Source organism: Marmota marmota, unplaced genomic scaffold, assembly GCF_001458135.2.
Source record: "Marmota marmota marmota unplaced genomic scaffold, marMar, whole genome shotgun sequence".
Lineage (NCBI taxonomy): Eukaryota > Metazoa > Chordata > Mammalia > Rodentia > Sciuridae > Marmota > Marmota marmota.
This window is the reverse complement of record NW_026000174.1, coordinates 25,897,167-25,959,989: the sequence shown is the minus strand read 5'-3', so window position 1 is coordinate 25,959,989 and position 62,823 is coordinate 25,897,167. Positions and strand designations below refer to the sequence as shown.

The 62,823-nt window shown below is 42.7% G+C and overlaps 1 protein-coding gene and 1 long non-coding RNA gene across 3 annotated transcripts; one reads left to right on the top strand and one right to left on the bottom strand.

The window, feature by feature from the left end:
* Positions 1–14,456: 14,456 nt before the first annotated feature.
* Rassf10 (Ras association domain family member 10) lies at positions 14,457–18,894 on the bottom strand (the record flags this gene model as incomplete). The annotated part of the gene is made up of 1 exon (XM_015504490.2): positions 14,457–18,894. A coding segment is annotated over one exon (1,326 nt), but the record flags the coding sequence as incomplete, so codon positions are not given.
* Positions 18,895–18,915: 21 nt separating this feature from the next.
* On the top strand, positions 18,916–36,185 carry LOC125612066. Of its 2 annotated transcripts, XR_007342330.1 has the most exons (5): positions 18,916–19,178; positions 20,145–20,687; positions 20,776–20,835; positions 32,095–32,816; positions 34,336–36,185. It is a non-coding gene; the product is annotated as an uncharacterized LOC125612066 (long non-coding RNA). The 2 variants fall into 2 exon arrangements; XR_007342329.1 differs by having other exon boundaries at positions 18,917–19,178; positions 32,095–36,185.
* Positions 36,186–62,823: the final 26,638 nt, after the last annotated feature.

Sequence of the window (62,823 nt, the reverse complement as noted above, 5' to 3'; positions counted from 1 at the left end):
ATATATATTCTAATTCGTTTTACATGACAGTAGAATGCACTATGATACATCACACATAAGTGGAGTATGATTTCTCATTTTTCTGATTGTACACAATGTAGAATCCCACTGGTCATGTAGCCGTGTACATAGGGTAATGATGTCTGATTCATTCTACTATGTCTTCCTACCCTGACACCCTCTCCCTTCCTCACTCCCCTCTACCTATTCTAAAATAACTCTATTCTACCCTAGACACCCCGCCCTTATTGGAAGTTAGCATCTGCAAATCAGAGAAAACATTTGCCTTTGTTTTTTGGAGATTGGCTTATTCCACTTAGCATGATAGTCTCCAGTTCCATCCATTTACTGGAAAATGCCATAAATTCATTCTTCTTTATGGATGAGTAATATTCCATTGTGTATATGTACCACATTTTCTTTATCATTCATCTGTTGAAGGACACCTAAGTTGTTTCCATAACTTGGCTATTGTGAGTTGAGCTGCTATAAACATTGATGTGGCTGCATCACTGTAGTATGCTGTTTTTAAGTCCTTTGGGTATAGACCAAGGAGTGGGATAACTGGGTCAAATGGTGGTTCCATTCCAAGTGTTCTAAGGAATTTCCATTCTGCTTTCCATAGTGGCTGCACTAATTTGCAGTCCCACCAACAATGTATGAGTGTACTTTTCCCCCAAATCCTTGCTGACATTTATTGTTACTTGTATTCTTTATAACTGCCTTTCTGACTAAAATGAGATTAAATCTCAGTGTAGTTTTAATTTGCATTTCTCTCATTGCTAGAGATATTGAATATTTTATATATTCACTTCTGTGAAGTGTTGTTCAGTTCCTTTGCCAAGTTATTGATTGGATTACTTACTTTTCTGGTGTGAAGTTTTTTGAGATATATATATATATACACACACACACTAGAGATTGATGCTCTGATGTGCAGGTGACAAAGATTTTTTTCCCATTCTTAGACTTCCTGTACACATTCTCGATTGTTTTCTTTGTTGTGAAGAAGATTTTTAGTTTGATACCATCCCATTTATTGATTCTTGATTTTATTTCTTGTGCTTTAAGAGTCTTGTTGAGGAATTCAGTTCCCAAGCTGACATAATGAAGATTTGGGTCTACTTTTTCTTCTAGTAAGTGCAAGGTCTCTGGTCTAATGCCTAGGTCCTTGATCCACTTAGTGTTGAGTTTTGTGCAGGGTGAGAGATAGGGGTTCAATTTCATTCTGTTACATATGGATTTCCAGTTTTCCCAGCACCATTTGTTATAGAGGCTATCTTCTTGCCAATGCATGTTTATGGTGCCTTTGACTAGGATGAGATAAACTGTACTTGTGTAGTTGTGTCTCTGTGTCTTCTGTTCTGTTCCATTGGTCTTTGTGTCTCTTTCGGTGCCAATACTGTGCTGTTTTTGTTACGATAGCTCTGTAGTTGAATCTAAGGTCTGGTATTATGATGCCTCCTGCATCACTTTTCATGCTAAGTATTGCTTTGTCTATTCTGGGCTTCCTATTTTTTCAAATAAAATTCATGAATGCTTTTTGTATTTCTGTGAAGAACATCATTGGGATCTTTATAGGAATTGCACTAAATCTGTATAACACTTTTGATAGTATGACCATTTTGATAATATTTATTCTGCCTATCCAGGAACATGGGAGATCTTTCCATTTTCTGAGGTATTCAATTTCTTTCTTTAGTGGTCTGTAGTTTTCATTATAGGGGTCTTTCACCTCTTTTATTAGGTTGATTCCCAAATACTTTATTTTACTTTTGAGGCTATTGCAAAGGGGATAGTTTTCCTGATTTTTCTTTTAGCAGATAAATCCTTGGTGTATGGAAATGCAGTTGATTTATTGGTATTGATTTAACCCTGCTACTTTGCTGAATTCATTTATGAGTTCTAGGAGCTTTTTAGTAGAGTTTTTGGGTCTTCTAAATATAGAATCATGTTGTCTGCAAATAGGGATAGTTTGAGCTCTTCTTTTCCTCTTTATATCCCTTTAATTTCTTTCTGTTTTCTGATTGCTCTGGCTAGGGTTTCGAGGAGTATGTGGAATAGGAGTGGGCAAAGCACCAACTTTTGGTAAGAAAAAAAAAAAAAAGACAGGGTTACACACACAGGTGCTTAGAAGGCAAATTATGAAACGTAGACTGCAATAAAAGCTGATTATAACGTCCTAATGAATCACAACGCAGCCTCACCGGCCAGTGAGTCTCCTTGGGTAAGTGTCTTTTGTTGTTTATGGCTGCAGAAGCTGCTGAGGTTGGGGTGAAGGTAAGGAAATGAGAAGAAACCTGACCAACCCTTCCTGTTGGTGAAATTCCTATGGAGCTTTGTTCTCAGGCTTGGCGATTCTTGAGCTAAGTCTGGAAGCTCTGATGCTGAGCTGGCCTCTGCTCTGCTGGCTCACCTGGAAGGCTAAGGGGTGTCCAGGGAGGCATGGTGAGCGTGAGCCATGCCTTGTGCAGAGCCCAGCATGTGGCAGGTGTTTGATAAGTGGCTTCCTAAATGACTGGGGCACTCCAGAAAGGGTTTAGAGAAAAGTGACCCCAGAACTAAGTCATAAGGGATGAAAAGGGGTTCTTTCAAGGGCAGGAAGAAGAGACAGACATTTAGGTGGTGGAAGAAACAATGTGTGCAAAGGGAGGCAGGTATGGACAGCAGAGAATGTTCCAGAAACTTCAAGTGATTCTATGAGGCTGAGCGAAGGTGGAGGGAGGAGATGAGGCTGTCAGGATGTGCCATGCAGGACTGCGCTGAGGGACTTGGCCTTCTCGAACGAGGAACATGGTCGTGGTTACAGGCTCATTTGCCCCTTTCCTCCTCAGTCACTGTCTGAACCCAAATTCCCCAGAGCCACCGTCCTGCTTCCTCTCTGTTCTCATCCCAGACCTTTTCCTCTTTCCATCCTGGTTCCAGACATCACCACTGGGGCTTTCAACGTCCTTGGAGATGTATCTGTCAATACCTTTGCTTCTCATCGGCAGCGACCTTCACCTTCAGCCATCCACCTGCAGAGCCATATCATGGACCTTCTCCACCTGGAGAAACTCAAAGCACAGTAGATCCCTTCCTCTGCAGTTGACTGTGCCGTCAGAGGGATCTACCTACACTGACCCTCCTGCTTCTCCAGCTTCGTTTTGGGCCACCCTCCCTCTTCCCTTCCCTTCTTACTTGGCCATTACTCAATCCACGCCTTGTTGAGGTGTGGATTGAGTAATGTCCCCCCAAAGCTCCTTTATTAGCAACGTAGCAATGTTCAGAGGTGAACAGATTGGATCGTCATTGGATTAATCCATTTGAGGGATTAATAATTTCAGTGGTCCCTGCAGGCAGGGGGTGTGCTAGAGGAGGCAGGTCACTGGGTATACCCCTGGGGACTACACCTTGCCCCTGTCTCGTCTCTCGCATTCTCTGCTTCTTGGCTGCCACAAACTGAGCACTTTCCTCTGCTACAACCTTCCACCATGATGCTCTGCCTCATCTCGGACCCAGAGCAATGGAGTCGGCTGACCATGAACTAAACCTCTGAAACCATGAGTCAAAATTAACACTTCCTCCTCTAAGTTGTTCTTGCCAGGGATTTTGGTCACAGTCACCCAAAACCAACAATCCTTCATCCTTTCACAACTAGTCATAGCTCGTTCCCCATCATCCCAAATTTCTCAAATGAATTCTCTAACTTTCCATCTCCCACTCATTCCTCAAGTCACAGAATGTGGCCATGGCTTCCACCAGTTTAGGGACATTCCTTTCTCCAAAGACATATTTATACTTATGAATTGCCAAACCTGATGGGCCCATATGGCTGGCCACTTATTCTGAAATTCACCCCTCAAAAAAAAAAAAAAAAAACCTTAGTTTTTACAACATTACTTTTTCCTTCTTAGTTCTTTGTTCTTCCTTAGTCTTTCTGGATTCATCTTTTCCCCTTGACTTTTAAATATCAGTTTTCTCTGGCTCTTTTATCTTTTTACTTCATACTCTGTTATGGTTTGGATGTGAGATGCTCCCTAAAACTGTCACGTGCTAGACAATGCAGGAACATTCAGAGGAGAAATGATCATGAGAGCTGTGACCTAATCAGTGGATAAACCCATCTGATGGATTAATAATTTAAATGGATCACTAGATGGTTACTTTAGGCAGGTGGGGCACGGCTGGAGGAAGCAGGTCACCAAGGCGAGCACTTTGGGATTATATTTTATCCCTGCTCCTTCTTGCTTACACTCTCTCCTCCCCCCACCCCAACATCTGCTTCCTAATTACTATGAGCTGACTACTCTCCTTTGCCAAGCCCCTCCGCCATGATGTTCTGCTTCTCAGGCCCACAACAATGGAGTTGGCAACCACGAACTAAGACCTCTGACACTGTAAGCCCAAGATAAACGTTTCCTCCTCTAAGTTGTTGTTGTCAGGTATTCTGGTCACATCAATGAAAAGCTGACTAAAACACAGTCTTTGAGCAACTGAATCCCTATCAAGGGCTCCCACTGTCTCCTCATCAATGACATCTACAGGCTCCTCAACTTACCATCTTCCAAACTGAGTCCACCACCTCCCACTTCTGGTCCTGAAACTCACTCCTCAAAAAAACAAACAAACAAACAAAAAACTTAGTTTTTACAACAGTACCTGACAGTACCTGTTCCACACCATCCAAGGAAAGCTCACACTATATCCTTCCACATGACCAGGCTGGAAACCTTGGGGGTCACTGTAGGTTTTTCCGTCTCTTTCATTCTCTGCTAATAATCAGTCAGAACTGTGAATAAGACCAGCTCCTATATGTGTCCCAGATCTGACTGTTTTTCTCCATCCCTTGGTTCAGCCCTCCTGCTCTCTCTATTAGACTATTAACCCACCTGACTACTGGGTTCATGCTTTTGTTTTCCATCTGGTCTCTGCGGCCCCCATCTTATTCAACCTAACATCCTCTGTGCTTCCAGACTGTCTGGCACATGGAAGGTGCTCGACTAGGCGCTTGTGACTATATGAATGAGAGAATGAGCAAATGGGACAAGATGCTTAGCATCTCTAAGTTCAAAATAATACATCTGCAGCAGCTGAGTTTACAAATCAATTGCATATACATTGTCTCAGTGGTCAGAAAACACCATGGGGCACTTCTGATTATCCTTAACCTTTCTGGTTAAATAATTGGATAGAGGTCGTAGAATCAGTAAGTGGAACAGTCTGGGATTTGAACCTTTGGGTCCAAAGATTAAACTTTGTACCAAATTATAGAGCTTTTCTTAGTCGTTACATTGTTTTTAGATGTTACTGTGTGGTTTGTTTGAATTATATCCAAATACAGTCCATAATTGGTTGACATGTCTCTTAATTCTCTTTCCATCTGTAAAAGTCTCAATAGATACATCTCCCCTCCTTTTTTCCCCCCACAGTATCTTTATTTATTTATTTTTGTGTGGTGCTGAGGATTGAACCCAGTCTCACACGTGGGAGGCAAGTGCTCTACCACTGAGCCCCAGCCCCAGCCCCCTCCCCTCCTTCTTTGAGGCTATTGATTTCTTAATCCAGGTGTGTGTGCTGTAGCATTTCCCCCAATATGAATTTTCCTGATTACATACACAGAGTAATATTCCACATGCTCCTCATTTTCTAACTATTTCCTGTATCCTCCTTGACAGAACTGGACTCTGGGTTTGATGCAGATTCAGTTATTTGGGGTAGAATGTCAGTTAAGCAGGGCTGAGTACTTCCTGTTTTATCATAGGACATGGCAGGGTGATTGTGGATTTCCGTGTTGTCAGCTGGGGTATCACTACCATGTTTTTCTGACACACCCTCATTTTCAAAGCATCCATTAGTGGTCACTAGACGTGGTGATTCATTAGGGATTGCATAAAGGTGACATCCACATCGGTAATTCCCGCTGCATTTGTTAGCTGTCATTCTATTGTGAAGAACTTTTTCTCATCAACTGTTTGATGATAGAAACAGTGTGTACAGAAAATTCAGAATACGTGTTCTTTTTATTACTGATCTCTAGAAAAATAGCTTGGTATCATAGCAACCTCCAAAGGTAATTAATGAGATGATTTCTTTTTTCCTCTTGTCTTTTTTCTTTTCTTTGTTCTTTCTCTTTCTTCCTTTGCTTTTTGTTGTATCAGTGTGGAATTCTAGGCTTTTATATTTTCAATGATTCTATATTGTAGTTATTACTCTCCCTAAAACAGAATTTCCCATTTTAGTCACTGGGAGCCCCTTAGGTTGTCTGTGAGCTTTTAGACATAACAAGTTTTTAACAGTTTCTTTGCTTTCTAGTACATAAGATGTAACAAGCCCATCTTACCTCTTTCTTGCCCTGGGCTTGGAATCAGCCATTATTTTAATAGAAAATGATATTAGCTGGCCCACACCAGCTAGATAAGCTACATCATAGGTACTAGGAGTGCACATTACTCCTAGGTATTGTCATTTTTAGAGTTATAAAAATGCTGTACTGTATTATTATCTTATTTTTGAGTAGAATGAGTTTATACTATTTCCACTTACTTGCTTTAAAAAAAAATAGTGCATCATAGTTGTTCTTCCATGTCAGCAATGAGACCTCCATGATTTTAATAATCATATAATATAAAATAATATGATCACAACTTAGTTCATATAACCTGTTTCCTATTGAAATAACCTCTCATTCATTATTACTAACTTTGTCATAATAAAAATCATGAATTTATATCCTTGCCCACTTACATAAATATTCTGTAGATTCCTAAAAGTGGAGTTGCTGTTTACAAAGTGTGAATGCAAATGGATTGAATCCATTTAAAATCACAATGCCAAAATCTTAGAAAGTAGTTTTAATGATAGAACAAGAGCTATTCTATTCATTGCTGATTTTTCAGGCCTTTACCCTATGCCTAGTGCACAGCAGATACATGATATTTGTGTGTTAAACCTGGATTAATTGAGACAATACCAAAGAATTGGAAAAGAAAAGAAAGGTTACTTCTTTGTAACAAGTTCAAGGGAACTTTGAGAAAGTTCTATGCCTCTGGCTCAGGAAAGACCAGAGATGCACAGAGCTAATCAAGCCCAACCTGGTAGATGGGAGCCTTAAGTTCACCTGAACCTGGCCTGGGCCAGCTAATCCCCAGCTGACTCACACAGAGGCATGAGTAAGAATAAATTATTGTTACTTTAAAACACAGTGAATTTTGAGGTGATTTGCTGTACTGTATTATTATCTTATTTTTGAGTAGAATGACTCAGCGTCATAAAGCCATCAATTCTGCTCAAGGGAGTGTACACATTTAATGCAATCCCAATAAAATATGTGGAGAAAGGTTATTATTAGCTAAATAAGACTTTCTAGAGTTAAACCTTTAGATGATATCAATATGAAAGGGGAGAGAAACCAGAGAAGTAAGAGTAATATGTTAAAGCTCTTGTCTTACTTGAGAGCAAACACAGAGTTGATAAGTTTATATACAAATATATGTATGTATGTATGTATATATATCAGAAAAATTAAGTGTGGCTCTTAGGAAATTTGGAGAGACAGAAGAGCAAAATTGAATGTACAGCTTTTGAATCTGCCAAAGAAACTTCTATCCACCCAATAAAAGAAGGGGGAAAAATCTTGTTAAGAGATGTCAGTGGGTATGGCAGAGTCAAGAACTCCAAAAAGCCATTTGTCAATAAAAGCAACAAGAACACGGGTAAAATCTTTCCAGAATTCTGAAAATTAACCAAGGGCTAATAACAACAATCCAAAGAGCGTTTGTTAGTTAAAAAAAAAAAAAAAAAAAAAAAAAAGATGGACTCTCAGTAAGAACAACATAAATACTTTCTGCTGTTTCACTTGCCCTATTCCCATCCCCCTCCCCAAGCTCCACAGTAGCTTTGAAAACCAGCAGCCCCAGAATCACAGTGAAAACCAGCAACCCTACAATCACAGTGAAAACCAGAAGCCACTGAAGGGGACAGAATGGGCTTGGAGCTGGTTAAAATACCATTCTCTGAGGTCACCATCATTGGACCTGTTCAGCACTTCTCTGTTTATTTGACTGGACTGGATCTCAGACAGTGCAAACAGCTTTTTTGCCCCTAGAGTCATTTGCCAAAAACAATTACAGGCAATTTTTTTTAACATCATAACTGCTTGAAACAGTGATAATAGCTGTGAAAAACAAGAAGTTGATCAAAAACAGTTGAAGAGGAACTGCTGGTGAATGAAATTTCCACAGGGAGCTTTAGGCGACATTCACGTGCCCAGAAAAGAACGAAGGCACGGAGTTCTCAACTCCAACTGACCATCCAAGTGAGGGGAGTGAGCAAATAAGACCTGGAGCAAGTAGGAAGTGAGGACTAAAGTGAATTGTGAACTGAGTCTCTGAACCGTGACAACAGCCTAAAATCACTCACATGCAGCCCCTCAGAAAAGGCTGGGTGACTGAGTGGCATATAAGGAAATCTCTGTCCCATCATTAGTGACCACAGAAGCAGAGACTTCAGTGGCCACGTCACAGAATTATTCAAGAAATAGTTAAACAAAGAGAAGCTATGGAAAGAAAAATATGTCAAAGACAAATAGCAACAATAGCCAATCCCAGAGACGGAAGGATGATTGTGAGAATTGCTATGTTAGATTGTCATAAAGGTCCAGTTTTCAACAAAAAATTATGAGACATGCAAAGAAATAAGGATGCCCTATTCATAGGGGGAAAGCAGCCGACAGAAACCATTTATGAGGAGCTCAGATGTAGAAATTAGTAGACAAAGACTAATGGCTATTTTAGAAATATCCAAGAAGCAGAGCAAAATCTAAACAAATGAAAGGAAGGTATGAAAATGTCACAACCGATAGTGAGTATAAAGATTTAAAGACAAAAATAGGTTGAGAGTAAAAGGATGGAAAAAAAATAGTAACCAAGAGAGCTGGTAGCTATACTCTCAGACAAAACAGGCTTTAAGTCAAAAACTTTACAAGGAAGCAGAGAAGGACATTAAATATTGACAAAAGGTCAATTTACCAAGAAGACATATGCACCAAGTATCAAAGCCCCTAAATGAGGAAGCAAACATTGACAGAACTGAAGGGAGAAATCACTCTGCAATAATAGCTGGAAACTTCAGTAGACCATTTTCAATAAGAGATAGAACAACCAGACAGAAAAGAAATAAAGAAACGGAGGACTTGACCAACACCCTAAACCAACTCTACCTAGGAGACCCACGCAGAACACTGCACCCAACGACAACCCGGCCCACATCTTTTTCAAGTGCGAAGGAAACATTTTCCAGGATAGATGTTAGGCAATAAAAATGGAAATCATAAAAACGATCTTTTCTGATCACAGTGGAATAATCAAAAATCAATAATAGAAGGAAAGCTAGAAAACCCACAAGCACGTGGAGTTAACACACTCCTAAACAACAAATGGATGAAAGAAGACATCATCAGGGAAATTATAAGACTTTGAGACAAATGAAAACAAAAACACAACATAGCAAAACCACAGGATGGTATGGAATGGGATGTAGCAAAATGCAGTGTTCAGAGTGAAATTTAGAGCTCTAAACAACCTAACTTTACACCCTAAGAATTGTTACGGTTTGGATCTGAAGTTTCCCCAAAAGCTCATGGGTTGAAAGCATAGTCCCCAATGCAGTAAGGTTCAGAGGTGGGGCTTTCAGGTGATGATTGGATCATGAGGGCTCTGACCTATCAGTGGGTGAACCAAAGGAATTACTGGAGGTGGGACCTACGGGGAGGGCGTGGTCACTGGGGGTGTGGCCTGGAAGGGTTGAACTTCTCCACTGCTCCTGAGCTGTCCTGAGCTGACAGCTTTCCTCTGTCCCACCTTGCCACTATGATATTGTGCCTTGCTTCAGGCCCAAAGAGGAGCCCACCAGCCATGGACTGAAACTTTGAGCCAAAGTAACTTTTCCCCTTCTAAATTGTTCTTGTGGGGTATTTTTATCACAGCAATGCAAAGCTGTGATAAAAATCTAGAAAAAGAAGAGCAAACTAAACAACAGCCCAAGGAAGTTATAAGGATGCGAACATATCTACATAAAACAGAATAGAAAAACAAAGAAAAAATCTGAAAATTTAAAAGTGTTTCTTTGAAAAGATCATAAAATTAGCAAGTCTTTAACTAGATTGACTAAGAAAAAAAGATATATTATTAAAATCAGAAATAAAATGGGAATGCTTACTGATTTTACAGGAGAAAAACAGATTATAAAGGAATACTACAAACAATTGCATGCGAACATCTTTTCCTTTTGGGGTTGTTCATTGTTAGTGTATATAATTTATGTGATTTTGTGTGAGTGTGTTGATTTTTTTATTCTTCAACTTTACTGAACTTGTTAATTAGCTTTAAGAGTTTGTGTGTGTTAATCATATTAATAGATGAAACAAATTTCTAGAAACATGCAATCTACTAAAATTGGATCATGAAAAAGTAGAAAGCCTGATTATACTTTATATAACTAGTAAAAAAATTGAATCATTTTTTTTAAAAGCTTCCCAGGAAAGTCCTGGATCAGATGGCTTCATTTGTGATTATTCCTCTCAAACACTTAAAAGAATTAACACCAATCCTTCTTGAACTCTTCAAAAAAATTGAAGAGGCAGAAACACTTCCCAACTTATTCTACATCAACATTACCCTGGTACCAACATCAGACAAAGATGCCACAAGAATAAAAGGCTACACACCAGTATCTTTATAAATACTGATGCAAAGATCTCCAATAATAGTAATAACAATAGTATTGATAGCAAACCAAATTTGGGAGTATATTAAAAGATTTTATGCCATGATAAATGATTTATTCCTGGATTGCAAAGATAATTCAGCATATGAAAATCAATTGATGCATTATACCATATTAACAGTATAAAAGAAAAATCATATGAAAATCTCAATTGATGAAAAAAAAAGAAACTGACAAAATTCAACATCCTTTCTTAATTTTTTTCTTGTGTGTGTGTGTGTGTTGCTGTGGATTGAACCCAGGGCCTTGTGTATGTGAGGCAAGCACTGTACCAGCTGAGCTGTATCTCCATCCCTCTTGATGTGTGTGTGTGTTTTTTTTTAAACATTCAATATCTAGGAATAGAAAGAACTTCTTCAACATGATCCAGGTTATATATGACAAGCCCACAGCTAACATTACACTCAGTGGTGAAAAGACCAAAAGTTTTTCCTCTAAGATCAAGAACAAAACAAGGATGTCAGCTTTCACCACTTCTATTCAACATGATATCAAAAGTGTTAGCCAGAGAAATTAAGCAAGAAAATGACATAAAAAGAGTCCAAATTGGAAAGAAAGAGGTAACATTATCTCTGTTTGCAAATGGCATGATCTTAGACATAGATTACACACAAATGCACACATTCTCTCTTTTCCTGCCCTCCCCTCCCCTCTCTTTCTCTCTTAGAGCTGATTAACAGGTTCAGCAAAGTTGCACAATACAAAATCAACACACACACATCACAAAGATGCTATATACTAACAGTGAACATTCCAAAAAAGAAAATTAAGAAAACAAACAAAAATAAAATATTTAGGGATAAATTTAATAAGAGATAAAAGACTTAGAGATTGAAAACTACAAAACATTTCTGAAAGAAATTAAATACAACATAAGTAAATGAAAAGACACCCCATTTGTTAATGGATTAGAAGACTTAATATTGTTAAGATGACAATACTGCTTGCTCTCATTTGGATCTAGAGTGTTAAAGGCCCATGTTAAAAGTTTGGTCCCCAACTTGGTGCTATTGGAAACTTTGAAAGGTGGGGTTTAAAGGGAGGTTTTAGGTCACTGGTTGCAAGCCCTCAAAGGGTGTTATTAGATGCTGGTCTCATCTCTTTTACTTCCCAGCCATGAAGTGAACAATTTGCTCTGCCATATGCTCCCACCATGGTGTATTGCCTCACCATAGGCCCACAAGTAATGGGCCAACTGACCATGGATTGAAACCTCCAAAATGAATATTCTTTTCTGCCGCAGTCTGGCTGGGCACAGAATCACGAGCCACCACACAGCTTGTAGATTCAAACAGCAACTCTTTATTCCCGAACTCACACCAGCCATCTACAAACACGTTCTGGGGAAATCCACGTTCTCTGCCCAAATCCACCTCCACTGGGCTTCTATCTCCAAAATATACTGTCTGAATCCCGTGAGAACTCAAGGGGAACTCAGGCAGCAGGATACGCCCTATTCCCAGCAGGAATAATCTTAAACCTTAAACCTGGAACCTAAACCGGGAACGCCCTAATCCGCCTTGGTCCTTGAGCAAGGTCACCTACATTCAATGTCACTGCAACATGGGGTACGCTGGCAAGGAAATTGTCACACCTACTTGGCTAATGGCTCCCAGCACTTTTCAAATTGATTATCTCAGGGATTTTGTTACAGTAATGGAAAGCTGACTAACAGAGAAGTAAAATAAATAATTTGGAGGAGGGATCTTGTACAAATGGAAGTGTGACTTGAATGAAGACATAGGATCAACTCAATTCTGTAGTCTTCAGTGAGAAATGTGTGGACTTTAGGGAGGGATCTTGAGTCAGATAATCAACAACTTTGTAAATCCTGCTAAGAAACGTGATGTTATCCTGAAAATTATGGGTCTGAAAGACTTGCCTTGGAATGAATGAGAAGGCAGATGCTGGGATAGTGCTCCTTCAAAGCAACCCACTCCAGGTCTCCTCATGTGCAGTGGAGTTAACATGGTCAAAGATTCCCTAAGCCAGGTATGCATGCTTGACATCATGGGTACAAAAGTCCTTGGGAGCCCCACAACTCCAACCGTCTACTCTTCCCTGATACTTGCATACCCAGAAGCTCACCAGAAGGAAAGTCCAGTTAAAGAGGTCCAGTAGGAACAGCTGCAGCACAGCTAGAACCACCTTCCAGGATGTGAATGTGACTAATGCACAGGCACCTACCCTGGTGTCCAAGGATTCCATGTTGTTGACTGTGCTCTGCAGCAGTTACAGCCCTTGGGGCTGTCGGTCAAAAGTTCTATGCTAATACGCGGGGTATTAACTTTTTTGCAAGTTTTCTTTTCCACTGGCAAAACACTTACTTCTCATAATCAAGTACTTAAATATTTACATAGGAATTTCTCCTTCTTGGTCTTTTACTAAATCCTCACCTAGTAGATAATAATCAGCTCTGGAATTGAGGGAAAACTTTGATAGTCTCTAAGCCTTTCCAATGCCAACACCCTGGGGCCCAAGAAGACTCCCTTTTCCAGGTGCCAAACACTTCCTGTGTATGTGCCTCATGTGGGTGGCAACCAGAGCACATCTGAGATCAGACTACGGTTGAAACCCTGCATCTACTGCTGATGATCTGCTAGATGAACTTCGTTTCTCTGTAAAAACTGGAGGTTAAAAAGTTCCGTCACACAAGAAGAATGCAGAAAAAAATGCACACATAGATACTCAGCACAAGGATCTGGCATTTGGGAAACACTCAAGGAAAATGGGTTCCTCATCTTCCTTCCTTTTTGTTTAGGGAAACAAATTCTGCAAATATTTTCACAATGTAGATTTCACAGACTGCCATGATCAAATCTTCCCTTTTCAAGAATTTAAGAATAAGCTCAAGTGCAGTGATGTATCTAGAAAGAAATTTCTAGGAAAAACCTAAGCTGCAGAGACTGCTGATAAACAACTAGGTGAGAAATACACAAATGTTTTATGATGCTATCTCCCTAGAAAAATGTTTCCACTAAAGACAAAAAAAAATATAATGAGTATTTTCTCTATATAAATACACTTATATTTGTCATCTCATTAATCCTGCTAATGTGGATTTTTGTCCCTCCTCCTTTTAGATCACTGGCCAATTCTAATGAGAGCCCAGACTGCTGTTACCTTAAGCAGGTGCTCAGGGAAGAGAGGGGAAAAAAAAGAGAGAGAGAAAATACCATACCCCCTAACAGTTCTTATCAGCTGACCATGCTTGCTACTGTAAATATATTTTAAGACAGTGATTGTCCACCCTATCTTCCTGAGGCCACAAAGGAGTAATTAATTAATTTTGATTATTGCAATTAGAATAAGTCTTTGGAAAAGTAACTTGGCAATATCAAGCCTCTAAATGCTTGTACTCTTTGGTCTGGAATTGTCTCTCTAGGGCTCTTGTGGGAGGGATGGAAGGAGTCTAATTAGGAAACAGACACATGCACAAAAAAGCTTATCATGATATTATTTTATAATAGTAAAAAAGTATGGGAAACAACCTGATAATATGAGCAGTTAAATAAACTATGGTATACTTACCAGATGAATGGATCTGTTTACAAGGAGTCTGTCAAAACCTGAGTATCATAGGATATAGGCACTCTTATCAAAATTGTATTTTTAAAAATAGAGCAAAATATGAACTCTTCAAAATTCAAAAAGTCCCTAAGAAAAAATGCCAAACTTTGGAAGTGACAGGCTTTTGGTGGTGAGAGATTTAGGGTAACTTTTTTTTTTTTTTTTTTTTTGTATTCCTCTTACTTTCAGGTTTGTCGCAAGGACTAGATTATGTAACTTTTCTGATAGTAAATATAATAATAAACATATTCTATGTAGGAGAAAAAACAAACATAGAGATGTCATATGGAATCTCTGGGTTTGGGAGATGGCCAAGAATGGGATAATTCACATCAATACACAATTGATTGTCTCGGTTCCAAAAAAAGCATGGGACTGGCTGATGTGGAACCTGCACTCCCTCCTCTTCTCCCAGAGCTTGCTGGTTCCTCCCAGGATTTTGGGGAGGCCTGGAGAACACAGGGTTGCTGACATCAGGGGCTGGAGCATCACTTATGCACTTGCTCCCATGCCCAGTGCATGTGAATGAAACCAAACTTATTTATTATTTACTTAGCACTTCCTATACACAAGCACTGTTTTGGTGCTTTTTATACCTATATCTTTCTCAGTTTTGCAAGGTTTTGCAAAAAGCTCTTCGTAAAAGTACCTATTGTCTCCTCCTGGTCTGTCCCCATTCTCCCCTCCCTACCCACACAGAGAGTGCCTTTTAGGAATATAATTGATTTGGATGAAAGCAAAACTCAGCAGGCTAGGCTAGCCCTTTGTTATATATAAAGACTCCTCGCTGCTTGGAGAGCTGACCAGAGAAATATCTTCAGGTGGTTGGGAGAGGGAAGGGTTCTAGAAAGACAGCAACAGAGAAAATCCCACAAGCCTTCTCCCTGTGATGTGGCTTGTTTGCTTTATGGGCTTCAAGAATATTTGCTGACGTCAGCAGCCCATCAAAGTTTAAAATAATAATAGTGAAAAGAAAAACAGCTCCTTTCTGCCAGGCAGTCCTGTTCTGCCAACTTCTGTGTTCTTTCTAAGTTAATAAACATCCAAGAGCCACCTCCTCTACCACCCTGGGGGGAAAAAAGCACAATAATTTAAAAACCACCAGGTCAGCCCATTGCCAGCATAAACCATTCAGACAAGTAGCATTTGTCACACTCTAATGAGGATTTTACCTCTGCCTCAAAATGAAAGCTACCATTAGACTTTGAGTTTAAGGGATCAAATGATTGTCTGAGGACAGTGGGTTTCTTTGGGTTCCTTCCTCATTTTAATCATGCCCAAGACCAAATGCATAGATGTTTGCTGCATCAGATGAAACTAAAAAACCATAATTATGCCAAGTAAGGTCTTTTGAAAACATCAATTAAGAAAACGGCCTTTTAATTCTGATTTTACTTGAAAATCTGAAAACACACACACACGTGTTGTAATATCATGGCAGTGGCAGTATCCAAGGTGGGGCTGTCTCTAGGAAGGAGACAGCACAGATGGTGGCTTGAGGAGGTCAGGAGGGCAGGCTCCTTTTGGCAACACAGAGGGTCCCTGCAAGGGAAGAAACTTCTCTATAGAACAAGGCCTCTTAAGTTATCTTCACGTGTAGTGTTGAAACTGGAGCCAGCCCCAGTATCCTCAACAGTTAGGTTGATAACCAGGCTCTCACACCATGCTGGCACCACACACACAGCCCATTGTTAATACCTCCTCAGGACAGATTAGAGTCACATTCCTCAGAAGTACTCAACTCCAAAGGGAAACCAGCCAGCAGACTCCTTCCACGGGGCCAACAACTCGCTACAACTGATAAGTTTTAATTGAAATAACTGGAACAATTACACTCGAATGCCCACCAGCTCTATCACTGGCCACAGAGAACATGTCACCCTCCCCTGGCATGTGCACAGGTGTGCATCAGACAAGAGTAATCCAAATCCTTAGCTCACTTGAATACGCTTTTATTTGTAAGCTACGTGCTATGGTTAATCAACTCGTTCACCTAAGGTGTACCATGAGGTTATTTTACTTTTATTTGGAGGCCTTTATCTAGTAAACCCTGATATTTACACTGTCTCGATTTAAGTTTGAACAAGTAACTAACCTCTGACCGAAGATACTGAAGTCAGACTTGAATTTGGGTAAAATCCATGAAGGTCATAGTTGGTTTTAATCTTATAGCTCAAGTTCAAAGCTGAACATGAGCAAAGATCTTTGTTTTTAAGTTTAAACTAGAGTGCTCATTAAACAGTAAATTAAGTTGTGTGTAACTTGAGTTCTGCAACTTCCCTTTTATTTTTTTCTGAAATAACAGTGATTGGGTCAACAAAGTGGCAGCATGAACCAAAGGACAATACACCTGCCTTTGCAGGAACAGACCCCAAAGAGCCCAGATTAAATTTTAACCAGGGACTATGTTTGCCAGGATTTGATATCTCCAAAAGAATATGTTTGGCTTTTGTAATATTAAAAGACTACATTGGAAAAAAAAAGATCCCCTTTCAACCTACACTGTATTTTCTAGGAGGAAATACAGAGTTAGACTTCCATACAATTTAGCCTTTGAAAGAAAAGGCAAATGATTTAGCCGAGGGGTAATTCCCAAATCTGCAGAAATGTAAACAGGCAGGGTTTTTGGTGCCTATGGGTTTTTATCAAAGATGTTAAGTAAGGCTGAGACCAATACCATTGCGTCCTCTTTGGCTAGTTTTAACACGTTTACAGTCACAATTAACATTCAAGGAATTTCCTTTTCATCCAACTGTTTCTTTTAAGAGCACTTTATGCCACAGACTATAGTTCTAGCTGCCATCAGTTCTTCCCCTTCAGAGGAGTGGTGAAATCTCCATAATACTTATTTCTTGTGTTGAAAATGGGTTTGGACCACGTCTATTTCCCCAGGGTGGTGGAGAAGGAAGAGGTTGCATCCCTAGACTGAGAAGTGCTATATTAGTTTTCCAGTATAGGGGGTTTCCACCGCCTCACTACCTCTTTCTCTTGAAAGGACTTGGAACACAGACCAGGCTTCCTTCTCCTTCACCCTCCTCCACACTCACCCTGTAACCAGAGAAGAGCCAGTGCCCAGCAGGCATCCCCAACCCTTCCCCGATCCGGTTGGAGATCTGAGGCCAGGCAGCAGCTCCGGGCTCACCCCAGCCTAATTTGGGGTCCCTGAGCTGGCGGGTCCAATGCCTGCTGCAAGAAAGGGAGACATTTCCGTCTCCGGCTCCCTCCCTGCTTCTCCTACACCAGGGATTCGCACACAGGCACAGAATCCGAGTCCTGGCTGTGCATAGAGCTCAGTCCAGTATCCGAGTCCTCGTCGTTGCCAGGACAGCTCTTGGCCATTCCGCGAGCCTGGTCCACCCACATCTCGGCGCAGGCCTGAGGCTGGGGTTCCCGCGTGGGTCCGCTGGGGCCAGAAGCCCCCTCCTGCACTATGGTGAGCTCCAAAGTGTTCAAAGTCTGGAGAAGGCCCTGCAGCTCACGCTCCTTGCTGTCCCGCTGCTGCTGGCTGTAATCCAAGTCCGCCTTGACGGCTTCCAGGTCCGTGTTGAGCCTGAGCCCAATGTAAAGGCTGGTGCTGAGTTGCGTCCTGACCCGCTCCTGCTCCAGCAGCAGCTCGCCGTCCGGGCCGCCGTCGGGCTCCGGGGGCTCCTCTCGCACCGCCAGTTCTTCCCTGCGCCGCCGCATCCATCTCTGGTTCAATTCCTCCTGAATCTCGGTGGAGAGACGCTCCAGCAACTCCTCCTGCTGGGTTCGCTGCTCCTGCAGCTGCAGCAGTTCGTCACAGCGCCGGGCCAGCTCCTCCAGCGCGGCCGCCTGAGCCTCACCGTCCAGGGGCGCCGCTGATACCTCCTCCGCTACCGCTACTTCCTCGGGCTCCTCGCCCGGGATGGGCCCATCGAGTTCTATCCCTGCCCCCACCAAGTAAGTGTCCTGCACGTAGTTCACCCCATGCCGTCGCATACGGTCAAGATGCACCTTGGCTTCGTAGCGGTCGATTTCTCGGTCCAGCTCCAGAAGCCGCTGCACCTGCTGGCGGATGGTGTGGTCCTGGGAGAGCACCAGATGCACCAGCGTCTCCATGCGCTCCACAGACGCACTCTCATGGGCCTGCGGCGGCGACGAACAAGACGAGGCAGTGGACGATGAAGTGGACGAACAGGGAGAAGGCGGCGGCTGCTGCTGGCGCCGCCGGTTGAGCTTGGCCAGCTTGCGGAAGGCCTTGCGCACCACCCGCCGCTGCTTCTCCTGGGTCATGGCCAGGCTGGGCCGCGCCGGGTCTCCCCGGGCCAAGCAGGGGCGCTCCCGGCTGAGCACTACCCGCGCCTCCGCACTGCGCGGACCTGCGTTGGGCAGCGACGCCTCGCTGCGAACTAACACGAAGCGCACGTTTTCTTGCTCGTCGCCCCAGGCGGATAAGAGGCGCAAGATGCGCGTCTTGTTGGGCAGGATGCGCTCAAAGCCACGCCACTTCTCCACGATGCAATAGCACTGCGGGGGCCCGCACAGCATGCCCTGGGACAGCGCCTCATAGTCGTCGTCGTCGTTTTCATCCGGGGGTNTTCCAGAGGCCGCGCGCCCGGGTTCTGGTTCCTGCAGCTCTGGCTCTGCCCACCGTGCCCGAGGCCTCCGGGTTTTGCTCCTCCCCATGTGGCTCCACCCCTTCCCGCCCCAGCGCCCAGAGCTCCCGCCCGGAGCACCCGAGGCGCGGCGCCCAGACTCGCCCCTCCCAGCCTCGCCGCGCAAGTCTGTCCCTCGCTGGAGTTGTTGGCGTCTGAAGTCCAATTTGCAGCTCTTTCGCGAGCGGGTGCAAGGAAGAACTCGAGACCTCTCTGCACCTCTACAAGGTATTAGCTCTGCGTGTCCACCTACTGCCTCCTCCCCTTGCATCTAGAGGTGACTGGATGTGTCTTGATCAAACTATCTCACCTTCCAGGCGCCCCTAAATGTGGCCCTGGTCCTTCAGGGAAGCGTATTCTGGGGAGTGCACTTTGCACAACCTGGGAAACTGAGGCATTCAGCGGTCTCTAACAGAGACGCTGTAATCGCCTTAGTAAGACCACCTAGGAGCTGTAAGCTCGGAATCTGAGCAAAAGATCTTCCATTCTTCCTTGACAGGAAGCAAGATTTGCATATATAAGCAGAACTAGAAGGGGCAGTGGGCTCGGTGAGCAAGTTTAGGTAGGAAATGTTCGCCACTGGAGCGGGACCTTCAGAGGCCACTCCCAGTTCTCCGCAGGTCATGTCTGCTGGTTTCCAAAGAGCTTCCCACAGCCTTCTTAACAGGGAAACTCCTGATTGTGGTGGAAGTATGAGGCGCAGACCCAAGTTATAAACTCTTTTATGTGTCCTGCTTCCTTAAGGGGAAACCGAGGACACTACCATGGCGGTTTCTGACATTTTCTAGTATCCAGAAAATCCATGTGGCCCAGAAGAGGTAAGAGCCAAGTTTCACAGCACAAGAAAGCCAGTGTCACAATGCCAGTGAACTTGTTTCATCTTCAGCTGATGAGGACAGTCTCTTGTGTGAAAGACTTGCTTTAAGTATATGCCCTGTGAAGCAAAGATCTATAAACTCACTCCCTTCTTTCAAGACCTTGGATGGCTTCTCATTGCTTCTTGGATAAAAGCACTTGTGTCAGTTCACTGATTCATGCAGTAAATATTTGTTGAGTTCCTACTATGCCCCAGGTCCTATGCTAAGGCTTTGATGATAAACAAATCACCAGTACTGGCCTGCAGGAATCTCACTATCTAGTGATGCGTACAGCTGAATAAACATTTCTAACACAGTGTCTTCTGATTTCTAATAGGGGGAAGCATAAGGTGCAAGAGGAACCTACCTGCATGCTGTAGTAGAATCCAGTCTCATCTGGGAGGATCAAGAAGATGTCCCACTTTAAATAGCATCTTCCAAAAGACCCAAAGGACCATTTGAGCCTGCCAAAGGAAAAACGGATGGAAGACAGGGGCAAGCCCCAATCCAGACAGAAGGAATCAACTTGTAAAGTCAAGGAATCAAGAAAACATGGCAGTTACTGGGGCTATAAAGGGTTTCAGTGAGAGGAGTGTCTAGCAGGCAATGATGGTTAAGCAGGAAAGGATTTTATTTCTACGCTTTTCTACTTGAATTTATCCTAGGAACAAGAAGAAGCCATCGAGTAGCAACACTGGAGTCAGACTGGTTGTTTACTTACTAGCTGTGAGTTTAGGAGAAGTTTTTAATCTGAGCCTTGGTTTTGTCATCTATGAAATGATGATAATAAAAATGCCTGCATAATAGCACTGTTGTGAGGATTAAATTCCTGGACCTAGTAACTCAATAGAGTTTTACTGGAGGGTTGGAGACTTTGAAGGTACCTTAGTTTTTTGTTGCTATATAATAAATTACCAAAAACCTGGTGGCTTAAAACAACACCCATGTATTATTTTGTTGTTCTATAGGTTGCAGGACTTGCTTGGCATGGCTGCTGCATCCTCTGCCCAGAGTGTCTCAGGCTAAAGGTAAGGTGTTGGCTGGTTTGAGTTCTGGGGAAAATCTACTTCCAAGCTTATTCAGATTGTTTCCAGAATCCAGGTGCTTTCAGTTGTAGGACTGAAGCCCCCATTTTTTTTTTTTTTTTTAGCTGTCAGAAAAGTCTCAGCTTTTAGAGGCCTCTCTCCGGTCCTTCCCATGGAACACCCCCTCCCTGTTTTAAATCAGCAGTGGCAGGTCAAATCCATCCATCCCTCCTTCTCTTCCAACCTTTCCCTCCTCCTCTTCTGCTACCAGCTGGAGAAAACTCTGCTTTTCAAAGACTAGCTTCATGAGGCAGATAATCTCTCTATCTTCAAGTCAACTGATTAGTCACCTCAAGTACATCTGCAAAATCCCTTTTGCTTCACAATGTCATGTAATCACCAGAGTAAAGCCAGGGAGATTACAGGACCAGTTTAGAATTCTGCCTACTATAGGGAATAATATAACAGATTTTCTCTTTTAAAAGATTATCTGTTTGCATTGGGAACGATGTGGGGAGGGGGTGAGAAGTAAGGATCACTTTTACAAGACTGCCCCATTCATTTAAGGAAGCCATGTGACAAGAATGGTGGAAGGTTGAACACAATTGAGAGTTATCACAGAGGAGGGAGAGGCAGGACTTAGTGACGGACGGACTGGAGGGAGTCTCCTTCTCCCTGGCATGATGTCAGAGGTCTCTTACAGTCTAGCCCAGCCCACTCCCCCAACTCCTCCCTGGCATGCTTGGTTATCCTTTCCTCCTTCCCCTTTCATATGTGCTTTAGAACTTTGTGATCAGCTGCAGTCCCTGATGAACCTTGCTTTCTTACTTCCTCTTTCCCTGTGCTCTCTCCCTCCCTTCCTCTCTTTCTTTCTTTTTCTTCTTTCTGATTGGAGTCTCACTAGGTTGCCCAGGCTAACCTTAAATAACTCCTGGGCTCCATGGATCCTCCTGCTTCCATCTCCCGAGTAGTTGGGACTACAAGTATACCCCACTACACCCAGCTTCCTAGGTTTCAGACTCCACAGGAGAATGAGTGATCTTATCTGTTTTGCCCACATTTGAATCCTCTGAATTTAGCACATTGCTGAAACATTCTAGGTTTATTCACTATCTGCTGAATAAATATGTGGATCAATGAATAAAGCCTACATTCTAGCAAGCCAACACCTCGCTCATCCAGAAGAACCCCTGCATCTTGATGTGTCCTCACCATTGTACACACTTTTCCTCCTCCTTAGGATCCATCTTACACAACTAGAGAGGTGCTATTTGTTCTTTCAGAAACTCAGCTCAAAAATCACCTGCTCTGGGTATCCTTTCTTTCCTTCTCAGAGAAGAACTGGCTCTTTGCTCTTCTCCTGTCTTCATCAATGCAGGGATTTCATATGCTGTGATTCATTTTTTTAATGTCAGTCTTCCCCTAGATGAAGAGATTGCCAAGAGAAAGAACTGACGGTCTTAGTCCTCAGCACCTCCAGTGCCACACACATGGTAGGCTCTTGATCTTCTCCTGTGCTCTAGGAAACACCAAGATGCTACCCTCATGGCAACTTCTTTCTAGAGGCAGACAGATACATGAAATCCCTGCTGTAAGAATGATATCATATTTCTGCTGAACTAATTAAAGGATAGAATGAATGATGGGTCCTGGGAAAGATGAAGAAAGCAGAACTTAAGTAAATGGAGAGAAGGGTTGAGAGCATCCTTGATTGGAGAAATTACATTAATTAAAACATTAAGATGTATGCACATGTTCATGGATTAGTGTTTCAGAGGGTAGAATACCAACCTGAAAAACAAAAAAAAAAAAAACAAAAAAACCCTCAGTGTCTCCTGTACTTATTCAACACTCAGCTCAGAACACTTCTGTGACCAGATGTGTATGGCATTTCCCCCACCTACCAAGCAAGCAATCAATTCTGCAGCAGACACCAGCTGTGCCTCTTCTAATTCAATTTAATTCTGACACTGTCTACCTGAGACAGAATCAGATCCCACAGGTTAAGGGCTCCGTCCCCAAGACTGCCTCTACTTCAGATGCCAATCACAAGCCCCCCCTTGTTTCACCCATGTTCTGACCCACGAGCTGCCCATGGGGGTTTCCACAACTCCCTCCTTGGGTATGATTAACTTTAAACTGGCTCACAAAACTTATGTTTACTGGCTTATTATAAAGATATTACTGATGACCATTAGGCGAAGAGGTGAACAGGGCAAAATGAGGAGGAACTCCCACGCCTCCTCCAGGAGAGCCTTCCTGCAGGAACTCCAGTGGTCAGCTCTCTAGCAGCTCTCCTAAGCCTGTCCTTTTGGAGGGTCTTATGGAAGCTTCATATGTGGACATGACTGATGAAGCCATTGGCCATGAGGGGTCAACTTAACCTTCCATCCCTCTCCCCTCCCACGAGGTTGAGGAGTAGGATTGAAAGTTCCAGCCCTCTGAGCACATGGTTGGTTCCTCTGGAAACCAGACCCCCATCCTGGACTTGTCTAGAATCTTTCCCCAAAACTACCTCACTAGCATAAGGTTGAGTGTGTTTGAAAGGACCCGAGGAAAACAAAAAACTGTCTTTCACTTTTATCATCCTGAATCTATATTGGAGCTGCTTCAGGAATCAAGGACAAAGGATAAATGTGTCAACACATAAAATACCCGATTGCTTTAAGTCATTTAGGAAATTACAAAGACTGTAAGAGCTGTGAACCTGAAACCATGAAGGAAAACTGAAGTATGTACAGTCATGTACTACTAATGACGTTTCCTTCAGTAATTGACCACGTATAAGACGGTGGTCCCATAAGATTATAATCTAGCTGAAAATTTTCTGTTGCCTGATGATGTAGCAGCTGTCATAATATCATCGCCCAACACATTACATCTGTGGTGATGCTGATGTAAACAAACTTACTGTACTGCCAGGCATTTAAAAGTACAGCCCATACAATTATGTACGGTACTTAGCACTTGATAATGTTAATAAACAACTGTTAGACTTATGTTTATGGTTTATGTACTTACTATATTACACTTTTTATTGTTATTTTAGAGTGAACTCCTACTTATAAAAAAAGATTTACTATAAAACACTATGCCATAGTATGCTAGCAGCAGACTCACATATCTTGTGTTTGCCACATATCTGGATCACATCCTTTTCTCTTGGGCTTGCCTTGGTTTTGTGTTATTTTTTCCATCATGGGCCTAGGAGAAATAGTGATAATATAGATCACACACACACACACACACACACATATATATATATCCTAGCCTAGATGTGTAGTAAGCTATACCGTCTAGGCTTGTGTAAGTATACTCTTGATGTTTGCTCAATGACAACATTGCCGAATGCTGCATTTCTCAGAATGTATCCCTGTTGTTAAGCATATTACATTAAACTATGTACAATATAAAAAAAACTTATATGGAAAGAATTTTATGCCATTACATGAAATAAAATAATTTACAATGTATAAGATAATGCCTAGTATATAAAAGTGCCTGGCACAAAACAAATTCTCAATAAAATATAGCTGGCATTATATTAGGCTATTGATTATGTTTCTGTTTCATGCTGTGTCCTGGGCCTGGGGTTGAGAGTACATCAGTGAATGAGGTGGACATGGTCCCACCCTTACAGAGCTTACAGCCAGGGTGAGTTCGGTATACGATTGTACTTGCTAGATTAGGCTAAGCTACAGTAACAAACAGAGCCAAACATGTATATGGCCCAAACATAGCAAAGGTTTACTTTTTGCTCGTAATAGTCATAAGCAGATGTCCTAGTTGGTCAGTAGCTTTTGTCCAGACCATGACACAGAGATCCTATTTCCTGCTATCTCTGGCTCCCAAGTCCCCTAGAATTCAGTATTGTATCTGAAAGGAGTGTATGCAGGGCACACCCTCCTCTTCAGGGTCTTGGCCAGAATGGAGCACGTCACTTCTGCTCATTTCCTATTGCAAGAACTCTGTCCCATGGCCACTCATAATGGCAAAGAAGGCTGGGAAATGCAGTGGATTGTGACTCCCACTTTCACCCAGGAAGAAATGGGCTTCCATGAACAGCTAACCTCTTGCCAGAACAATCTTTATTTCTTAAAAATGAAAGATGAGGCAGAGAGAGAAATTCCAGAAGTCTGGTGATTGCAAACTAGAGGCCTACAGGCCAAATCTGGCTGCCTTAGAGCACATCCTTTCCAGTTAGCACGAACCTAACACTCTCTGTGTCTCACGTATGACCCGATTCATGTATGTTTGCAACTTACTCGAGCCCAGCAGACTGGGTTGTGACTCTTGCTTCCACATGTCCACCCAGGACTGGGTAGCTCAATCCCAGGGAATTAATATTATGAATATGCTGATGCTCCCAAATCTGTGTGTCCCCTCCCGAGTTCTTTTTGATCTCTGAATATGCACAGCCCAAAACTTGCTGCCTAGCTTTACTTGGGTGTCTTCCAAACACCCAAATGAAAGCAAAATAATCCATCATCTTTCTTCCAAAATCTGTTCTGCCTCCTGTAACAGCTGTGTCAAACAATGGTCCCACCATTCACCAAGAGATTCCGGAAACTTGAGCATCACCCTGGTTCCCCTACCATTTAGTATATGGATGTATATGTATATGTATACCCTGCTAGTATATGGAAGCTCTATGTGGGCAGGAGTTTCCTTCTGCTTTGTTTTCTGTTTAATCTTGAGTTAAGAAGAAAAATAGGGTGGGGAAGGGTGAAAAATGGACTAAAAAAGTCAGAATGTGACCACTTGGCCACTTTAGAATAAATTGAGAAGATGTCTTTCAGCACATCATACAAATGTTCAGTCTTAATTCTTAAGAGTTTCCCCATCTAGGATAATAGGCACTAGATGAGTGTAGCTTTTAAGCTTTTGAACTGTGGCTATCAGAATTGAGCTGTACTGTGAGGATAAAGGAAACACTAACATGTCAAAGACTCATTCCAAAAAAAATAAAATATAAAATACCTAAATATACTGTTGATTACATGTTAAAGTGACGCTATTTGGGATGTAGTGGGTTAAATCATTAAGATTATTCCCTCCCTCCCCGTTCTCTTTCTTTCCTCTCCCTTCCTCTCTCCTTTCCTCTCTCCTTTCCCTTCTTTTCCCTCCCTCCCTCCCTCCACCCCTTTCTCTCTCTCTTTCAATGATGGGGAGCAAACCCAGGGCCGTGTGCCCTATCACTGAGTCACACCTATGCTCCTACCTATTTCTTTTTACTTAGTGTGTATGTGTCTATTAGACAAAAACACCGAAGCAGCTTACATTATATTTCTTCTGGAGAGTGCTGCCTGCAGGAAGTTCCAACAACTTAGAGGCGATGATTCAAACCTCCCAAGTGTGGAGTTATCCTAAATATCTTAAAATAATGCATGTCTGTCTGGGTTTTGGCCACTTCCACGGAAGGTCATTCCATACTTTTTCTGGATTTGTAATTTAAGTATTTCTTTTTGCTTTAAATATTGCTTTTCTTTTTTTTTCCCTCAGAAAAGCTTCTTGCTTCAACCTAAGCCTTTTCCTTTAGCCAGAGAATCTTATTTCTGAGGGTCACCTGTATATGGGTTTGGGCAGTGCTTGGAGCCAAAAAAAAAAAAAAGACATGGGAAAATAAACTCATGACTTGCGGAGACCTTCATTGACAGGACATTTAAAAAAATCATATTGAATGGAGTAGATTTATATGTACAGGCAATAACACATCTCTAGATGTATTATTCAATGCAAAAGGCAAGTTTCAGAATGAGCTAGGGGCCCCATTTATATTTTTAAAACATATACATAGCTAGGGCACTGTGGCATATGTTGTAATCCCAGCAACTCGGGAAGGTGAGGCAGGAGGATCAAAAGTTCAAGGCCAGCCTCAGTAATTTAATGAGATACCCCACCCCCATCATCTCCAAAAAAGGAAGAAAGAAAGACCAAACACACACAGAGAAAACACATAGGCATATACCTAAAATCTCTCCTTGTATTTCTCAGGGATAGAGATATCTGTCTGCATGTGTATACACAAAGGTCATAACAAATAGACTAACCCAGCAAATCTCTCCTGGAAGAATGTAGACATTTGCAGAGGGAGTGTGAAAGGAAAATTCAGCTTCATGTTGCAATGGTTTTACAAGAAGATTTAGTCACATATTACTTAATTATGCAATTATAATGTGTGCCTTTTCGAAGCAGAAGGGCCTGGTTGGGAATCACTAAATCCTAGTTCTTCTTTAGACCTTTCCTTTCCCTGACTGTGTCTCCTTTCTGTGGACCCAGCCAGCAGGATAACCTCTGCTGTGACTCTGTTCCCTGTGCCCTGAAGGACCTTAGAAAGTCCATGACTTTATCGCGGAGGCTTAGGGAGAGGAAGTGTGCAGGGGCTGGCAAGTCCTGGGGACTCTGGAGCTGTGGTGTGTGCCTCACCCTGCATGTTTTACACATCACTCCTTCCTCTTAGGGAAAGCTTCTTAGAAGTAGAGCAGCTCTCAGAGCCATGGCAGAGCCTTTTGCTAAATTCCCAGGTTGGATCTCAAAAGCAGAGTGACCTTTAACCCTGTGGAGTTTTACTTGTATGTCTTCCTAATACGCATGAGAAAACTGAGGCCAAGGGAAGGGGGTTGGCCAGCTTCCCAGCTCACACAGCTCTGCTGGAACTTCTACCTGTCTAGTCTGTCAGTCACAGTCATGGCAGCCAAAACACACAAAACAGGAACTTCTGCCCTTAATTAGGTTGCACCATGCAGAAGTGTGACTGGGTTCTTCTGTTTGAATCAGTCCCTTGTAACCCCAGATAATCTGTCAAACACAATTTGACAGAACAAATTTTGGTTGCTCTTAAATGCACTGGAAGCACCTGGGGACTGCCACATTCATCCAGGGGAACAGTGATGAGACTGAGCGCTGAGCTGGGACAGAGTTGCTGGGCTCTTATCCCAGGGATATGGCTTCTTAAAGTGAGGTCCAAAAGCCTCCTATCCAGAATTGCCTTATTAAAAGACAGTTTTCTGGGTCCTATGTTAGACCTAGTAAATTAGAATTCCTTGGTGTGAGTCCAGGAATCTGCATTTAAAGAAGTGCCTGATGGTGATTGTCAACACGCTAAGATTTGACCCAAACTGAAAGAAGAGGAAAGAATCAGAGACAAGAGGGCTCTTAGTAAGAATGCTCTTTAGCCATCTTGGCCCCATAGATGGCAATGATACGATGATACAGATACACCACATGCATACACAAAAAGATGGGGGCAACATATGACAGGTGAGAGAGATGCCCTGGAAAGGGGAGAAAGAGACAGGGCCGAGTAAGGGAGGAGCTGCTCATTCATTATCCTCTTTAGAATCTTGTCTCTTTGGTGGGAGCCTGCATTGCAAGATGATAACATAGAAATGTTTAGGTAAGAGAATCTGAAGTAGCAGTGACTTCAGTATCTGAAAGACACTGTGCAGGATAGTTGGCATTCCTGGTCTTTGTTCCAACTAGACCAGCCTAGTGTCAGATTCACAAATCATCCTGGGAATGCATAAGACTTACAATCAGAGAGACGCTCTGGAGCAAAACCCATCACATATTCAATGTCTATGACATCACCATTGAGGCCTGTGTCAAAGGGGTTTTGTTTGTTTAATTTTCATTATCAGTTGTTACTTGGTTAATGAAAGATGATACTATTAATGAGTGTGTGAACGAGACAGTGTCTTCATTGCCACCTCTGAAACATTCCCATCTTTTTCAGGGTAGAATAGGCCTGACCCAAAGTGTAGCCTTTTCTTCAATGTAGAGAAATACTATTCTTTCTCTTAAAGTTCCCTGACACCAAATTATTGTGTGTCAGCTGCTTGTCACCGGGAACACAATATGCACTCTGTGCTTGAGTTACTGCTGTTTTCTATGTGCAGAATGCTAAGCTTTCTTTCTTTCTTTCTTTTTCCATGAAGTTAATTGAGTTGAGAGAAGTTTCAATACCATATTTATTGGTTTGAAAGTGTAGTTGTTTTAGTAGTGGGTGTCAACTGCAAGAACTTGACACCTCTATTTAAGAAATACTGTTTAGAAGAAATTAAATTTGACTAAATGGAACCTTTGGTGCAAATCACTTCCAAACAATGAAACCATATTCACAAGGAGATGCTCTGACTTTCTCCACTGAGGAAGAAACGGAGACATTTTTCGATTGCCATTACATCCCTCCAAATAGAAAAGGAAGGCTGTGGGCCAGATAAGAAAAATAGGTTACATCTGGGCAGCCCAGCAGTGTTCCCCTGCCTGCTGAAGAAGCTCCTCTTTGTTTCCCTCCTGAAGCACAGCCTTGTTTTCTTGGGTCTGTGCTCTGGGTTAAACCTGGGTTAGACTATGGATCCCTTACACTTGATTTTGTGATTGGGAGACCTACACAAATGCAGGCCTAGAACACAATCGAACCCTTATCAACTTCCATCTCCATGAATAGGAAAGAAGCCACTTGATCTTACAGAAGTGTTGCCTGGTCACTTTCCCTTTTATATCTATTGTTACATTATGAGATGAAATCACAGAATCATCAGTCTGTTGTTTGCTACTTTAGAATATGCATTTAAGAATTTTACAAAACAAAACTGTCCCTGAAGAAAGACTTCCTTTGGTTCAGCCATTCCTCTTTTGAGTATGTGTACACCCAAGAGACTCGAAAGCAGGGTCTGTAGCCTTATTCTCAATTCCAAAGGTGGAAGAAACCCAGGTGCACACTGATGTATGAGTGGACAAATAACATGGTATATACACACAAGGAATTGTTATTCAGCCTTTAAAAGGAATGAGATTCCACCAGACATACTGGAGCATGAACGAACCTTGAGAACCTTATGTTAAGGCAGTTATTTAAAAAACAAACAAACAAAAAAAGAGACAAATACTTAGGACTCTACTTACAGGAGGGAATCTAGAATAATCAATCATAGAGACAGAAAGTAGAAAGGTAGTTACAGGGGGCAGAGACGAGGAGTGAATAGGGAGTGATTGTTGAATGGATATAGAGTTTGACTTTTACAAGGAGAAAAGAGTTTTGAAAACTATGAGAAGAGATGGACAGTGGGGATGATTGCATGACATGAGAACATACTAATGCCACTGTGTTAGAGTCTGTAAACAAGTCAAAATAACACCTGGCATTTAGCCAGGGGAATGTTAGAGTTTGTAAACAAGTCTGGATGGTGCCTGGCAAAATGCCAGAGGGAGTGGTTTGAGAAGTAACAAAAGCGAGCCATTAAGTGTAGAGATTCCTTATTGGTTGACTGATGTATCTAGTTTATGCTAATTAGATAAGCTCTGTGGAATGTATAAATACTGCTCCTGTCCTGCAATAAACGGCTCCTACTCCTGCTGTATCAACGAACACAAGTTATTCGTCACCCCTCCGCTTATTTTGCCCAGCCAGCCGGGCTGCGGCACCACTGAATGTGCATTTAAAAATGGTATAGACAGTAGATTTCATGTTAAGTATATTTTACCACTATTTATTTTTTTAAAGCATTACAGATTTTATGCCAAACTTCTAATTAAGAGAAACTTCAACTCTTTCAAGAACATGTCAAAGGCTTCCCATAATGTATAAAGTAAATACTATCTTTGGTTAATTACCTGGGTCTTTCCAGAAAACCAGTTTGTGGTCACTATTAATTTGAAGAAATTGTTGGTCTCTTTTTTCCTTTCGGACCATTTCTCCCCAGCTCTGTGTACTGGTCAGCTTTATAAGTTATTTATGCTGACCTGGTGCTTTATTGCTCTGGTCTTTATCAGAAACTTGGGTCAACAGTTGCAATCTTTGTTGGATTTGAGAATAATAGTGGGTAAGTCTTTACTTTGAGAAACATGTACACCTCTATGTTGATATAACGTAGTTTTATTTTTAATAAGATTAGTGTTCTACTTTGTTCACACAGCTGTTCACAGAATAATAGTACAGGCCCACCGAAGTGCCTGGAGATGGGGGTCAGGAACACACGTGATCCTAGTAGATCTTTGCTAATTAAGCAATAGCAAGAAACAGAGCTAATGGACCCAAAGAGATCTTCATTTCTGTCCTCAGGAGCACTAGGTTTCTAAGAAGATCTCTCAAGAGTGACAGAAGAACGAGTGCCAAACCCCCATTTCTCAGTCAGCTAGGGAAGCTGCATTTGCATCTATTTTGTATATGCTACCAGTAGCCTCCTTAAGTGACTTTGTCGTTGTGCAAACTTTGCAGAGTGTACTTAGGCTAACCTAAGTAGTGCAGGGCAATCAGTCAGTGTGGCTGGCCTCTTGATGCAAGAGACAAGGTAAACACAAGGCGCATCCGGCTGCCTAACACAGCATACACTTTCACAATGAACCTTTCTTTTTATAAGTAGAAGGAATATACTCTAAAATAATGATGGAAGTATAGTAGTATAGTAACAAAGAAATCGGTAACAGTCATTTATTTTCATTATTGTATTCTATCCTATATTATATGTGATATTCTTTTATACAACAGGCAGTAGGTGTGTTTACATTGGCATCACCACAAACAGGTGAGCATTACTTTGTGCTAAGGCAACAGCAATTTTTAAGCTCCTTTAAAATCTTACAGGGTCACTTTTGTATATGCAGTCTGTAGCTGAGAAAATAATTCATGATCATTATGTGGCACCTGGCATGACTGCATTTGAATTTGATTCACCACCCCCCAAATTAAAATCCACCTACCCTGACAATGTGTTGCTTGACTCTGTACCTTCCTTCTCCCCTTCCCACTTTCCAGCTATCCTGATTCCATGTGGGAATCCATGCAGCTAGAGGGAAGCTGAACCCATCTTTAGCAATGGAACTAAACCTAGTATCACATGACCAAGGCCTGATCAATCATCACATTCATCCCCTGGACCAGTGATTGGTTCAGGGATCAGCATGTGACCTAAGATGTGCTGATAATATCGGCACAAAGGTTTGCTCTTCCTGCTGTACATGACTGAGGGCAGGTGGCCCCAGGAAAGAGCTAGAAGCCATTCTCAACCTGAAGGATCTGCCAAAGTCTGCCTAAGAGGTGACACCAGTCAGAAGAGCCAAGAAATGGTGGGAGGATATTGGTTCCTGGTAAATTGTTTGAACCGGCCCTGAAGCTTTTCAAATCCTTGTGAGCTTTTCAATTATATGAGCCAGTAAATTCCCTTCATTATTTAAGCCCCTGCAAGCCAGCTTTTGTTACTTAGAACCAAAAACATTCTGATACACCACTGATCCATGTCAAATGCCCCTTTCATTTTACAGGCAAGGAAACTAAGACTCATGGATGCTACATGGCCAGTTGACAGGATTAGCCTTCCCAGACCCAGGCCTTTTTTATTTCTACGGTTCCTAGCCATTTAAAGCATGTTTGTGATGGATTTGGCAACAATGCATACAATGCTAATTCTCCTTATGACTAACCACTAATCGGATGTGCTCTGAAATACTGACACTGATTTCCCTCCTGTTTGATTTTTGGCAACCAATCTCATTGCTTTATGGCCGCCCTGTATTATGGGCCCTCATGATTTATTAGAAAGAAGAAAGGTTGAAATAATTGGAGAGGGTGTGGGGCCCACGCTTAAGACTTTTATTTCATTTATGACTGGTTTGTTAACAATCTAAGTTCAACTACGTGTCCAGCATTGTTCTCCAAACTTGTCATGCACTTTTCTTTCTTGATAATCATCTCTCATTGCCATTTCTCATCTTTCAAAAGCTCAGCCTCACTATTCTGTCTTGGGACTTCCTTCTCCAGCTAGAATTTCCCAATTCTGTGGCTCTTGCTCCATGAACTCTGGGTTCCTTCCATTTTTATTTACGCATAGTATCTCCCTCACCCAGACGTTGCTCTTACCCATCCTACCCTAAAATTATTCAAGAAATTTCTCATCAAATCCTCAAATAAATGCCGCATTAAATGGAGAAGAAAGGAGAGGGGAACCACATTTATTATTCCAGGAGAAGTACTGGATGCTTTACAGGTATTTTCTCATTGAATTTTTCTAATCTCATGGGAAGTGAGCAGCAGTGGCCTAGGCTATAAATAAGGAAGCTGAGGTTAGGTGAGTTGTCACAGTTGCATTCCAGACCTCAGCATGTACAGTTCCAAAGACACTTCCTTCCACTGCTTGGGTTGGGCCACAGGTTTTGACCCTTTTGCACCAGCTCCAAATGGTAATGACCATTTGGATCTAGTGTTGAGTAGCTGGAAGCCTCATTCAAGTTGAGAGGAAAGATAATAGAGATGTTTTCCAAGCTTGGTGGAGGGAAGAATGATAAGCCACCCACAACACATTTCACCTCTCTACCTGCCTGTGACACACAGCCAGAGTTAGAGGTTTCCCTGGAAGAAGAGGTATACCAGGGAGTCAAGCCATAAAGTTTGTGAACTGGAGTCTGTTGGGGAAAGTGAAGTTGAATTTGCATTTGTTGTTTATATATGGAAGCCAGGTGGTTAATTGCTGTCTGCTGGGAGGTGAATCATGAGCCACAGCAGGAGAAAAACCCAGATTCTGAGCTGACCAGTACACCTTTGTATAAAGCACACGGGGGCAGCAAGACCAATGCTGAGGCTCTTACGTGCCTGAATGTCACTCTCTGGAGTGACTCATTTAGGAGGAGCCAGTTCTTATGCCCCTGCTTAGAGTCTTTCTTGGTACACAAGTCATCAGTGAGCAGCGGTCAGCTTTCTCTCCAAAGACCTGGGAATGCCAGGAAAGGAGATGGCACAAGACAGCAGGCAGGGAAATTGCTGCTTGGTGTGTTCATTAGGCCTAATCCTTCGCTGTATGTCAACATCACAGGAAGCTGCATGGCGATGTGTCTGACAGTTACAAAGACAGTCACCCTCAAGCGAGGTTAGTCAGGATATTCAGAAGGGAAGAGGCTGAATCTGGCAAAAGGCATTCCATGAATATTTAATGACTGAATGAATAAGCAATGCAGTGTAAATTAGGGCTAATTATGGATTCAGGAGATCTGAGTCCCATTTGTTTTATTTCCTCATCTGATGAATGTCTACCCCTTGGTTGCTGGAGGCAGAATCTTTGCTTATAGAAGGCAAGGAGGCAGATTTAGAGATCACTTAGAAGTGGGGGTATTTGGGGTAGAGGAAGCCAATGTATGAATGATGAGCTTTTCCACAAAGGCCATCTGTCCAAGGGGTGGATGCTGAGGTGACCCAGGAGGCTGAGCACTCTTCCACTGGGGCAGATTGTAGGTTTATCTGAACATAAGACAAGTGAGGCACCCCCCCAAGAATGAATAACAATGTATTTGAAGAGTGATGCTGAAGTAGACAAACTAAAGACACCTTATCTATAAACCATTAAGCATGCTCTCTAGATTATGGAGGTTTGATTCCCAGTCTGGGCTACACCCTAGAATCACCTGGGAGCTTTTCAAAGCTACCAGTGCCCTGATTTTTCCCCCAGAAATTTGGATCCAATTGATCTTAAATGAGGCTCAAGAATCTTTAGGTAACTCTTTTGTGCTGTTAAGGCTGAAAATGTTCACTTCAGACAAAACTCAAAGCATCTTCAAACCAATACATGAATGGACTTTGGGTTCTGAAGGCACTCAGAAGAAACATTTAGGGATTATTGATCCACACTATGCAAACCATTGACTTCTCACCAGCCCCGAATCTCAAGGCCTGACAAATTGGCCACACGAGTGTCCCTAGAGGGAGCACTAAGAAGTATGCTCATGGAACCAAACAGGGTAACCAAGACAAAGAAGTAGATCCTGGAACTTGCGCAGCCTGCCAGTGGAGGGAAGGAGAGACCATACAAGGGGGCTCAGCACAGTGGAAAGAGCACCAAGCCAACCGTCAAAAGTTTGTCTCTCATTCATGACTCTGTGAGAGGGATAAGGTTCTATGCCAAGGGTATAACACAACACTAAAGAATTTGCTTCTAGATATAGAACTTAAATTGAAGAAGAAAAGGTGACTGAATAAGCACTTCTCTGGTTGAATAAAAGCATAATATTATCACTATCACCATCATCAATCATCATCAATGGACATTCATGTAGTACTTGATAATTTACAAAGAACTTGTACGTAATAATAATCACTACTTTATGGTACTCAGTAGTAAAAAGGCTTTTCTACATTCTACTGTGAGTATAGGCTCAAAATATAAATTGATCCATTTATAGGACCTTTAGGAGAAGTAAGAGGGATGGAGATTCGACACTAACAGCCAGAAAGCAGACATCTCGGAAGATGACCAGGTGCATGTCCATCAGCTCCACCAGTGGTCTCCTGGCCATGGTCAAGAGCAGAAATTGGGCCCCAGGGTCCACTTACCTTGCTGGGTCATGTGTCTTTCCTGTGCCACTAGAATCCTTACATCTGGTCCTCTCTCTCCCCTCAATTTCCATTGACAACCATCACTATGTCCTTCCCTCTAGGAGTCCTCTCCCTCCTGGCCTAGGAGTCAGAAATTCCAGGCCCTAGTCACAGCTCTGTCACTTAATTACTTCACTCCACCTGGCTGTCACTTTCCTTACCTGGAGCCGAGAGGAGCCATCTCTTGCCTACCTTGTCAGGTCTATGTCAGCCTCAAATAAAGTGATATATGGAAAAAGGCTTTGAAACATTCAAAAGCACAGTCCAGAAAGACCTGAAGAGTGAGAACTACTATTCTTTGGAGGCTCAACAGAACCAGAAATTTGATCTCATTGCCTTCAGGTCAGGTCAATGCCTTGCTTGACCTCATGACCTCCGGATCCCCATTCCCTGTTACACCAACCTCTGAGTACGTCAATGCCAGATTGTTGCCCAGATTTCTGAAGTTTATCAGGGCTGAGTCAATCACATGAACAGCCCAGGTTGCACCCCTGTTTCCTAGAGTCCTCTTCTGGCTTGTTTTGGTTGCACCCACTCTCTGTCTCCCACCCACTGTCCGTCTCCCACCCACACCTGCCCTTGTTCTCAGCTAAGCTATGTATCTCCTTAAGGAATACTAAATATTTTGCTACTGATCTATAATCATAATGAGGAACATAACTCAGCAGCCCAAAGGAAAAACATTATAAATTATGGAGTTCAACATTAAGTGAATTTTTAAAGAATCAGCCAAAGTGTTTTTCTTGGCTATGTTGGCTAAAAGTACAGCATTAGACCTTTACTTTTAGATATCTTTTGCTTTGTTAAATTTTTATTGACATTCCCAAATGTGTGTGTGAATGTGTGTGTGCGTGCACACACACTTGTGTGTTGATCTGAGAGTCCTGATGGCATCTTAACCTATCATCAATTCAACCATATATTTTAAATCTGTAACTTTTAAAAATCTACATAAATAAGTTTTTCTCAGAAATAATAAAGTCAAATACATGGAGCACTTTTATAAATTAATTTTTAAAGGAGCATTCTTGGGAGTGTGGGTGTAGCTCAGTGATAGACTGCTTGCTCAGCATATGGAGGCCCTAAGTTCCATACCAGCACTGAAAAAAAAATTAAAAAGCATTATTGGAATAAAGCTTTGCTGGTGGATAGAAGACAAAAAGAGACGGAGGCAGAAAATTAAGTATTTGATTCTCTGTTTTAGAATTTTAGAACCTAAATCATAAATTAAATGGGTTATTGTTTAATTTCAGTGCCAAGTTAATTCCTTTTTTAATAGAAATATTTAAACAGGCACAGTGGCACATGCCTGTAATCCCAATGATCAGGAGGCTGAGGCAGGAGGATCTCGAGTTCAAGGACAGGGAATGGAGCTCAGTAGTGAAGCATTTCTGGGTTTAATTCCTAGCATCAAAAAAAAAAGAATAAAAATAAGAAGAAATATTTAAATAATATAATGTACATTGTGACATACAATAAATTTTATTAGGAAAGCTTTTTAAAGGGACTTAGTGCTAATGTATTCTGGATACTTGGCAATCATATAACTAAGCAAATTTTCCAGATTGTGAAGTAGGTATTTTCAGTTAAGTTGATTAAACATCAGGACACATTTTCTAACAGTAACAGAAGCTGTAAAGGTCAGGCGAGCGTCAGAGGAAGAGACCACCAAGAGACTGTCTCATGCAACAGCAAAGGGTTTATTGGAGGTCCAGCATGCTGGCGCTCAGAGCTCACTTGAATAGAGCAAAGAGCCCTGAGAACAGCTTAAGCAGAGCTTATATACTTTCCTTGGAGAGGGCAGGGAGGGAAGTTCATTGACGGGTCAGGGCGAGTGGGCAGTTTGCCTGCAACCGAGTGAGGGAGTACATTCTGCAGTTTGGCAGTTGGGGACAGCACATTCTGGGAACAAGATTAGCAAACAGTTCTCAAGATTTCAACAGTGTTTTGTTAAGCATACAGAAAAACGGAGTGACAAGTACCTATTTTATTAACCTTTCAAAGCCATTTATTGAGAATTTACTATGTGTTACATACTCTGTCAGGCATTTAAATTTTAATTTACTCCTCACTGTCACACTGAAAGTGAGGCATTATTTTCCCCATTTTGCAGATGAGGACCCTAGGGTTTAAGATGGTTAAGAGAATCATCTAAGGTCATGGAACCAGTTAGAGACACATCTAAATCTCTGCTTTGGTCTTCTGATTCCAAACACAATATGTCACAATGCCAAGACCCACCCAAACACCTGGAGCAGTGGCAACCCATTTAGGTTATCCGCTCACTCATCAGTCTGGGTCCCAGCAGCTGAAGTCAGTTGTCCCAGTTGGTTCACATGGTGGAAAACTTAATGAAAGGACCATTTACAAAGCAGGGTAAAGTATTAGTCAAGAGACCATCAAGATCCAGTAGAACAAACAGACACCACACCAGCGCACAAACAAAAATAATTTAACATAAAAGGCAAAAGAGAACATCAAAGTAACATCATATAATAGACGGCCTCTAAGATGGTCTCCCCAAATACCAGCCTCCTGATAATCCCCTTGTATGCAGAACAGAATATGACAAAATGATTAGATGTCACTTCTGAGACTCTGGAAGCCAGAGTCTCAGAAGTGACATCTAATCATTTTGTTGTATTCTCACCCTCTGTTCCTCTCACCTTCTTGACGGCAGCCTTACAATAGCCTTCTCTATGGTAAGCTGCCTTCGGGAGACATTCACGTGCTGAGGAGAAGAGCCAGCAGAGAACCCTAACTGCCAACAACTACATAAGTGAGCCTGGAAGTGTACCCTATCCCCGTCAAACCTCAAGATGACGGCAGCTGGACCAGTTCCTTGAGTACAGCATTGCTGGAGATCTTGAGTCAGAGGCACCAGCTGAGCTGTACTCAGGCTAAGTAAGGTATACTAAGGTACTCATTTGTTTAGTTTGGGGAGTATTTGTTACACAGCAATAGATGACAAATACACTTGGATTTAGTAACCACAAAGGCAGATGCTATTCTTAGAACTAGGGAAACAAAAGGAAGGGATTGGTTTCATTCATCTGGAGGAAGAAGCCTATAGACCCAGCCCTCTGAGGAGGAAGCACTATTCAGCGAGTCTGTGTAGCTCCTGAGCTAAAAGAAGAGACACCACTGAGCCTTCCCATGCTCACCTGGGTCAGGTATCTCCTCAGGGAATACTAAATATTTTGCTAGTGATCTATAATCACCCTTAGGAAGATAAATCGGCAGCCCAAAGAAAAGGGTCCTGGAGAGGATCTTTCATAGCTGATGCCGGAAATGTCAAAAAACCCTGAGTTGGAACCAATCTCCGTGCCTCTTCCAGGGTGACAAGCCGTGAGAAGATGCTGAGAGAGACAGAAAGCCAAATCAGAGAAGGGAGTCTGCTCTTTCTCTTCCTGCCTGTCTGTCTTCCTTCCGAGCTCTTTGTCCAGAACCTAATAGGGAGCCATCTGGGGAAGGAGTAATGTGATTATAGAGTCCCAGCTCAGCACCAAGATTCAGAGATTGGAAGGCTGGGTTTGGAGCTGAGAGGTCATAGCTTACCGGATGGCACAGCCCACACCTTTGGCTACTCAGCATTCATATAATCCAGCCTTCTGCGCACCCTTGAACTTCCACATGACAGCTTTACACGTTCACCTAATAAAATATACCTGTCCTTTACATAGATGAAGACACTCTTACCTCTTCCAGAAGGGAATCCCCAAATCCCCAAAGTGGTTGTGTCCATTTCTGAATGACAGTTGCAGAATCTTGTCATTGTATAATGTGACTATCGGTCCCACCCATGTTCCGTAACCTCTAGACTAATTTTTGTCTTATTTATTTTATATGTTTATACAAGTAGTATTTATCTTAGTGAAAAGTAAGAAAGAAATCAAATCCTGGGGCAATGAAAAACGGGACACCGCCTTAGACTTGGCGTGGATCACGTAGCACCATGGATAGTGAACCTGAACACGTGACTTCAGTATTCTAAACCTCAGCTCTCAAATGTGAAAGCTGAAATCACAGTTCCTATCTCTGGAGAAATTAAGAGGCTTTTACTGGATGAGAGAGTGTCTGTGAAGTACTTACGAAATCCTCAGTTAATGGTAGCTTTTGTCTAGTAACCCTGGTGGTCAAAGGACCTCAAAGAAGCTTCCAAGACAAGGGGATTCTTAAGCCCTTAAGCAGGTGTAGAAATGAAAATGGAACTTTTAACAGAATTTACCATTCCCAGTTTCCTCAAAAGTTTCTTATTTGGCTTTTGATGTCTCCCCCTACTAAAAACTAAATTTTAAAGTCCACTACCACCATATATAAATTGCAAATGATAAGGGAAGAAAAAAAAACAGAGAAAGGCATAGATATTTATAAGATTTTTCATGTGTACCTAGCATTATGAAAGAAGCCATGCACGGTTGTTACAGTTCTTGTTTCTGTAACTGGTCACCAAGCAGATTTGGAAACATCCCCACTACTCATCCCATGTTCCGCTCTCATGTTCTCAGCCAGAATGTCACTACAGTGGGGTTCTGTACCTGGTAGGATGTTCCCTGCTTTCATTTCTAAAAGGGTCTAAATTTTCAGTGGTTCTGCCTGATTTTTTGAAAGTCTTAACTATGGAGCACAAGTAAGAGGAACCCTGTGAATCCCCTGGGTTCCAGGCAGAGGCACCCATGCCCTCACCATCCACAATGGCAGCCATCTACAATGACTTGGTCATCAGAACCAGCCACCCCAGCAGGTAGGGCAACTCCCCTCTTTGCCTTTTAATTCAGTGGCCTGAGGAGCCCATAATGGTTCAATTTAATGAGACCAGATGTGTCATGTTCCAGGTAGAGGCCTTCCTCCCTTGGGTACCCAGACCTCCAAAACAAAATAAGATTCTGTGAGTGAGACACACATGCACACACACACACACACACACACACACACACGTGATAACACCCAGTTTCAAGGCCCTTTCCTGGATGCTGGACCATTCACTTGTGACACCCCAATAGCTGTCCTTTCAACTTTCACTTTTGCCTCCTCATCCTAGGGTCTTCTCACCCAGGAACTTAGATGTCGAACCTGAAGTTCTCAGAAGTGACATTTGCTTGTGTCTCCCTGGATGTGGCCTATGATGACCCTCTTCCTCCTGGAAACTTTGGCAAAGTGCCCAGTGGCCAACTCTGACCCCAAGAACTCAGCTTCAGTGGCCTGGCTGGTTTTGAGCCCATGGAAGATGACAGTGACCTTTAACCCCGATGACACCTTGAATTCCCATTGAAGTGACCAGCTGTGATGCTTAATAAGAATGAATGGCCCCAGCAGCCTCCGTATGCAAAGCACCTGTTTGCCCCTCCTTTTCATTTGGTTGTTACTGATTCCCTTAATCCAGGCTCTCTGCTCCCCTCCCTTCTCGCCATAGCCCATCTACCTTATCCACAGCTTTTCATATTATCTTTATGCCGATGACTCCCAAATTTATCTCTTGAGCCCAAAACCTCTCTCTCACATTTCAGACTTGGAAGCTAACTGCCACTCAGCATCTCCACGTGGATGTCTCTCAGACACTTGCCATCAGCGTGCTCGAATGTGAACCCCTGATCTTTTCTCTGCTCATTTCTTCTTTCTGTGGAAGGTCAACTGAAGCCAGAAGTGAACACCCAGGGAAGGGAGCACGAAGAGGTCCAAGGTCTGCAACAGTGAGGACCTGGAGAGAAGAGGGGACACCAACACATAGGACTGATACAGAACAAGCAAGGAGAAGAGAAAAACCCCAAGAAAAAGGGGCAAGTTCTGAGGCCGAGCAAAGAAAGCACATCAAGGAGGAGGGTGTCCAACGGTGTCAAGTGCTGTGGATAAGCAGAGTAAGATGAGGGGTGAAAGCTACCTGTAGGGTTTTACATGTGGAGGTCCTCAGTGACCACGATGGGACCTCAGAGGCGTGGTGGTGGCAAAAGCCTCAGTGGAATGAGTGTAAAAGAGAATAGGAGAAGAGGCATTGGAGACTCTAGGGTAGACACTCACTACGGAGCCTTGTAAGAAGAACATGGTAGCTGGCGGGGTCAGTGGGGTCAAGACAGCCTGGGGCTGTTCTATCTGGCTTGCAGGTGTCTAGCACATTGTGGGGCACCTTAGTTCAAAGATTTAGGGCTAAGGTGAGTGACTTTACCATCTGAACAGGAAGGAGGTGTAGAGTCAGATCCTGTCCTCTAAACATCCATATCTCCACCACGATGCATGAAGAGTACATATGGCATCTCTATCTGCCCTGCTAGACTGTATTTTCTGTGGGCAGAGGCTGTATCCTATTTACCTACTTCCCTGGAATTTGGCACAAATCCCAGCACAGAGTTGAGGCCTGTGTAAGTTAAGAGTAAGACGCCTGAGATGGGAGTGACCCGGCATGTCTGGGTGCTGACCCAGCGCACTGAAAATGCGCAGAGCAGTGGGGCATGATGGCGCACACCTGGAATCACAGCGTCTGGGGAGGCTGAAGCAGGAGGATCATAAGGTCAAGACTTGACATGTGATACACTTAGCAAATATTTATCAAATAAACCAATGACTATGCATAACATTTGGGGTCTCAGTTGCATCTGTTAAATGAAAGTAACAGCATCTGTCTCAGAGGATTAAATAATATAGGGCCCATACGGGGCCTGGTGCTTAACATCTGCTTAGACAATGGTAATGTTATTAACTGCCCAATGCCTTTGTTTTACAGATAAGGCTTCCAAGGCCCAGAAAAATAGTTTGCTCAAGGTTGCACAGTTAGCCACAGAGGTCTCTTGGACTCACATTCTTTTATTTTTTTCCAAATAACTAGAGAAATCAAGTATGATGCCCAGGTAATATGGATATGGGTGTATTCAAGCCTCTGTAGATTGAGATTTTGAGAAATCTGGCTACTAGGCATTAGCCAGCTCTGCAGTCTCTCAAACCTTCTCTGTGGCCAGCATTCACCTCCCTGTTCAAGGACAGTCCTCATGCAATGCCCCATGTTCCCCTCACAGTTTTTTCTTCTTTTATCAGTTTTCAGGTTTTAACATTTTGGGTACAAATCCTTGTGACTCCTCTCATATCCAAGCCAAGGGACAAATCTAGGTTACATACCTGTTTTGCTTATTGTTAGATATGCTAGGATCTGGATGGCTTATTCTATTATTAATATCTCCAGGTGACAATGTCGATATAGACCCAAAATATGATTCTAGGCAATATTAATAGAAATTTTTATGACCTGGGAACACACCCTCTCTCATTGTTCTTGCAATAGATGAATAGCCTGTCCTGTCCAGGATGAATGAAGGATGTTTACCTTGTCAACACTTATTAGTCGAGTAGTATGGGCAGCTATTCCTTTAATAAGACAGTAAATCTTCAGCAGAGTTTATGGGCTGTCTTTCATCCAAAGACCTCAAAGAAATTTTGTTCACACTGTGTCATTATTAATCACCCAGTTTGCCCAAGGTAAGCAAGTGGTTGTTTTAGAGAGAGAAACTGAGGTTCCAACAAGGTTTATGTGACTTCTAAGGGTCAAGTTCAGGGTCAGAAAAAAGAACTGGGCACCAAGCCCAAATTCCTGTCTCTCATTCCCCAAACCCAGCCCTCACCCCAAAGCTCTCTCAACTTTCCATTTTGCTACCTTGTACTATTAAGCAGACATGAACTCTAGCCCTTCTTCAATGACACAGGAAAACCGACGTTTATTTTTGAAGTTACTTCAAGTCATAAAATGCTTGATTCACTATATTAAATCCCAACATTGAAATGAGTGAGTGGCTTTGTAGTCATAATGATAGCTTGGAGTTAAATAGTGCCTGCTCTCTCAAAAGCAAGGCAGTTCACAGGCTTCTCAAGACCTTTGGTCTCTCTTGGCCATCCCTTTTCGACCTCGAATTTCCCTTTCTTTCTCATCGATCTTTTCTCCCCTTCCCTCCATCCCTCCACTTATATGTTGCCCTTCTCATCTCAGAGTTTCTTCTTATGCATCAGGAGCTTCAGGATGGAGGAAATTCCTTACTCTACCTGAATATTGACCACGACTTCCAGGACCCCTGGAATGGGCCGTGGAATGTCCTTCCCTGGGCATCTTCCATGAGGCTCTGATGGGGATGGACTTGGATTTAATCTCATTTGGAAGTTGCTACCGTGTGGATAAGGATTGAATTTGCCCCTCCAGGGTTCGTGTGCTGGAAGCTTGTTCCTCAGGGGGGGGTGATATGAAGAGGTGGTGGGAGGTCATTGAGGGCGCTGCCCTTGGAAGGAGTCGGTGTAGTTCTCAGGATACCCTGCTCGTTCTTATGAGAGGGTTGTTATAAAAGGGTGAGCCTGACCCCAAAGTAGCTCTGTGCCTTCTTGTGTCCCTTCTACACACAACTGCCATGATGCCATCTCTCATGATGTGACGTAGCCAGAGAGTCCTTGAAAGAGCCTGCACCATACTCTTCAGACTTTCAGCCTTCAAAACTGTGAGCAAAATAATCCTGAATTATTATTAGATATACTCTAGGTCTGGATAGCTGATTCTACTAGTAATAATTCCATCAAACTTGACTTGTCTTTCCTTGACTTGACAAGTGATATATAGTAAACACTTGGCAAATATTTGTCAAATAAACCAATGACTATGCATAAAATATGTTGTATAAACTCTTGGGGCCTCAGTTCCATCTGTTAAATAAAAGTAACAGCACCTGTCACAGAGTTAAATAACATAAGGCCCATACGGCACACGGCAAAGGGCCTCTTTTCTTTGTAAGTTATTAGCTTCAGGTATTTTACTGTAGCCATGGAAAACAGATGGAGACAGGGGGAAAGGGTCAGTGTTGTGAAGACCAGTGCTCCATTGGATTTCCCAGCCTCTTTATTTAAATTGGAGCTTTAAAACTAGTGCCGACCAATGAAAAGCAGAGCAGTTAAGAAGAGCCTCCTTCCTCTCTCCCTTGCTAATCTGCTGTAGTGAGTCAGAAGCTGTATCCTCCAGATGATGCAGCTCCAAGACCAAGGTTGCCCACCTGACTTCAGACTTTGCAAGAGCAGAAAACAAATACTTGCCAGGCCAAATCATTGGGATGTCAATTCTCAATTATCCTGACTAAAACCAGGCATGGAATATTACCATAACAAAGAAAAATCTGAGAGACATGGCATTAGTTTAGCAGTTGGATTGGAAAGAGAGCAGTCCATAATATGCATTTTAAAAAAATCATAGGAAGCTAGACCTATAAGATAGCTTAGAAGGCAGATCATGAACCAACCAAGTTTGTACTTCAAAGGCAGAGGCCAGAAGCTGCTCTGTAGAGTCAGACAGTGAGGACTCCTGGCTTTATGGCCTGTAACATCTCTTCAGCAATGAGTCAACTCTACCCTTGTAGTGTGAAAGCAGCATAGACACTATGGAAACTAGTAAGCGAGGCTGTGCTCCAACAGAACTATTTGCAAAAGCAGGTAGCAGTTGGGATTTAGCTCCTTAGCTCGTATTTATTGATCTCTAGGAGAATTGGGAAAACAGAATGTTAAGTTTTTATTACCATTGGTGGCATTTGACAAGGAATTACAATCAAGAGATACATTTTACAAAGTATTGCCGAGCATGGTGGCACACACCTATTATCCCAGTGGCTTGAGAGGCTGAGGCAGGAGGATTGTGAGTTCAAAGTCAGCCTCAGCAACTTAGCGAGGCCATAAGCAACTCAGTGAGACCCTGTCTCTAAATAAAATACAAAATAAGGCTGGGGATGGGGCTTAATGGTTGAGTTCAATCCCCAGGACCAAAACAAACAAACAAAACCCAACAAAACAAACCAAAGTATTGGCTGGTTTGCAAACAGCAATTAAATAGAAAATCAGAAATTGGGGACTCCAACTTCTCCTAAATGATTTAAGAGTGCACTCAGAGGTAGAGAAAGAGTAAATTCACCAGGAGGAATCCCCTGGAGATCAGAATTGGGATAGAGGAGTAGTGGGAGTAAAATTTTAATAAAGACCTGGGAAAAAAAAAGAAAAGATAAAACAAACAAACAAACCTGAGGGACAAGCAGCTAGATCTATGGGGGAAGAGCAGAGTTGCCCTAAGTGTGAAGGCTCTGGGGCAGAAGGATGCCTACTACCTTCAAGGAACCCCAAGGATGCCAGTGATAGAAGTAGTAGGATCAGAATGGGAGGGGAAAATGGGCATGGAATGATCTTAGAGCAGGTAGATCACACAGAGCCTTGTAAGTCATTTTTTTTTTTTTTTGGTTCAGGGACTGAACCCAGGGGCACTTAATCATGAAGCCACATCCCCAGGCCTTTTTTAATTTTATTTTTAAATTTTTAGACAGAGTCTCAATAAGTTGCTTAGGGCCTTGCTAATTTGCCGAGGCTGGCCTTGAACCTGGAATCCTCCTGCCTCAGCCTCCCAAGTCACTAGGATTATAAGTAGGCAACACTGGGCCCGGTCCTTGTAAGTAATTTGGAAGAGTCTTGTTCTTACTCTCAATGGCTGGAAAGCTATAGAGGACGCTATGGTAGACAGGGACACACGGACATGTTTTTTCAAGGATCATTCTGATTATACTGAGCAGAGAGAAAAAGCAAAGAGGAGGAAGGTGGAGGCGAGGAGTCTTTTCCACACAAGAGACCAGTCCTTCCCCCACTCACTGCCAAGCTGGTCCTGCCCAGCCTAAGAAGCCATTGTCAAGGAGAGTGTGCTACGTGGCTGAGCTCCTGGGGGGTCTCCCCTGAACAACATGCCGCATCCATGCTCAGGAAGAAAAGCAGAGTGACTGCAACGTGGTAGTGAAGGGAGTTCTGGAAGAGCTGACGGCTCAAAGAACGATGAGGAAAACATTTACTTTAAACCTTCAAAGAAATTTTTAATAAAAAACTATTGGCCTAGGCCTGTGGGGACTGATAAATAATATATCTAAGTCAGATGGCCTTATTTCTTATGTTATTTGTCATATTTTACAATAAGAACTTTTTAAGATAAATTTCTCCCTGCTCTAAGGAAGTTTAAGGTCTAAACAAAATGCTGTGTGTGATTCTGGATTGGGCTTTAAATGGGGGGGGGTGTCTATAAAAGGTGTTTATTGAAATAATTGGCAATATTGGAATGCAAACTATAGGTTAGATATAAATATTGGATCAATGCGGAATTCCTGAGCTACAGTGCACTTATATAAAAGTCACATCATTGGTCTTAGGAAATATACACGGAAGTACTCTAGAAGACACATGTACTTAGGGAAGCATGATGTATGGAATTTACCCTCAATGATTCAGAAAAAAAAATAGGCACAACCCATATATGGATATGTATCACACATATAGAGAGAGATTGCATATGTATATGTACACATGTGTGAGTATAGAGAAGCGTATGTGTAAATGTATATGCGTGTGTGCATGTGTGTGTAAGAGGAAGAACAAACGTGGCAAAATATTAGCAATTAGTGCTTCTGGATAAAAAGTCTACCAGGGAGGCTGGGGCTGGGGCTCCGTGGCAGAGCACTTGCCTAGCATGCGTGAGGCACTGGGTTCCATCCTCAGCACCCCATAAAAAAGTATATCAATTAAGTTAAGTTATAAAAATGCGTATGTTTTAAAAAGTCTACAAGGGTTGCGTGTATTATTTTTGAAACTTCTCCAGTATATTTGAAATTCTTTAAAGTTTTTTAAAACGTTTTATAAATAGTCCAAAGTCAAGTTAAAAAAAAAAAAAAAGCTAAGCTGGTCAAGCCTTAGAGTCCCCTGCTAAGGGAAGCATTCCCACCCCATCCCACTTAACCTTTCACAGGACAGGGGCCTTCTCCGCTTGAGCACTTCCTTTTCCACCCAGGAGCAATGTCTTCCTCTGTTCCCTGCTGGGCCCGGATCATCCCCGCTATGGGACATCCCTGGTTCTCAGAAATGTCTGCACCCCAACATCACTGCCAAGCTGGTAAGTGGCTGCCACTTGGGTCCTGCCTCCACTGAGTATGGAGCTGGGGAGGTGGGGAGTAGGGAAGGAGAGTGTGTGGCTTGAGTATTGGGATTTTTTAAAGCTCCCCAGGTGATTCTCCTGTGCAGCCAACTTGGAGAACCCCCTGATCTGGGCTGTATTACCTCCTGCTCTGAGCTGACCTCAGAAGCCAGTGGGGTCCCAGGGGTGCCACTGGTGTCCGTCATAATCCCAAGATACAGTCTTCAGCGCCATAACCCTGAGTGTTGAAATCCTGAAAGCAAAATCCCTTGAGTCTACAATCCCCAAAATCACAGTCCCAAAAGATTCAAATCCCAAATGTTGAAATCCCGAAACCACAGTTCCCATGGGGAAAAGAGATATCCAAAGAGGGGTACACAGCTCAGTTCTGAGGAAGGGATTGGCCATGAGATAGGACAATGACAAAAATTTTGGTTTAAAAACGTGTCACTTGTCTATGTTGGCATTCCTTCCAGCTGGTGAAACCTCAGGCAACCCATCCTGGCTTTTGATGGATTTTGTTCCCAAGCTTAGGTTGTCCATCATGGTATTTCAAATGGCTGGCGGCAGTTCTAGAACTGAGTGGACGCAATTACCAACCATTGACAAGTATTTTGCTTTTTAACTTGTTTCTTTATGAATATAGTTCATTTGCTCATAATTATTTTAGCTGTGTGACTGTGATTAGTACACCTGAGCATTATACTTGGTAAAACATGTATGTTAGCTGGGCATGGGGTGCACACCTGTAATTCTGTTACCGCTGTTGACCGGTGACGAGTCCTTGCTTCCCCGATGTTGAAGAATAACACCAGAAAAGCACGCCGAGGCAAGGTCAGAGTAGAAATTAGAAGTTTATTAAAGGACAGCAGAAAAGACTTATCCCGGAGGAAGAAGGGGACCCAAGAGGTGGAATCCGTGGAATTGTGGTTGTCTCCCCTTTTTATAGTTTTGGTGATGGAATGTGGGTTGAAAGGCCCGAGGGGTGGGACACAGGTGGGCCAAACAAGTAATCTGGGCAGGAAGGACTTCATTATTACTTGGGATGGGCTATCTCCAAATCTGTTGGGGGCTGTTTCCTGGGTTCCATTAGCATTTCTTTGGGGTGGACTTTGGCCTAGGGCCTTTCTGGGACTTCATTAACATTCCGTGAGTTGTCCTGCGTTTCCCGGAATCATTGTCAGCATGGCCTTCATTTTCGATTTTACTCGATATTAGACCCGATTTACCTAACTACACTGACTACCTAACTTTAAATCTGGCTTCAGTTCCAGCAGCTTGGGAGGCTGAGGCAGGAGGATCACAAGTTTAAGACCAGCCTCAGCAACTTAGGCCCTGTCTCAAAAAAAGGGGCCGGTGGTGGTGGTGGTGATAGGGATGTAGCTTGTAGCTCAGTGGTAAAGCGCCCCTGGGCTAAATAGCGAATACCAATACATAAATGATGTATGTTATTTTTGCTTATTTTATTGTGTGAAGTGGCCTGAGAAGTATCTATCATGTTTTTTTTTTAATTTTTTTATTTGTTTTAATTAGTTACACATGGCAGTACAATGACCTTGATATATCATACATTTGAATCAGCTGGGATATAATTTCTCATTTTTCTGAGGGTACAGGTTGCAGAATCACATTGGACATGCAGTCACGTATATACACACAGCAATAATAATGTCTATCATGTTTTTATCTTTCTCAAATCCTTTTTTAATGTAAATAATTTAAAAAATATAAATCATATTTTTAAAAATGTAAATATAAGGGGCTGGGGGTGTGGCTCAGTGGTAAAGCACTTGCCTAGTTAGTAAGCAACAAGGCCCTGGGTTGGATCCTCAGCACCAGGAAAAGTAAACAAATATCTTTTAAGAAATTGTTTAAAATCATGTTTCCAGAATATTTTTGAGATTTTGATCTTTCAAAATTCCAACAACTGAGATTATGGCATCTGGGATTGTGTCTTTGGGGAATATGACCCAAACCTGTGGTAAAAGACATCTCCCAGGTCTCTGACACCATTCCCTGATGTCAGGGAGCACCTTTCCTGGACTGACAGCTTTGCAGTTCCCCTCTGGTGTGGAGCGATGCAGGGTGCATGGAAGTGTAGCCCGGAGGCTTATCTAAACCATCTATTAGTTCCAGGGTTTCCACAGCCACCCTTGGCTCTGGGGGAAGCATTGCTACTGGCATTGCTACAGGAGGGAGGAAGTAGGAAAAGACCCCTAAGGATGCTTTAGGAAACTTTCCTTCCAATTGATACTATCCTCAAAGCCTAGATCAGTTCCTCCAACAGCCTGAAAAATCTAGGGGTAAAAGAAACACTTGTGCACAGCTAAAACAGGTAGTGAGAAGGCAGGTCCCCAGCAACAGGCACAGAGTGATCAAGCAGGGGCAATCCCCCACCCTCCCTACAGCTAGGATCAGCTCTTTGTTCCTCTCCCTGGAAGTCACCTGGTCTTGGGGTTCTCTCCTGAAGAAAGTTATTTGCCCCAGTCCTGGAATGCTATAGCTGGGGACAGCATCTGGCATTGCGGAAGGCACTGCGCAGGGACTTTTCATCTCCAATGGCTCTTGCTCCACTATTAAAAGATACTTTTCAAAGCAGTGAAAGCAAGTTACTCATTCAAATGCTGTTAACAAATAACCGGACACAAGTGTGTAATGGGTAGTTACTCAGCTTTGAAAATTTGCCCCGAAGAGTTAAAATTTCTGCTTCACTAGAAATTAGAGGGGAGGGGGGATGTCCTTGCAGGTGGAATTTTCAGCCCCTGGAATTTTATGTCTGATCTCCCTCTCCTGCATCTGAGCTGGAACGTGAGATCAGTGTGAGATTGCAGGAGAGGGAGGGCTGGGGACAGTTCTGGGGCCTGCAGGTGTTCCATTCCCGTGCCAGCCAGGGAGGGCTGCTCCCCCCACCCCAGCACAGCCAGCAGACACCCGCCAGGACTTGCTGGAGCCCATGTCAGGGGAGTCGGCTTGTAAATTACTTTCTGGATCATCACTCCAGGTTGGATCAAATCAGAGCGGGTGGAGCATGGAGGCACCCACAGCCCAGGCTTCAGGTGGAGGGCCTTTCAGAGGAACTCCATTGTGTGAGGGCTGAAATGCAAAACGGACACCACAATCCCCAGCCAACAGCGAAGGAGGACGCCTCCAACTTCTCACCGGACTGCCTGAGCCCAGACCATCTCACACCTCTATTTTAATGATTGCTTTTTATTTTTATTTTTATTTATTTTATTTATTTATTTTTTAATTTTTATTGTTGGTTGTTCAAAACATTACATAGTTCTTGACATATCATATTTCACACTTTGATTCAAGTGGGTTATGAACTCCCATTTTTACCCCGTATACAGATTGCAGAATCACATCAGTTACACATCCATTGATTTACATATTGCCATACTAGTGTCTGTTGTATTCTGCTGCCTTTCCTATCCTCTACTATCCCCCCTCCCCTCCCCTCCCCTCCCCTCTTCTCTCTCTACCCCCTCTACTGTCATTCATTTCTCCCCCTTGTATTATTTTTCCCTTTCCCCTCACTTCCTCTTGTATGTACTTTTGTATAACCCTGAGGGTCTCCTTCCATTTCCATGCAATTTCCCTTCTCTCTCCCTTTCCCTCCCACCTCTCATCCCTGTTTAATGTTAATCTTCTTCTCATGCTCTTCGTCCCTACTCTGTTCTTAGTTACTCTCCTTATATCAAAGAAGACATTTGGCATTTGTTTTTTAGGGATTGGCTAGCTTCACTTAGCATAATCTGCTCTAATGCCATCCATTTCCCTGTAAATTCTATGATTTTGTCATTTTTTAATGCAGAGTAATACTCCATTGTGTATAAATGCCACATTTTTTTTATCCATTCGTCTATTGAAGGGCATCTAGGTTGGTTCCACAGTCTTGCTATTGTGAATTGTGCTGCTATGAACATCGATGTAGCAGTGTCCCTGTAGCATGCTCTTTTTAGGTCTTTAGGGAATAGACCGAGAAGGGGAATAGCTGGGTCAAATGGTGGTTCCATTCCCAGCTTTCCAAGAAATCTCCATACTGCTTTCCAAATTGGCTGCACCGCAATATAAATATATAGGGGGAAATTTTTTTTTTTTAAATAAATATCTCCCGAAGTCCTGCACCAGGAGAAACAAGGACTCTTGTACAGCCTCCAGGGAGGCTGCATGGAGTGAGCATTCATATAGTGAAGTGTTCAACAAATGTCAGAGCTCTGCTGTGGTTTAAGAAAACACACAGGCCTCCAGGAGGTATGTAAGAAGTGCCACTTGGGAGTCCTAAAATAGGGTCAGTAATATGGCAACAAGGATCTTAAGGGTGTCAGAACTCCTCATTAAATGGGCTGAAAAGGGATTTTGCTTGTGCCCGCCAATGACCAGATTCTCAGGTTTGGCTCTTCTGTGGACAGGTCCCAAGTTTAAAAGAGTACTCAGGGTATAGGAATCCAGAAAATATTTATTAAAGGAAGAAAGATAGATTAAATTAAAGGTGGGAGGGTGTGCAATGACCCAGGCAAGAGGCAGGAGAAAAGGGCTTCAAGTTTCCACTTGAGGATAGCTCCTGATCCAAGGGCAGAGAGCTGGGGAGGAAAAGGGAGGTGTGGAATGCCACTTGAACCCCTGGGGAATGTCAAGGAGGGGAACCGGAGCTACGGAGGAAAAGCCTGAAGAAGAAAGAGCAGGAAGAGAAGAGTCAAGGGTGAAATTCTCAAGTTGTCCTTGTCTGGTTCCCAGCACAGGCTGTCTCTCCTCAGGGGAAATTCAGTCCCCATTCAGGTTCCTTTTTCTATCCTGGGCTTGACTCCTAGGTCCCCATCCCCCCAGCCTGCACCAGGCCACCCACCCACAGAGACTATAGCTGGGAGGGAAGCATTCTAGACCCACCCAGCACCTCACCTATCTCCCCTCCAAATCTAGAAAGCCATGCCTTCGCTCCCTCTGAACCTACCTACACTTGTTTTTTTTTTCCTCCCCTGCATAAAGCCCCTTTCAGAGTTTTGATCTCGGATCTAGTTGACACTGATTTACATTTTTGTGACAAAAATCTTAATCAAATGTGCATTTATCTACCGATTTTCAAACCCAGCCTCATTCACAAAGGACTGGAGGCCACCTCCAGAGTTGCCAGGTGATAACTTGCTTTGGTAGCTCCTCTTGCCACTCCCTTCACAAACACACCTCGGCAACCTCAAAGCTAGACCCTTCTAGTTCAATCGTAAAATCAGTTGTGAAGCAATGCTGAAGCCTGGCTCCAAGTTTTAAAATATGTGCAGGGTATTCAGTATCCCAAGACGTTCCAGAGACTGTTGAGTATCTTGGCCACAGAAAACTCAACTTGGGAGTGACCTGTCTTCTGCATTTCAGGGCAGTTTGGGACATCCTAGGGTCCCCAAAATGTGACCTTCCCAGTATGATGCTAATCCTTTGGTTTTGATTCAGCATTTGAGACCTATGGAAGTATGACCTCCTTGACATTCTTTCCTTTGTTAGGTGCAGAAGATGATATTGGGAGGTTGGAACAGGAGGGTGGGGGTATTGAAGGAGGAAGGTACCTATCCCTTGGAGGAGTCCCTGCCTTGCCCTTGATCTTGCTAACTCAGACCCTTTCACAGCCAAACTTGGGTCCCACCCTGCAGAGAGTCAATTGATTGGAGCTGCAACTGTAATTCTTTGCTAAAAGTCCTCTTGGTTGCTGCTTAGCTTAGCAGGGGAGGGTCCGCTTAATTCTTGGGAAGCTTCTGCGGGAGACCCATCCTTGGGGAATCCCTCACCATGGGAAGGTGCAGAGTTTACATTTATTGGGTTCAGACTTATCTCCAGGAGACCCTACAAAGTCCAGGCAAGGCTAACCCTGAAAGGAGTGGGGGCTTCTGTGCCAGGGACCCTTGGTAAGATCTGCTCTTTCCTCAGTCCAGAGGGCTAAAGAGAGGAAGTAAGGGCATTTTGATCACTTTGGGGTTGTTTATCGATTTATAATTTATGATTTTCTTCTGAAAATATAGGAGAGGGGTTACATAAGTCACCACACAGGAGAATGGAGCATAGATGCAGGCTCTGCCAGAATGCTTGCTTTTCAACCCCAGACTGACCCCCAAGGAGGGGAGCAGGCCAGGAGTGTCCCTATGTGCGTCCCCTCAACACTTGGCATTCTTTGTCCTATTCATGTTCACAACTCTCTGCTCCATGTTGTCATCACTATTTTATAGGTAAGGAAACTGAGGCTCAGGGAACTGGAGTCAGTAGCCTCCTAGTGGCGAGTCAGGGTTTGAGCCCAGGTGGGGTGATTCTAAAGCCCTCCGTGTTAGCCTGCACAGCCCTCCTCCCGGTACCCACCCCACCTTAGGTCTCTCCATCTTGCATCCCCTAGCTGCTAAGGCAAAGTGAAATAGACACAGGCTAAATGAATCTTGCCTTCAGATGGGCAAGCGAGCACAGGGCTGTGTTGGCTGTGTTTTTTTTTTCTTTTTTCTTTTTTTTTTTTTAAAGATCTTTTTTTTTTTTAATATTTATTTTTTAGTTATTGGCGGACACAACATCTTTGTTTGTATGTGGTGCTGAGGATCGAACCCGGGCCGCACGCATGCCAGACGAGCGCGCTACCGCTTGAGCCACATCCCCAGCCCCAAGGGCTGTGTTGTTTAATGGTGAAAGCCCATCGGGGAAGCATGAAGGTTTCTTACATCCCATCTGCTTCTCTCCTTGATGAGTTTTGCTGACCCTTGGTACACCTTTGTTTGCAATCTTCAGACTACAACATTTCCACCGAATATGAAAAATGTGACTTCTGTCTTACTTTGACCCTAGTATGTTTGGGGGCTTTCTTAGGAGTCCGTGAAGTCCCCCAAGGAGCTTCTAAATGGAATCCACTTCTGTAGAACCGGGATGAGCTGCCTGGCAACATGGGAGAGTGTTCAGCAAAGACAGCTTTCATTAGGCACAAATCCTTGCTGAGCTTCTCCTTAGAGCAGCAGGACTGCCAGAGAGAGCAGAGCAGGCTGCAGGATGGTTTTAACAACAGCAGAGAGGTTAAGATCTCCCTTCCTTTGAGTGATGAGATGCCATGCCAGATCACAGCACTCGGTAGATGCCAGTCATCTTGCTTGCGTGTGTCTACTGCGCCTTGGAAAGAGCTGGGGCACAGTGGTTGTTTCAAACAAGAAGTCTACTGACAGAGCAAAGGTGAGAATGTATCTTCCTTCCTTCCTCTCAGAGAGGCAAACTGGATTTGTGGAAAGAACATCCCTTTGAGAAACAAGGCGGGCGGGGGGGGGTTTCAAATCCACATTTTCACCTGGCGCAGCTGTGTAACCTTGGATAAATGGCATCAAGTTACATTTTTTTAGTTTGATTTCCCATCAGGAAAACGCAGAGGAAAATACAGACCTCTCTGGGAAGCTCTAAGGATTAGAGGCAATCTGCAGCAGATCTCTTGCCAGATGCCCTGGAAGGATCTGCACTAAAGCTGGCAGTGGGAGGGACATGTGGCACTATATGCCACTGGCTTATATGTCAATGGTTCCGAATGGATGGGCAGGCTTCATGGGGGGAGCAAGTGCCATGCACCACCTCAACTGAGGGTTTCTGGTTTTCACTGATTAAAAACACAGTCCTGCACCGTGAGCATGCCTGTAATCTTAGCAACTCAGCTGCTGAGGCAGGAGGATCGCCAATTTAAGGCCAGCCTGGGCAGTTGAGCAACACCCTGTCTCAAAATAAAAAAGTAAAAAGGGCTTGCAATGTAGCTCAGTAGTAAAGCACCCCTGGGTTCAATCCTTAGTATGCCTCCACAAAAGGGAAAAAAGTAGATAATTAACACCAGCCTCCATCCCTGGCTCCTGCCTTTACCCCTACATAAACCTTGAGAAAAGAGGGCTCCAAGCTCATGGGTGAGAGGTGCTGGCATGGCGGTTTGCTGCCCTCTGCTGTCCATGCAGAGAACTACCTGGGAGATTTTGGAGGCACTGTTGCCTGGACTCCCTGGGCACCCAGCACTCATCCAACCATGCAGAACTTGCCCAAGCCTTCCAAAAAGGGTGCCCAAGGAAAGGACAGTACCCAGAATGGCTGCATAATCCAAGATGAACAGTGAAAATGTGGGTCACCTTGTTTAAAAAGTATTAAGAAATTCAAGACATGGAACAACCCCATCTTTGAGGATGGGGTCCTTTGTACCCCATGTATTTCATGCCCTAAGGTTGGCTTTTCTTCACTTTTGCCTGCTCCTGACATTAAACTTTTAGGTCTGTGACAGTCTCCATAATCTCCTGAAGGAACTGCAATTTAGCAGGATATGTTTGGGGAGAGGAGATGGAAGTAAGACCCTCCCAGTGTGGGGAATCTGCTTCTCTTGACCTTTCTGCATTTGGATCACAAATCCAATCTATTTTACACTTCCTGTTGGAGTTGAAGGGAGCAAAAAAAAAAAAAAATTATTGCCTGTGATCCTTTGGAACCAGTACAGTATCAGGAGTTAGATGGAGCGTCCAACACCCCCTGTATTACAGCCTAGGCTATATTGGAGGACAGACCTTGTCAATGACCGCAGAGCCCAAATCCAAATCCCACAAGAACTCCACCCAGAAGAGAACATGGGACCGTTGCTGTCACCCACTCAGCAGGCAATTCTGTGCACATCCATGGGAGAAGAAAGGAGCAGAACAAGGAGGTTTAGAGAAAAATTCTCTCTGTGGAAACCCCAGCAGTGGGCAGGGAGTGACCTGCCCCCGGTCCTAGCGTTAGCCATAGGTTAACTAGGAAAATAGAAACCACTTCAAGTAGTTGCAACCAAGGGAGTCAGATGCCAGGAACTGGTTCCATGGGTGGCGATTATGAGGACCGAGGGATAGGTCTCACTCCCCCTTCAGGATGAAGGAGCAAAAGGACAAGATGGCGTCCCCAGATCTCCAGGTCACTAGGAAGAGCTGGAACCACTGAGGGTCCTTCCAACAGGAGCTGGGGCCATGAAGGAAATGCAGCCACTGCTGTTGACACCTGAAATGGAGAGAGAGGGGACAGTGCCCTGGCTCCTTCTTTTCTCCCACTCTCAGTCTCTTTCTAGAATCTTCCATTGGCCACACTCATAGGCATCTGGCATAGGAGCCTGGAGAAGAAAGCCAGTTCCCCTGCAGGACAGAGGAAGGCAAAGGTAAAGAAGGGCATGTCACAGACCATCCAGGACCAGAGCACCCGCCTCGGTGGCTACAAACCCAAATGGCTGCCATTGTCCATTCATAAAGTATAAATTCCACTTTATCATGTGAACAGCCTATCACAGGCTCAGACTGCTCTATAAGCCATACTTCCTGGTTCTACCTGCTTCTGGGCCCTTAGTCTTGCTGCTTCTTCCTGGAATACCCTTTGCCCACATCATCCCCATCTCCTCTTCCTCCTGCCCCCATGACTCCCAGTACTAAGGATTTGAACGCAGGCCTTGAGCATGCTAGGCGAACACTCCTTCACTCAGCTACATCCCAGTCCTCTTCCCCTTATTTCTTATCCACTCTGCAAAAATTCACTTCATGCCTTTCCTCCTTTTTCTTTCCTCGCTTTTCTTTCTTTTTTCCTTCTTCTTCTTCTTTTTTAAAATTTTCTTTTCCAATCTCTTTCCCTCCCTCCCTCTTTCTTTCCTACCAATGTACAGATTGAACTCAAGGGTCTTTATGTATGTTAGTTGTTGTTATTTTCCAAATATATATATTTCTTTAAAACCAACCAAAGTAGTCCCCCGACCCCCATAAGTGATTTTGCTTACCTGAGGTTTATTACATGTGGTCAACCAGGGTTGGGAAATAGTAAATGGAAAATTTCAGAAATAAACAATTTATAACTCTTAAATTGCACACAGTTCTGAACAGTGTGATGAAATTTCACACTGTCCCACTCGGTCCCTCTGGAATGTTTTATCCAATGTATCCACACTGCCTACACTACTTGCCCTTTATCACTTAGGAACCATGTGGGTTATCAAATTGACTATGGTTATACCGCAGTGATTGTGTGCAAGCCTGATTTTACTTATTAACAGTCCCAAAGCATAAGAGTAGTAATGCAAGGGGCATAAAATATGGAAGGACAAATGAACTCTGGCACTATGTGGCAATGCTTCAGGACATAATGAAAAAAAAAAAGACAGTATACATAATGATTGGGACTTCCCACAATTTCAGGCACCACGTGAACATGTTCCCTTTAAATAAAGGGAGACTAGTGTATAAAAGCATAATGTAATCACTGACCCCAACCCCACCTCACACCTAGGAAGCCTCCAATACAAATGTACTGATGAAAACCAGTTCAACTTTCTCTACCAAGCCACTAGATGTCATGTCGATTTCACAGCAGAAGTGGGAAGCCCCTGCAAGCTCAAGCGTGCAGAAAAGTAAGGACAAAGCATCTAAATACTGCATAAAATAAAGCATCTTAATATTTGCCTTTTTGTGTATGTGTTCTGGGGATTGAACCCAGGGCCTTATGTTTGTGAGACAAGCACTCTACCTACTGAGCTATATCCCCAGCCCCTTAATATTTGCCTTTAATAAACTATAATTAAACTTCCACTTACAGTAAGAACTAGATACATTTTTTACTGAATTGATATAATCTTAAAATGCAATTTCCTAAAAGCACTGGGGTGTGAGCAGAGCGGCCAGGTGCTGGGGGAGTCCATGCATGAAGGATGGAATCTGCAAAATTTTGCTGTTTTAACCTGGGGACTGCCACAGTTGGTGCTGTGAAAACCATTTTTGGTCATCTTTTTGGCCCATGAAAAAGTGGAAGATTGAGTTCAGAGCAATGATAGCTGCCAAAAGGTGAAGAGCAAGCTCTGGAAGGAAAAGAGCCAGAAAAGTGATCCTCAAATTCTACCTACTCTTGTCTCTGGCTGACCCCTGAACTCTGCATGTACAGAGCAAATTCAAAGCATCTCCTCTAAAGACTAAAGAATCTCAGAAAGATTAAGGCTGCCACCTGAGAAAGTGTGTGATCACAGTTCAATCAAGGGCAGCACCTGCTGAAATAAAAAGAACACTTGTTAGGGGAAAATATCAAAATGCAGAGCCTCCACAACTTGCCATTTTTAATACATACAATCCAAAGTTACCTAATATATGAAGAATTAGAAAACTGGGAGCCATTGTCAAACAAAAGGACAATCAACAAGACCAACTCCAAGTTGAGCCACATGTTAAAATTATCAACTCAGGATTTTAAAGTGGCTATCACAACTGTTCTTGTGATATAAATCCTACTGCTTAGATCCCATTCAAGGAGTGGATTCTTTCCTCCTAAGATTAGAAGCAAGATGCCGATACCCACTTTCATAACTTCTGTTGAATTTTGTACTAAGGTTCTGTCTGGCTCAATCAGAAAAAAGATATAAAAGGCATGCAGGCTGGAAAGAAAGAAGTAAACTGTCAAATTTGCAGATAACAAGGTCATAAAATGCTGTAAAGAAAAGTTAGTAGGGTGTAGCTCAGTGGTAGAGAGCTTGCCTAGCATACAAGGTCAATCTACAAAAGTCACTTGGATTTCTACATTCTCACAGTGAGCCATTCAGAATGGAATTTTTTAAAACCCCATTTATAGTATCCTTGAAAATAATTTTTATTTCTTGACATAAGTGGGACATGACATCAAATTAAATAGCTTCTGCCCAGCAAAGAAAACAATTAAGAACATGAAGAGAGAGCCTACAGAATGGGTAAGGGTCTTTGCCAGCTCCTCCTCTGATAGGGGATTAATATTTAGAATACATAAAGAACTCAAAAAATTAACACACCCACACAAAAACAAAACCCCAAACCAAAAACAAATAACCTAATCCATAAATGGGCAAAAGAACTAAACAGATATTTTTCAAATGAGGAAATACAAATGGCCAACAAATATATGAAAAAATGTTCAACATCCTTAATAATTAGGAAAATGCAAATCAGAACTCATTGAGATTTCCTCTTACTCTAATTAGAATGGCAGTCATCAAGAATACAAATTATAATAAATGCTGGCAAGGATGTGGAGGAAAAGGTACACTCACACATTCTTTGTGGGAATGCAAATTAGTATAACCACTTTAGAAAACTGTATAAAGATTCCTCAAAAGACTAGGAATAGAACCACCATATGAGGCTAGGCTTCGGGGTGCATGCCTGTAATCCCCGCTGCTCAGGAGACTGAGGAAGCAGGATCATAAGTTCAAAGCCAGCCTCAGCAACTTGGTGAGGCCCATGAGCAACTTAGTGAGAACTTGTCTCAAAATAAAAAATATATATTAAAAAAAAAAAAAAACCACATGTGACCCAGCTATCCCACTCTCTTTAGTTCTTTAGGTATTTATCCTAAAGAACTAAAATCAACACACTATAGCAATATAGGATACAGGTACATCAGTGTTTATAGCAGCACAACTCACAACAGCCAAGTGTGGAACCAGCCCAGGTGTTTGTGAACTGATGAATGGATAGAGAAAATGTGTACATTCACACAATGGAGTTTTATTCAGCCATAAAAAAAGAATAAAATTATGATGTTTGGTGGTAAATGGATGCAACTGGGGAAATTATGCTAAGTGAAATAAGCCAGGAAAAGTCAAGGGTCAAATGTTCTCTCTCATATGCGGAAGCTAGAGAAAAGTGGGGGCAGGTGTGGATTTCACACAAATAGAGGGAAGATCAGTGGAGGAGAGGAAAGGGATTGAGGGGCAAGGGGGAGGGATGGGAACAGGGAGTATTCTTGGAATGAAATTGACAAAATTATGCTATGGGAATACACCACAGTTAATTCCACCTTTATGCATATGGTATAAAGCACCAATTTAAAAAAAAAAAAACAGAAATAAATAGAAGGAAAACCAGTAGAGTAGAGGAGGGAGGAGGGGAGAGAAACTGGGGACTGAAGTGGAGAAAATTATATTCCATGCATGTGTGAGTCTGTCAAAGGAAACAGACAGAACCAGCCCAAGTGTCCATCAGCAGATGACTGGGTAAACACAATGTATCACATAAACACAATGGAATGTTATCTAGTGTTAAAAAAGAAAGGAAATCCTGACACAACATGAATGAACCTAATGACATTATGCTAAGTAAAATAATCCAGTCATGAAATGCATGATGCCATTTCTGTGAAGGACCCAGAACAGAATCATAGGGACAGAAAGCAAATTGGTGGTGGCTGAATGCTATGGAGGAGGGATAGGAAATTATTGTTCCACAGGTTCAGTTTGCATTCATAACGTACAAGGCCTTCTGAAGATGGATGGCAGCCAAGGCTTCACAGTTATGTGAATGTACTAGTGACTGAATTGTATACCAAAAACAGTTAAGATGAGAAATTTTTTTACATGTGTATTTTACCACAACTTTAAAAAAAAAAAAAAAAAGTCTTGGGCTGGAGATACAGCTCAGTTGTAGAGTGCTTGCCTTGTATGCATAAGGCCCTGGGTTCAATAATCCCCAGTAGAGAAAACAAACCAACCATTAATCACAATGGTGTGTTATTGGCATAAAGAAAGACATCCATCAATGGGACAGAAGAGAAAGTTTAAAAAACACATCTACACTTACATGATCAGTCGGTTTTCAACAAAGATACCAATTTAATGGAGAAAGGATACTTTTTTTCAGCAAGTGGTGCTAGAACAATTGAAAATGAAGTGTGTGTGTGTGTGTGTGTGTGTGTGTGTTTGTATCTGGCAGCCTGGGGAGGGGACTGATTGCAAGGGAGCATGGCAGGCTTTTGTGGGGCAACAGACATGTTTTACATCTTCACTGTGGTAATGATTAAACGTCTGTGTACAATTGCCCCAATTCATAAAATTATGTACTTCAAGTGATTTTTGCTGTATTATAAATTATACTTCAATAAGACTGCATTAAAAAGTAAACAAAAAAATCACAGCCAAGAGGCTTTTCCTCATGGTTGCAAGATATTGGACTCATATTGTTGTATTCTTTCTACTCATTTCATGGTTCATCATGTCAATAAGTTATAATTTATTCATTTTTAATTCTACTCATGATGGAAATTTGCAATGTTTCTAAGTTTTCTCTTTTCCAATGGGGGTTCTAACACTCTTGAACAAGTTCCCTGAGCACTACTGCATTTCTTCTAAACATACGTATAATTTTTGATGGGTTGTAGATTATTAATGTACTTACCTTTCTTAAGTAATGCAAAATTGTTTTCTAAAGTGGTTGTACCAATTTACATGTCCACCAGCACATATGAAAGCCTCGCTGGCCCACAGCCTTACCCATAACTGATGCTGTCAGACTCTACAATTTTAAATCTGCTGGACAAATAAATGCTGTTGAAGTTTTCCCTTGCATTTTTCTGATGTAATGGAGTTGAGGATATTTTCACAGTATACTGTCCATGAGGATTTCTTTTGTGGGGGAAGTTACTCTTCAAGACTTTTTCCATTGTTGTTTTTGTTTTGCAGCACTGGGGTCCAAGCCCAAGCCTCACATGGGCTAGGCAAGTGTTATCTCTAAGTGTTATCACTATCACTAAGCACACACAGCCCCATTCCATTTTCAATTGGGTTCTTTTATGTATTGATTTATGATGATATTTGCATATTGTTAATATGACTCTTTGTTGTCATATGTTTTACAAATATTCTTTCATTTGTAGCTGTTTTCTTATTCTCTTTATACTATCTTTAACAGAATATTTTATTTATAATTATTTTAACTTATCAAGTTTTCCCTTTTGGTTTTTCTTTGTCCTTTTTTTTTTTTTCCTTTTGGTACTGGGGATTGAACTCCGGGACACTCGACCACTGAGCCACATCCCTAGCCCTATTTTGTATTTTATTTAGAGACAGGGTCTCACTGAGTTGCTTAGCACCTTGCTTTTGCTGAGGCAGGCTTTGAACTTGAGATTCTCATGCCTCAGCCTCCCAAGCTGTTGGGATTACAGGCATTTCACTGTGTGCAGCTTCTCTTTGTTTCTTTTAAGAACTACTTGCCTAATCAAAAGTCTTGAAAATATGCCAGGTGTTGTGGTGCATGCCTGTAATCCCAGTGACTCAGGAAACAGGGGAAGGAGGATCACAAGTTCAAAACCAGCCTCAGCAATTTAGTGAGGGCCTAAGCAACTTAGGAAGAACCCTGTCTCAAAATTAAAAATAAAAAGGGCTGGGGATGAGGCTTAGTGTCCCGGGTTCTCAGTGCCCCTGGGTTCAATATCTGGTACAAAAAAAAAAATCTGTTTACTTCATAATTTTTGCCTTTCTCACGCAAATTTTCAACTTACCTTGAATTAATTTATATCATCTCCCTGTTCTGTTGGCTAATTTATCTAATCCTGCACTACTACTAAGCAGTCTTATTTAGTAGGGATATTATAAATATTGATATGTTGGCAGGGCTGGGGCCCTATAGCAAACAAGATATAATTAGGACACAGAGACCACAGAAGAAATCCAGTATGAAGATCTGCTACCTCGTACAAAGTGGTCAACTGCTAAATGGGTAAAAGAGGACCTCAAGGTGTGCAGGAGTAGCAGATTAAAAAGAAGGCAGCTCCTGCCTCTACAGTAAGGAACAGTGAGCAATGAAGAACCTAAAGACTTAGGAGAATTCCACTCCTTCTCCATCAAAGGCTAAGATTTGTAGCTTTTCAGAGACAAGAAGAACACGCAGCTTGACGATAGAGCACGGGTCAGAGCTTATGTGGAGAAATG